This window comes from Taudactylus pleione, unplaced genomic scaffold, assembly GCF_031769625.1.
Source record: "Taudactylus pleione unplaced genomic scaffold, aTauple2 ptg000612l, whole genome shotgun sequence".
NCBI classification, from domain to species: Eukaryota; Metazoa; Chordata; class Amphibia; order Anura; family Myobatrachidae; genus Taudactylus; species Taudactylus pleione.
This window is the reverse complement of record NW_028285014.1, coordinates 567247-639335: the sequence shown is the minus strand read 5'-3', so window position 1 is coordinate 639335 and position 72089 is coordinate 567247. Positions and strand designations below refer to the sequence as shown.

At 30.9% G+C, this 72089-nt stretch overlaps 12 non-coding genes across 12 annotated transcripts; all 12 read right to left on the bottom strand.

The window, feature by feature from the left end:
- Positions 1 to 1244: 1244 nt before the first annotated feature.
- TRNAR-UCG (transfer RNA arginine (anticodon UCG)) lies at positions 1245 to 1317 on the bottom strand. Its single transcript has one exon. It is a non-coding gene; the product is annotated as a tRNA-Arg (tRNA).
- A 3763-nt stretch (positions 1318 to 5080) lies between these two features.
- On the bottom strand, positions 5081 to 5153 carry TRNAR-UCG (transfer RNA arginine (anticodon UCG)). The gene has a single exon. It is a non-coding gene; the product is annotated as a tRNA-Arg (tRNA).
- A 9490-nt stretch (positions 5154 to 14643) lies between these two features.
- On the bottom strand, positions 14644 to 14716 carry TRNAR-UCG (transfer RNA arginine (anticodon UCG)). Its single transcript has one exon. It is a non-coding gene; the product is annotated as a tRNA-Arg (tRNA).
- Positions 14717 to 52045: 37329 nt separating this feature from the next.
- On the bottom strand, positions 52046 to 52118 carry TRNAR-UCG (transfer RNA arginine (anticodon UCG)). Its single transcript has one exon. It is a non-coding gene; the product is annotated as a tRNA-Arg (tRNA).
- Positions 52119 to 54922: 2804 nt separating this feature from the next.
- TRNAQ-UUG (transfer RNA glutamine (anticodon UUG)) lies at positions 54923 to 54995 on the bottom strand. Its single transcript has one exon. It is a non-coding gene; the product is annotated as a tRNA-Gln (tRNA).
- A 2802-nt stretch (positions 54996 to 57797) lies between these two features.
- On the bottom strand, positions 57798 to 57870 carry TRNAR-UCG (transfer RNA arginine (anticodon UCG)). The gene has a single exon. It is a non-coding gene; the product is annotated as a tRNA-Arg (tRNA).
- A 4705-nt stretch (positions 57871 to 62575) lies between these two features.
- TRNAR-UCG (transfer RNA arginine (anticodon UCG)) lies at positions 62576 to 62648 on the bottom strand. The gene has a single exon. It is a non-coding gene; the product is annotated as a tRNA-Arg (tRNA).
- A 1845-nt stretch (positions 62649 to 64493) lies between these two features.
- TRNAR-UCG (transfer RNA arginine (anticodon UCG)) lies at positions 64494 to 64566 on the bottom strand. Its single transcript has one exon. It is a non-coding gene; the product is annotated as a tRNA-Arg (tRNA).
- Positions 64567 to 65452: 886 nt separating this feature from the next.
- TRNAR-UCG (transfer RNA arginine (anticodon UCG)) lies at positions 65453 to 65525 on the bottom strand. The gene has a single exon. It is a non-coding gene; the product is annotated as a tRNA-Arg (tRNA).
- Positions 65526 to 67370: 1845 nt separating this feature from the next.
- TRNAR-UCG (transfer RNA arginine (anticodon UCG)) lies at positions 67371 to 67443 on the bottom strand. The gene has a single exon. It is a non-coding gene; the product is annotated as a tRNA-Arg (tRNA).
- A 1845-nt stretch (positions 67444 to 69288) lies between these two features.
- TRNAR-UCG (transfer RNA arginine (anticodon UCG)) lies at positions 69289 to 69361 on the bottom strand. Its single transcript has one exon. It is a non-coding gene; the product is annotated as a tRNA-Arg (tRNA).
- An 886-nt stretch (positions 69362 to 70247) lies between these two features.
- Positions 70248 to 70320, bottom strand: TRNAR-UCG (transfer RNA arginine (anticodon UCG)). The gene has a single exon. It is a non-coding gene; the product is annotated as a tRNA-Arg (tRNA).
- Positions 70321 to 72089: the final 1769 nt, after the last annotated feature.

The window sequence follows — 72089 nt, the reverse complement described above, 5'->3', positions numbered from 1 at the left end:
ATATCCTTTATTGTAACAATTTGGTCAAAGATTTTTTTCCAACACAGATTACCAAAATTGAACAAGTTAAGAGGTAAATACTTACATTTTCCAAAAGGATACCTTTTACTATGCACCAAAAACCTAAAAAACCTATAACTATGTGTACATCATGCACATCATTGTTTATGTTGTATTTATTTTCCTATGGGAATTACATTTAGAAATGTACATTCTTTACAACATTGTCATCCATTGAATTCATGCAGAGTTTGAAGATTTCAAATAGTGACAAAAAGAATGACTTGAAATCGAAGGGACACGAACCCTCAATCTTCTGATCAGAAGTCAGATGCCTTATCCATTATGCCATGCTGTCATCTATGTCGAAATTGTCGAACCTGTGGAAGGTGTGGTAATAGTAACCTCAAGTATAACATTCAAAATTTAAATGCTTTTTCTAGAGGTATGTTTTGGAAAAACTTGCATATGAATTACAAAATGAAATCCAACATATTTTAGTGATTTATGTTGAGTGAACATTACAAAGTATACCTTTCACATAGCCTAGATTTTGTAAAATCCTTAACTTAGCTGAGAAATAACTTAACTTTTCTATAGGCATGCTATAAAGTTTTATAAAAAGATTAGGGATGTAGGCATTAGAGCAATTTCTCATTGAACTATGGGTGTTCTGATTTCACTGATTCCTTCTAAACATGTGAGATGTATTTTTTATATGCAAATATGCAAATAACCATTATAGTATCAATTTGGTCAAAGAACTGCTTTGCAACACAGATTACCAAAATCAAACAAGTTAACAGGTAAACACTTACATTTTCCTAAAGGTTTTTTAAGTTTTATGAAAATATTAGGGATGTAGGCTTTATAGCAATTTCTCATTGGACTATGGATGTTCGGATTTCGATGATTCATTTTAAACATGTGAGATATAATTTTTATATGCAGATATGCAAATATCCTTTATTGTATCAATTTGGTCAAAGATTTTTTTCCAACACAGATTACCAAAATTGAACAAGTTAAGAGGTAAATACTTACCTTTTCCAAAAGGATACCTTTTACTATGCACCAAAAACCTAAAAAAACTATAACTATGTGTACATCATGCACTTCATTGTTTATGTTGTATTTATTTTCCTATGGGAATTACATTTAGAAATGTACATTCTTTACAACATTGTCATCCATTGAATTCATGCAGAGTTTGAAGATTTCAAATTGTGACAAAATGAAAGACTCGACCACAAAGGGACTCGAACCCTCAATCTTCTGATCCGAAGTCAGACGCCTTATCCATTAGGCCACGCTGTCATCTTTATAGAAGATGTCGAACCTGTGGAAGGTGTGGTAATAGTAACCTCCAGTATAACATTCAAAATTTAGAAGTTTTTTCTAGATATATGTTTTGGAAAAACTTGCAGATGAATTACAAAATGAAATCCAACATATTTTAGTGATTTATGTTGAGTGAACATTACAAAGTATACCTTTCACATAGCCTAGATTTTGTAAAATCCTTAACTTAGCTGAGAAATAACTTAACTTTTCTATAGGCATGCTATAAAGTTTTATAAAAAGATTAGGGATGTAGGCATTAGAGCAATTTCTCATTGAGCTATGGCTGTTCTGATTTCACTGATTCCTTCTAAACATGTGAGATGTATTTTTTATATGCAGATATGCAAATAACCATTATAGTATCAATTTGGTCAAACAATTGCTTTGCAACACAGATTACCAAAATCAAACAAGTTAACAGGTAAACACTGACATTTTCCTAAAGGTTTTTTAAGTTTTATGAAAATATTAGGGATGTAGGCTTTATAGCAATTTCTCATTGGACTATGGATGTTCGGATTTCAATGATTCATTTTAAACATGTGAGATATAATTTTTATATGCAGATATGCAAATATCCTTTATTGTAACAATTTGGTCAAAGATTTTTTTCCAACACAGATTACCAAAATTGAACAAGTTAAGAGGTAAATACTTACATTTTCCAAAAGGATACCTTTTACTATGCACCAAAAACCTAAAAAACCTATAACTATGTGTACATCATGCACATCATTGTTTATGTTGTATTTATTTTCCTATGGGAATTACATTTAGAAATGTACATTCTTTACAACATTGTCATCCATTGAATTCATGCAGAGTTTGAAGATTTCAAATAGTGACAAAAAGAATGACTTGACCTCGAAGGGACACGAACCCACAATCTTCTGATCAGAAGTCAGACACCTCATCCATTATGCCACGCTGTCATCTATGTTGAAATTGTCGAACCTGTGGAAGGTGTGGTAATAGTAACCTCAAGTATAACATTCAAAATTTAGAAGCTTTTTCTAGAGGTATGTTTTGGAAAAACTTGCATATGAATTACAAAATGAAATCCAACATATTTTAGTGATTTATGTTGAGTGAACATTACAAAGTATACCTTTCACATAGCCTAGATTTTGTAAAATCCTTAACTTAGCTGAGAAATAACTTAACTTTTCTATAGGCATGCTATAAAGTTTTATAAAAAGATTAGGGATGTAGGCATTAGAGCAATTTCTCATTGAACTATGGGTGTTCTGATTTCACTGATTCCTTCTAAACATGTGAGATGTATTTTTTATATGCAGATATGCAAATAACCATTATAGTATCAATTTGGTCAAAGAACTGCTTTGCAACACAGATTACCAAAATCAAACAAGTTAACAGGTAAACACTTACATTTTCCTAAAGGTTTTTTAAGTTTTATGAAAATATTAGGGATGTAGGCTTTATAGCAATTTCTCATTGGACTATGGATGTTCGGATTTCGATGATTCATTTTAAACATGTGAGATATAATTTTTATATGCAGATATGCAAATATCCTTTATTGTATCAATTTGGTCAAAGATTTTTTTCCAACACAGATTACCAAAATTGAACAAGTTAAGAGGTAAATACTTACATTTTCCAAAAGGATACCTTTTACTATGCACCAAAAACCTAAAAAACCTATAACTATGTGTACATCATGCACATCATTGTTTATGTTGTATTTATTTTCCTATGGGAATTACATTTAGAAATGTACATTCTTTACAACATTGTCATCCATTGAATTCATGCAGAGTTTGAAGATTTCAAATAGTGACAAAAAGAATGACTTGACCACGAAGGGACACGAACCCTCAATCTTCTGATCAGAAGTCAGACGCCTCATCCATTATGCCACGCTGTCATCTATGTCGAAATTGTCGAACCTGTGGAAGGTGTGGTAATAGTAACCTCAAGTATAACATTCAAAATTTAGAAGCTTTTTCTAGAGGTATGTTTTGGAAAAACTTGCATATGAATTACAAAATGAAATCCAACATATTTTAGTGATTTATGTTGAGTGAACATTACAAAGTATACCTTTCACATAGCCTAGATTTTGTAAAATCCTTAACTTAGCTGAGAAATAACTTAACTTTTCTATAGGCATGCTATAAAGTTTTATAAAAAGATTAGGGATGTAGGCATTAGAGCAATTTCTCATTGAGCTATGGCTGTTCTGATTTCACTGATTCCTTCTAAACATGTGAGATGTATTTTTTATATGCAGATATACAAATAACCATTATAGTATCAATTTGGTCAAACAATTGCTTTGCAACACAGATTACCAAAATCAAACAAGTTAACAGGTAAACACTGACATTTTCCTAAAGGTTTTTTAAGTTTTATGAAAATATTAGGGATGTAGGCTTTATAGCAATTTCTCATTGGCCTATGGATGTTCGGATTTCAGTGATTCATTTTAAACATGTGAGATATAATTTTTATATGCAGATATGCAAATATCCTTTATTGTAACAATTTGGTCAAAGATTTTTTTCCAACACAGATTACCAAAATTGAACAAGTTAAGAGGTAAATACTTACATTTTCCAAAAGGATACCTTTTACTATGCACCAAAAACCTAAAAAACCTATAACTATGTGTACATCATGCACATCATTGTTTATGTTGTATTTATTTTCCTATGGGAATTACATTTAGAAATGTACATTCTTTACAACATTGTCATCCATTGAATTCATGCAGAGTTTGAAGATTTCAAATAGTGACAAAAAGAATGACTTGAAAACGAAGGGACACGAACCCTCAATCTTCTGATCAGAAGTCAGATGCCTTATCCATTATGCCATGCTGTCATCTATGTCGAAATTGTCGAACCTGTGGAAGGTGTGGTAATAGTAACCTCAAGTATAACATTCAAAATTTAAATGCTTTTTCTAGAGGTATGTTTTGGAAAAACTTGCATATGAATTACAAAATGAAATCCAACATATTTTAGTGATTTATGTTGAGTGAACATTACAAAGTATACCTTTCACATAGCCTAGATTTTGTAAAATCCTTAACTTAGCTGAGAAATAACTTAACTTTTCTATAGGCATGCTATAAAGTTTTATAAAAAGATTAGGGATGTAGGCATTAGAGCAATTTCTCATTGAACTATGGGTGTTCTGATTTCACTGATTCCTTCTAAACATGTGAGATGTATTTTTTATATGCAAATATGCAAATAACCATTATAGTATCAATTTGGTCAAAGAACTGCTTTGCAACACAGATTACCAAAATCAAACAAGTTAACAGGTAAACACTTACATTTTCCTAAAGGTTTTTTAAGTTTTATGAAAATATTAGGGATGTAGGCTTTATAGCAATTTCTCATTGGACTATGGATGTTCGGATTTCGATGATTCATTTTAAACATGTGAGATATAATTTTTATATGCAGATATGCAAATATCCTTTATTGTATCAATTTGGTCAAAGATTTTTTTCCAACACAGATTACCAAAATTGAACAAGTTAAGAGGTAAATACTTACCTTTTCCAAAAGGATACCTTTTACTATGCACCAAAAACCTAAAAAAACTATAACTATGTGTACATCATGCACTTCATTGTTTATGTTGTATTTATTTTCCTATGGGAATTACATTTAGAAATGTACATTCTTTACAACATTGTCATCCATTGAATTCATGCAGAGTTTGAAGATTTCAAATTGTGACAAAATGAAAGACTCGACCACAAAGGGACTCGAACCCTCAATCTTCTGATCCGAAGTCAGACGCCTTATCCATTAGGCCACGCTGTCATCTTTATAGAAGATGTCGAACCTGTGGAAGGTGTGGTAATAGTAACCTCCAGTATAACATTCAAAATTTAGAAGTTTTTTCTAGATATATGTTTTGGAAAAACTTGCAGATGAATTACAAAATGAAATCCAACATATTTTAGTGATTTATGTTGAGTGAACATTACAAAGTATACCTTTCACATAGCCTAGATTTTGTAAAATCCTTAACTTAGCTGAGAAATAACTTAACTTTTCTATAGGCATGCTATAAAGTTTTATAAAAAGATTAGGGATGTAGGCATTAGAGCAATTTCTCATTGAGCTATGGCTGTTCTGATTTCACTGATTCCTTCTAAACATGTGAGATGTATTTTTTATATGCAGATATGCAAATAACCATTATAGTATCAATTTGGTCAAACAATTGCTTTGCAACACAGATTACCAAAATCAAACAAGTTAACAGGTAAACACTGACATTTTCCTAAAGGTTTTTTAAGTTTTATGAAAATATTAGGGATGTAGGCTTTATAGCAATTTCTCATTGGACTATGGATGTTCGGATTTCAATGATTCATTTTAAACATGTGAGATATAATTTTTATATGCAGATATGCAAATATCCTTTATTGTAACAATTTGGTCAAAGATTTTTTTCCAACACAGATTACCAAAATTGAACAAGTTAAGAGGTAAATACTTACATTTTCCAAAAGGATACCTTTTACTATGCACCAAAAACCTAAAAAACCTATAACTATGTGTACATCATGCACATCATTGTTTATGTTGTATTTATTTTCCTATGGGAATTACATTTAGAAATGTACATTCTTTACAACATTGTCATCCATTGAATTCATGCAGAGTTTGAAGATTTCAAATAGTGACAAAAAGAATGACTTGACCTCGAAGGGACACGAACCCACAATCTTCTGATCAGAAGTCAGACACCTCATCCATTATGCCACGCTGTCATCTATGTTGAAATTGTCGAACCTGTGGAAGGTGTGGTAATAGTAACCTCAAGTATAACATTCAAAATTTAGAAGCTTTTTCTAGAGGTATGTTTTGGAAAAACTTGCATATGAATTACAAAATGAAATCCAACATATTTTAGTGATTTATGTTGAGTGAACATTACAAAGTATACCTTTCACATAGCCTAGATTTTGTAAAATCCTTAACTTAGCTGAGAAATAACTTAACTTTTCTATAGGCATGCTATAAAGTTTTATAAAAAGATTAGGGATGTAGGCATTAGAGCAATTTCTCATTGAACTATGGGTGTTCTGATTTCACTGATTCCTTCTAAACATGTGAGATGTATTTTTTATATGCAGATATGCAAATAACCATTATAGTATCAATTTGGTCAAAGAACTGCTTTGCAACACAGATTACCAAAATCAAACAAGTTAACAGGTAAACACTTACATTTTCCTAAAGGTTTTTTAAGTTTTATGAAAATATTAGGGATGTAGGCTTTATAGCAATTTCTCATTGGACTATGGATGTTCGGATTTCGATGATTCATTTTAAACATGTGAGATATAATTTTTATATGCAGATATGCAAATATCCTTTATTGTATCAATTTGGTCAAAGATTTTTTTCCAACACAGATTACCAAAATTGAACAAGTTAACAGGTAAATACTTACATTTTCCAAAAGGATATCTTTTACTATGCACCAAAAACCTAAAAAACCTATAACTATGTGTACATCATGCACATCATTGTTTATGTTGTATTTATTTTCCTATGGGAATTACATTTAGAAATGTACATTCTTTACAACATTGTCATCCATTGAATTCATGCAGAGTTTGAAGATTTCAAATAGTGACAAAAAGAATGACTTGACCACGAACCCTCAATCTTCTGATCAGAAGTCAGACGCCTCATCCATTATGCCACGCTGTCATCTATGTCGAAATTGTCTAACCTGTGGAAGGTGTGGTAATAGTAACCTCAAGTATAACATTCAAAATTTAGAAGCTTTTTCTAGAGGTATGTTTTGGAAAAACTTGCATATGAATTACAAAATGAAATCCAACATATTTTAGTGATTTATGTTGAGTGAACATTACAAAGTATACCTTTCACATAGCCTAGATTTTGTAAAATCCTTAACTTAGCTGAGAAATAACTTAACTTTTCTATAGGCATGCTATAAAGTTTTATAAAAAGATTAGGGATGTAGGCATTAGAGCAATTTCTCATTGAGCTATGGCTGTTCTGATTTCACTGATTCCTTCTAAACATGTGAGATGTATTTTTTATATGCAGATATACAAATAACCATTATAGTATCAATTTGGTCAAACAATTGCTTTGCAACACAGATTACCAAAATCAAACAAGTTAACAGGTAAACACTGACATTTTCCTAAAGGTTTTTTAAGTTTATGAAAATATTAGGGATGTAGGCTTTATAGCAATTTCTCATTGGCCTATGGATGTTCGGATTTCAGTGATTCATTTTAAACATGTGAGATATAATTTTTATATGCAGATATGCAAATATCCTTTATTGTAACAATTTGGTCAAAGATTTTTTTCCAACACAGATTACCAAAATTGAACAAGTTAAGAGGTAAATACTTACATTTTCCAAAAGGATACCTTTTACTATGCACCAAAAACCTAAAAAACCTATAACTATGTGTACATCATGCACATCATTGTTTATGTTGTATTTATTTTCCTATGGGAATTACATTTAGAAATGTACATTCTTTACAACATTGTCATCCATTGAATTCATGCAGAGTTTGAAGATTTCAAATAGTGACAAAAAGAATGACTTGACCTCAAAGGGACACGAACCCTCAATCTTCTGATCAGAAGTCAGACACCTCATCCATTATGCCACGCTGTCTTCTATGTCGAAATTGTCGAACCTGTGGAAGGTGTGGTAATAGTAACCTCAAGTATAACATTCAAAATTTAGAAGCTTTTTCTAGAGGTATATTTTGGAAAAACTTGCATATGAATTACAAAATGAAATCCAACATATTTTAGTGATTTATGTTGAGTGAACATTACAAAGTATACCTTTCACATAGCCTAGATTTTGTAAAATCCTTAACTTAGCTGAGAAATAACTTAACTTTTCTATAGGCATGCTATAAAGTTTTATAAAAAGATTAGGGATGTAGGCATTAGAGCAATTTCTCATTGAACTATGGGTGTTCTGATTTCACTGATTCCTTCTAAACATGTGAGATGTATTTTTTATATGCAGATATGCAAATAACCATTATAGTATCAATTTGGTCAAAGAACTGCTTTGCAACACAGATTACCAAAATCAAACAAGTTAACAGGTAAACACTGACATTTTCCTAAAGGTTTTTTAAGTTTTATGAAAATATTAGGGATGTAGGCTTTATAGCAATTTCTCATTGGACTATGGATGTTCGGATTTCAATGATTCATTTTAAACATGTGAGATATAATTTTTATATGCAGATATGCAAATATCCTTTATTGTATCAATTTGGTCAAAGATTTTTTTCCAACACAGATTACCAAAATTGAACAAGTTAAGAGGTACATACTTACATTTTCCAAAAGGATACCTTTTACTATGCACCAAAAACCTAAAAAACCTATAACTATGTGTACATCATGCACATCATTGTTTATGTTGTATTTATTTTCCTATGGGAATTACATTTAGAAATGTACATTCTTTACAACATTGTCATCCATTGAATTCATGCAGAGTTTGAAGATTTCAAATAGTGACAAAAAGAATGACTTGAAAACGAAGGGACACGAACCCTCAATCTTCTGATCAGAAGTCAGATGCCTCATCCATTATGCCATGCTGTCATCTATGTCGAAATTGTCGAACCTGTGGAAGGTGTGGTAATAGTAACCTCAAGTATAACATTCAAAATTTAGATGCTTTTTCTAGAGGTATGTTTTGGAAAAACTTGCATATGAATTACAAAATGAAATCCAACATATTTTAGTGATTTATGTTGAGTGAACATTACAAAGTATACCTTTCACATAGCCTAGATTTTGTAAAATCCTTAACTTAGCTGAGAAATAACTTAACTTTTCTATAGGCATGCTATAAAGTTTTATAAAAAGATTAGGGATGTAGGCATTAGAGCAATTTCTCATTGAACTATGGGTGTTCTGATTTCACTGATTCCTTCTAAACATGTGAGATGTATTTTTTATATGCAGATATGCAAATAACCATTATAGTATCAATTTGGTCAAAGAACTGCTTTGCAACACAGATTACCAAAATCAAACAAGTTAACAGGTAAACACTTACATTTTCCTAAAGGTATTTTAAGTTTTATGAAAATATTAGGGATGTAGGCTTTATAGCAATTTCTCATTGGACTATGGATGTTCGGATTTCGATGATTCATTTTAAACATGTGAGATATAATTTTTATATGCAGATATGCAAATATCCTTTATTGTATCAATTTGGTCAAAGATTTTTTTCCAACACAGATTACCAAAATTGAACAAGTTAAGAGGTAAATACTTACATTTTCCAAAAGGATACCTTTTACTATGCACCAAAAACCTAAAAAACCTATAACTATGTGTACATCATGCACATCATTGTTTATGTTGTATTTATTTTCCTATGGGAATTACATTTAGAAATGTACATTCTTTACAACATTGTCATCCATTGAATTCATGCAGAGTTTGAAGATTTCAAATAGTGACAAAAAGAATGACTTGACCACGAAGGGACACGAACCCTCAATCTTCTGATCAGAAGTCAGACGCCTCATCCATTATGCCATGCTGTCATCTATGTCGAAATTGTCGAACCTGTGGAAGGTGTGGTAATAGTAACCTCAAGTATAACATTCAAAATTTAGATGCTTTTTCTAGAGGTATGTTTTGGAAAAACTTGCATATGAATTACAAAATGAAATCCAACATATTTTAGTGATTTATGTTGAGTGAACATTACAAAGTATACCTTTCACATAGCCTAGATTTTGTAAAATCCTTAACTTAGCTGAGAAATAACTTAACTTTTCTATAGGCATGCTATAAAGTTTTATAAAAAGATTAGGGATGTAGGCATTAGAGCAATTTCTCATTGAACTATGGGTGTTCTGATTTCACTGATTCCTTCTAAACATGTGAGATGTATTTTTTATATGCAGATATGCAAATAACCATTATAGTATCAATTTGGTCAAAGAACTGCTTTGCAACACAGATTACCAAAATCAAACAAGTTAACAGGTAAACACTTACATTTTCCTAAAGGTTTTTTAAGTTTTATGAAAATATTAGGGATGTAGGCTTTATAGCAATTTCTCATTGGACTATGGATGTTCGGATTTCGATGATTCATTTTAAACATGTGAGATATAATTTTTATATGCAGATATGCAAATATCCTTTATTGTATCAATTTGGTCAAAGATTTTTTTCCAACACAGATTACCAAAATTGAACAAGTTAAGAGGTAAATACTTACATTTTCCAAAAGGATACCTTTTACTATGCACCAAAAACCTAAAAAACCTATAACTATGTGTACATCATGCACATCATTGTTTATGTTGTATTTATTTTCCTATGGGAATTACATTTAGAAATGTACATTCTTTACAACATTGTCATCCATTGAATTCATGCAGAGTTTGAAGATTTCAAATAGTGACAAAAAGAATGACTTGACCACGAAGGGACACGAACCCTCAATCTTCTGATCAGAAGTCAGACGCCTCATCCATTATGCCACGCTGTCATCTATGTCGAAATTGTCGAACCTGTGGAAGGTGTGGTAATAGTAACCTCCAGTATAACATTCAAAATTTAGAAGTTTTTTCTAGATATATGTTTTGGAAAAACTTGCATATGAATTACAAAATGAAATCCAACATATTTTAGTGATTTATGTTGAGTGAACATTACAAAGTATACCTTTCACATAGCCTAGATTTTGTAAAATCCTTAACTTAGCTGAGAAATAACTTAACTTTTCTATAGGCATGCTATAAAGTTTTATAAAAAGATTAGGGATGTAGGCATTAGAGCAATTTCTCATTGAGCTATGGCTGTTCTGATTTCACTGATTCCTTCTAAACATGTGAGATGTATTTTTTATATGCAGATATGCAAATAACCATTATAGTATCAATTTGGTCAAACAATTGCTTTGCAACACAGATTACCAAAATCAAACAAGTTAACAGGTAAACACTGACATTTTCCTAAAGGTTTTTTAAGTTTTATGAAAATATTAGGGATGTAGGCTTTATAGCAATTTCTCATTGGACTATGGATGTTCGGATTTCAATGATTCATTTTAAACATGTGAGATATAATTTTTATATGCAGATATGCAAATATCCTTTATTGTAACAATTTGGTCAAAGATTTTTTTCCAACACAGATTACCAAAATTGAACAAGTTAAGAGGTAAATACTTACATTTTCCAAAAGGATACCTTTTACTATGCACCAAAAACCTAAAAAACCTATAACTATGTGTACATCATGCACATCATTGTTTATGTTGTATTTATTTTCCTATGGGAATTACATTTAGAAATGTACATTCTTTACAACATTGTCATCCATTGAATTCATGCAGAGTTTGAAGATTTCAAATAGTGACAAAAAGAATGACTTGACCTCGAAGGGACACGAACCCACAATCTTCTGATCAGAAGTCAGACACCTCATCCATTATGCCACGCTGTCATCTATGTTGAAATTGTCGAACCTGTGGAAGGTGTGGTAATAGTAACCTCAAGTATAACATTCAAAATTTAGAAGCTTTTTCTAGAGGTATGTTTTGGAAAAACTTGCATATGAATTACAAAATGAAATCCAACATATTTTAGTGATTTATGTTGAGTGAACATTACAAAGTATACCTTTCACATAGCCTAGATTTTGTAAAATCCTTAATTTAGCTGAGAAATAACTTAACTTTTCTATAGGCATGCTATAAAGTTTTATAAAAAGATTAGGGATGTAGGCATTAGAGCAATTTCTCATTGAACTATGGGTGTTCTGATTTCACTGATTCCTTCTAAACATGTGAGATGTATTTTTTATATGCAGATATGCAAATAACCATTATAGTATCAATTTGGTCAAAGAACTGCTTTGCAACACAGATTACCAAAATCAAACAAGTTAACAGGTAAACACTGACATTTTCCTAAAGGTTTTTTAAGTTTTATGAAAATATTAGGGATGTAGGCTTTATAGCAATTTCTCATTGGACTATGGATGTTCGGATTTCAATGATTCATTTTAAACATGTGAGATATAATTTTTATATGCAGATATGCAAATATCCTTAATTGTATCAATTTGGTCAAAGATTTTTTTCCAACACAGATTACCAAAATTGAACAAGTTAACAGGTAAATACTTAGCTTTTCCAAAAGGATACCTTTTACTATGCACTAAAAACCTAAAAAAAGTATAACTATGTGTACATCATGCACATCATTGTTTATGTTGTATTTATTTTCCTATGGGAATTACATTTAGAAATGTACATTCTTTACAACATTGTCATCCATTGAATTCATGCAGAGTTTGAAGATTTCAAATTGTGACAAAATGAAAGACTCGACCCCTCAATCTTCTGATCCGAAGTCAGACGCTTTATCCATTAGGCCACGCGGTCATCTTAATAGTAGTTGTCGAACCTGTGGAAGGTGTGGTAATAGTAACCTCAAGTATAACATTCAAAATTTAGAAGTTTTTTCTAGATATATGTTTTGGAAAAACTTGCATATGAATTACAAAATGAAATCCAACATATTTTAGTGATTTATGTTGAGTGAACATTACAAAGTATACCTTTCACATAGCCTAGATTTTGTAAAATCCTTAACTTAGCTGAGAAATAACTTAACTTTTCTATAGGCATGCTATAAAGTTTTATAAAAAGATTAGGGATGTAGGCATTAGAGCAATTTCTCATTGAGCTATGGCTGTTCTGATTTCACTGATTCCTTCTAAACATGTGAGATGTATTTTTTATATGCAGATATGCAAATAACCATTATAGTATCAATTTGGTCAAAGAATTGCTTTGCAACACAGATTACCAAAATCAAACAAGTTAACAGGTAAACACTGACATTTTCCTAAAGGTTTTTTAAGTTTTATGAAAATATTAGGGATGTAGGCTTTATAGCAATTTCTCATTGGACTATGGATGTTCGGATTTCAATGATTCATTTTAAACATGTGAGATATAATTTTTATATGCAGATATGCAAATATCCTTTATTGTATCAATTTGGTCAAAGATTTTTTTCCAACACAGATTACCAAAATTGAACAAGTTAAGAGGTAAATACTTACATTTTCCAAAAGGATACCTTTTACTATGCACCAAAAACCTAAAAAAACTATAACTATGTGTACATCATGCACATCATTGTTTATGTTGTATTTATTTTCCTATGGGAATTACATTTAGAAATGTACATTCTTTACAACATTGTCATCCTTTGAATTCATGCAGAGTTTGAAGATTTCAAATAGTGACAAAAAGAATGACTTGACCACGAAGGGACACGAACCCTCAATCTTCTGATCAGAAGTCAGACGCCTCATCCATTATGCCACGCTGTCATCTATGTCGAAATTGTCGAACCTGTGGAAGGTGTGGTAATAGTAACCTCAAGTATAACATTCAAAATTTAGAAGCTTTTTCTAGAGGTATATTTTGGAAAAACTTGCATATGAATTACAAAATGAAATCCAACATATTTTAGTGATTTATGTTGAGTGAACATTACAAAGTATACCTTTCACATAGCCTAGATTTTGTAAAATCCTTAACTTAGCTGAGAAATAACTTAACTTTTCTATAGGCATGCTATAAAGTTTTATAAAAAGATTAGGGATGTAGGCATTAGAGCAATTTCTCATTGAACTATGGGTGTTCTGATTTCACTGATTCCTTCTAAACATGTGAGATGTATTTTTTATATGCAGATATGCAAATAACCATTATAGTATCAATTTGGTCAAAGAACTGCTTTGCAACACAGATTACCAAAATCAAACAAGTTAACAGGTAAACACTTACATTTTCCTAAAGGTTTTTTAAGTTTTATGAAAATATTAGGGATGTAGGCTTTATAGCAATTTCTCATTGGACTATGGATGTTTGGATTTCAATGATTCATTTTAAACATGTGAGATATAATTTTTATATGCAGATATGCAAATATCCTTAATTGTATCAATTTGGTCAAAGATTTTTTTCCAACACAGATTACCAAAATTGAACAAGTTAACAGGTAAATACTTACCTTTTCCAAAAGGATACCTTTTACTATGCACCAAAAACCTAAAAAAACTATAACTATGTGTACATCATGCACTTCATTGTTTATGTTGTATTTATTTTCCTATGGGAATTACATTTAGAAATGTACATTCTTTACAACATTGTCATCCATTGAATTCATGCAGAGTTTGAAGATTTCAAATTGTGACAAAATGAAAGACTCGACCACAAAGGGACTCGAACCCTCAATCTTCTGATCCGAAGTCAGACGCCTTATCCATTAGGCCACACGGTCATCTTTATAGAAGTTGTCGAACCTGTGGAAGGTGTGGTAATAGTAACCTCAAGTATAACATTCAAAATTTAGAAGTTTTTTCTAGATATATGTTTTAGAAAAACTTGCATATGAATTACAAAATGAAATCCAACATATTTTAGTGATTTATGTTGAGTGAACATTACAAAGTATACCTTTCACATAGTCTAGATTTTGTAAAATCCTTAACTTAGCTGAGAAATAACTTAACTTTTCTATAGGCATGCGTATAAAGTTTTATAAAAAGATTAGGGATGTAGGCATTAGAGCAATTTCTCATTGAACTATGGGTGTTCTGATTTCACTGATTCCTTCTAAACATGTGAGATGTATTTTTTATATGCAGATATGCAAATAACCATTATAGTATCAATTTGGTCAAAGAACTGCTTTGCAACACAGATTACCAAAATCAAACAAGTTAACAGGTAAACACTGACATTTTCCTAAAGGTTTTTTAAGTTTTATGAAAATATTAGGGATGTAGGCTTTATAGCAATTTCTCATTGGACTATGGATGTTCGGATTTCAATGATTCATTTTAAACATGTGAGCTATAATTTTTATATGCAGATATGCAAATATCCTTTATTGTATCAATTTGGTCAAAGATTTTTTTCCAACACAGATTACCAAAATTGAACAAGTTATGAGGTACATACTTACATTTTCCAAAAGGATACCTTTTACTATGCACCAAAAACCTAAAAAACCTATAACTATGTGTACATCATGCACATCATTGTTTATGTTGTATTTATTTTCCTATGGGAATTACATTTAGAAATGTACATTCTTTACAACATTGTCATCCATTGAATTCATGCAGAGTTTGAAGATTTCAAATAGTGACAAAAAGAATGACTTGAAAACGAAGGGACACGAACCCTCAATCTTCTGATCAGAAGTCAGATGCCTCATCCATTATGCCATGCTGTCATCTATGTCGAAATTGTCGAACCTGTGGAAGGTGTGGTAATAGTAACCTCAAGTGTAACATTCAAAATTTAGATGCTTTTTCTAGAGGTATGTTTTGGAAAAACTTGCATATGAATTACAAAATGAAATCCAACATATTTTAGTGATTTATGTTGAGTGAACATTACAAAGTATACCTTTCACATAGCCTAGATTTTGTAAAATCCTTAACTTAGCTGAGAAATAACTTAACTTTTCTATAGGCATGCTATAAAGTTTTATAAAAAGATTAGGGATGTAGGCATTAGAGCAATTTCTCATTGAACTATGGGTGTTCTGATTTCACTGATTCCTTCTAAACATGTGAGATGTATTTTTTATATGCAGATATGCAAATAACCATTATAGTATCAATTTGGTCAAAGAACTGCTTTGCAACACAGATTACCAAAATCAAACAAGTTAACAGGTAAACACTGACATTTTCCTAAAGGTTTTTTAAGTTTTATGAAAATATTAGGGATGTAGGCTTTATAGCAATTTCTCATTGGACTATGGATGTTCGGATTTCGATGATTCATTTTAAACATGTGAGATATAATTTTTATATGCAGATATGCAAATATCCTTTATTGTATCAATTTGGTCAAAGATTTTTTTCCAACACAGATTACCAAAATTGAACAAGTTAAGAGGTAAATACTTACATTTTCCAAAAGGATACCTTTTACTATGCACCAAAAACCTAAAAAACCTATAACTATGTGTACATCATGCACATCATTGTTTATGTTGTATTTATTTTCCTATGGGAATTACATTTAGAAATGTACATTCTTTACAACATTGTCATCCATTGAATTCATGCAGAGTTTGAAGATTTCAAATAGTGACAAAAAGAATGACTTGAAAACGAAGGGACACGAACCCTCAATCTTCTGATCAGAAGTCAGATGCCTCATCCATTATGCCATGCTGTCATCTATGTCGAAATTGTCGAACCTGTGGAAGGTGTGGTAATAGTAACCTCAAGTATAACATTCAAAATTTAGATGCTTTTTCTAGAGGTATGTTTTGGAAAAACTTGCATATGAATTACAAAATGAAATCCAACATATTTTAGTGATTTATGTTGAGTGAACATTACAAAGTATACCTTTCACATAGCCTAGATTTTGTAAAATCCTTAACTTAGCTGAGAAATAACTTAACTTTTCTATAGGCATGCTATAAAGTTTTATAAAAAGATTAGGGATGTAGGCATTAGAGCAATTTCTCATTGAACTATGGGTGTTCTGATTTCACTGATTCCTTCTAAACATGTGAGATGTATTTTTTATATGCAGATATGCAAATAACCATTATAGTATCAATTTGGTCAAAGAACTGCTTTGCAACACAGATTACCAAAATCAAACAAGTTAACAGGTAAACACTTACATTTTCCTAAAGGTTTTTTAAGTTTTATGAAAATATTAGGGATGTAGGCTTTATAGCAATTTCTCATTGGACTATGGATGTTCGGATTTCGATGATTCATTTTAAACATGTGAGATATAATTTTTATATGCAGATATGCAAATATCCTTTATTGTATCAATTTGGTCAAAGATTTTTTTCCAACACAGATTACCAAAATTGAACAAGTTAAGAGGTAAATACTTACATTTTCCAAAAGGATACCTTTTACTATGCACCAAAAACCTAAAAAACCTATAACTATGTGTACATCATGCACATCATTGTTTATGTTGTATTTATTTTCCTATGGGAATTACATTTAGAAATGTACATTCTTTACAACATTGTCATCCATTGAATTCATGCAGAGTTTGAAGATTTTAAATAGTGACAAAAAGAATGACTTGACCACGAAGGGACACGAACCCTCAATCTTCTGATCAGAAGTCAGACGCCTCATCCATTATGCCACGCTGTCATCTATGTCGAAATTGTCGAACCTGTGGAAGGTGTGGTAATAGTAACCTCAAGTATAACATTCAAAATTTAGAAGCTTTTTCTAGAGGTATGTTTTGGAAAAACTTGCATATGAATTACAAAATGAAATCCAACATATTTTAGTGATTTATGTTGAGTGAACATTACAAAGTATACCTTTCACATAGCCTAGATTTTGTAAAATCCTTAACTTAGCTGAGAAATAACTTAACTTTTCTATAGGCATGCTATAAAGTTTTATAAAAAGATTAGGGATGTAGGCATTAGAGCAATTTCTCATTGAACTATGGGTGTTCTGATTTCACTGATTCCTTCTAAACATGTGAGATGTATTTTTTATATGCAGATATGCAAATAACCATTATAGTATCAATTTGGTCAAAGAACTGCTTTGCAACACAGATTACCAAAATCAAACAAGTTAACAGGTAAACACTTACATTTTCCTAAAGGTTTTTTAAGTTTTATGAAAATATTAGGGATGTAGGCTTTATAGCAATTTCTCATTGGACTATGGATGTTCGGATTTCAATGATTCATTTTAAACATGTGAGATATAATTTTTATATGCAGATATGCAAATATCCTTAATTGTATCAATTTGGTCAAAGATTTTTTCCAACACAGATTACCAAAATTGAACAAGTTAACAGGTAAATAGTTACCTTTTCCAAAAGGATACCTTTTACTATGCACCAAAAACCTAAAAAAACTATAACTATGTGTACATCATGCACTTCATTGTTTATGTTGTATTTATTTTCCTATGGGAATTACATTTAGAAATGTACATTCTTTACAACATTGTCATCCATTGAATTCATGCAGAGTTTGAAGATTTCAAATAGTGACAAAAAGAATGACTTGAAAACGAAGGGACACGAACCCTCAATCTTCTGATCAGAAGTCAGATGCCTCATCCATTATGCCATGCTGTCATCTATGTCGAAATTGTCGAACCTGTGGAAGGTGTGGTAATAGTAACCTCAAGTATAACATTCAAAATTTAGATGCTTTTTCTAGAGGTATGTTTTGGAAAAACTTGCATATGAATTACAAAATGAAATCCAACATATTTTAGTGATTTATGTTGAGTGAACATTACAAAGTATACCTTTCACATAGCCTAGATTTTGTAAAATCCTTAACTTAGCTGAGAAATAACTTAACTTTTCTATAGGCATGCTATAAAGTTTTATAAAAAGATTAGGGATGTAGGCATTAGAGCAATTTCTCATTGAACTATGGGTGTTCTGATTTCACTGATTCCTTCTAAACATGTGAGATGTATTTTTTATATGCAGATATGCAAATAACCATTATAGTATCAATTTGGTCAAAGAACTGCTTTGCAACACAGATTACCAAAATCAAACAAGTTAACAGGTAAACACTTACATTTTCCTAAAGGTTTTTTAAGTTTTATGAAAATATTAGGGATGTAGGCTTTATAGCAATTTCTCATTGGACTATGGATGTTCGGATTTCGATGATTCATTTTAAACATGTGAGATATAATTTTTATATGCAGATATGCAAATATCCTTTATTGTATCAATTTGGTCAAAGATTTTTTTCCAACACAGATTACCAAAATTGAACAAGTTAAGAGGTAAATACTTACATTTTCCAAAAGGATACCTTTTACTATGCACCAAAAACCTAAAAAACCTATAACTATGTGTACATCATGCACATCATTGTTTATGTTGTATTTATTTTCCTATGGGAATTACATTTAGAAATGTACATTCTTTACAACATTGTCATCCATTGAATTCATGCAGAGTTTGAAGATTTTAAATAGTGACAAAAAGAATGACTTGACCACGAAGGGACACGAACCCTCAATCTTCTGATCAGAAGTCAGACGCCTCATCCATTATGCCACGCTGTCATCTATGTCGAAATTGTCGAACCTGTGGAAGGTGTGGTAATAGTAACCTCAAGTATAACATTCAAAATTTAGAAGCTTTTTCTAGAGGTATGTTTTGGAAAAACTTGCATATGAATTACAAAATGAAATCCAACATATTTTAGTGATTTATGTTGAGTGAACATTACAAAGTATACCTTTCACATAGCCTAGATTTTGTAAAATCCTTAACTTAGCTGAGAAATAACTTAACTTTTCTATAGGCATGCTATAAAGTTTTATAAAAAGATTAGGGATGTAGGCATTAGAGCAATTTCTCATTGAACTATGGGTGTTCTGATTTCACTGATTCCTTCTAAACATGTGAGATGTATTTTTTATATGCAGATATGCAAATAACCATTATAGTATCAATTTGGTCAAAGAACTGCTTTGCAACACAGATTACCAAAATCAAACAAGTTAACAGGTAAACACTTACATTTTCCTAAAGGTTTTTTAAGTTTTATGAAAATATTAGGGATGTAGGCTTTATAGCAATTTCTCATTGGACTATGGATGTTCGGATTTCAATGATTCATTTTAAACATGTGAGATATAATTTTTATATGCAGATATGCAAATATCCTTAATTGTATCAATTTGGTCAAAGATTTTTTCCAACACAGATTACCAAAATTGAACAAGTTAACAGGTAAATAGTTACCTTTTCCAAAAGGATACCTTTTACTATGCACCAAAAACCTAAAAAAACTATAACTATGTGTACATCATGCACTTCATTGTTTATGTTGTATTTATTTTCCTATGGGAATTACATTTAGAAATGTACATTCTTTACAACATTGTCATCCATTGAATTCATGCAGAGTTTGAAGATTTCAAATAGTGACAAAAAGAATGACTTGACCTCGAAGGGACTCGAACCCACAATCTTCTGATCAGAAGTCAGACACCTCATCCATTATGCCACGCTGTCATCTATGTTGAAATTGTCGAACCTGTGGAAGGTGTGGTAATAGTAACCTCAAGTATAACATTCAAAATTTAGAAGCTTTTTCTAGAGGTATGTTTTGGAAAAACTTGCATATGAATTACAAAATGAAATCCAACATATTTTAGTGATTTATGTTGAGTGAACATTACAAAGTATACCTTTCACATAGCCTAGATTTTGTAAAATCCTTAACTTAGCTGAGAAATAACTTAACTTTTCTATAGGCATGCTATAAAGTTTTATAAAAAGATTAGGGATGTAGGCATTAGAGCAATTTCTCATTGAACTATGGGTGTTCTGATTTCACTGATTCCTTCTAAACATGTGAGATGTATTTTTTATATGCAGATATGCAAATAACCATTATAGTATCAATTTGGTCAAAGAACTGCTTTGCAACACAGATTACCAAAATCAAACAAGTTAACAGGTAAAGACTTACATTTTCCTAAAGGTTTTTTAAGTTTTATGAAAATATTAGGGATGTAGGCTTTATAGCAATTTCTCATTGGACTATGGATGTTCGGATTTCGATGATTCATTTTAAACATGTGAGATATAATTTTTATATGCAGATATGCAAATATCCTTTATTGTATCAATTTGGTCAAAGATTTTTTTACAACACAGATTACCAAAATTGAACAAGTTAAGAGGTAAATACTTACATTTTCCAAAAGGATACCTTTTACTATGCACCAAAAACCTAAAAAACCTATAACTATGTGTACATCATGCACATCATTGTTTATGTTGTATTTATTTTCCTATGGGAATTACATTTAGAAATGTACATTCTTTACAACATTGTCATCCATTGAATTCATGCAGAGTTTGAAGATTTCAAATAGTGACAAAAAGAATGACTTGACCTCGAAGGGACACAAACCCACAATCTTCTGATCAGAAGTCAGACACCTCATCCATTATGCCACGCTGTCATCTATGTCGAAATTGTCGAACCTGTGGAAGGTGTGGTAATAGTAACCTCAAGTATAACATTCAAAATTTAGAAGCTTTTTCTAGAGGTATGTTTTGGAAAAACTTGCATATGAATTACAAAATGAAATCCAACATATTTTAGTGATTTATGTTGAGTGAACATTACAAAGTATACCTTTCACATAGTCTAGATTTTGTAAAATCCTTAACTTAGCTGAGAAATAACTTAACTTTTCTATAGGCATGCGTATAAAGTTTTATAAAAAGATTAGGGATGTAGGCATTAGAGCAATTTCTCATTGAACTATGGGTGTTCTGATTTCACTGATTCCTTCTAAACATGTGAGATGTATTTTTTATATGCAGATATGCAAATAACCATTATAGTATCAATTTGGTCAAAGAACTGCTTTGCAACACAGATTACCAAAATCAAACAAGTTAACAGGTAAAAACTAACATTTTCCTAAAGGTTTTTTAAGTTTTATGAAAATATTAGGGATGTAGGCTTTATAGCAATTTCTCATTGGACTATGGATGTTCGGATTTCAATGATTCATTTTAAACATGTGAGATATAATTTTTATATGCAGATATGCAAATATCCTTTATTGTATCAATTTGGTCAAAGATTTTTTTCCAACACAGATTACCAAAATTGAACAAGTTATGAGGTACATACTTACATTTTCCAAAAGGATACCTTTTACTATGCACCAAAAACCTAAAAAACCTATAACTATGTGTACATCATGCACATCATTGTTTATGTTGTATTTATTTTCCTATGGGAATTACATTTAGAAATGTACATTCTTTACAACATTGTCATCCATTGAATTCATGCAGAGTTTGAAGATTTCAAATAGTGACAAAAAGAATGACTTGAAAACGAAGGGACACGAACCCTCAATCTTCTGATCAGAAGTCAGATGCCTCATCCATTATGCCATGCTGTCATCTATGTCGAAATTGTCGAACCTGTGGAAGGTGTGGTAATAGTAACCTCAAGTGTAACATTCAAAATTTAGATGCTTTTTCTAGAGGTATGTTTTGGAAAAACTTGCATATGAATTACAAAATGAAATCCAACATATTTTAGTGATTTATGTTGAGTGAACATTACAAAGTATACCTTTCACATAGCCTAGATTTTGTAAAATCCTTAACTTAGCTGAGAAATAACTTAACTTTTCTATAGGCATGCTATAAAGTTTTATAAAAAGATTAGGGATGTAGGCATTAGAGCAATTTCTCATTGAACTATGGGTGTTCTGATTTCACTGATTCCTTCTAAACATGTGAGATGTATTTTTTATATGCAGATATGCAAATAACCATTATAGTATCAATTTGGTCAAAGAACTGCTTTGCAACACAGATTACCAAAATCAAACAAGTTAACAGGTAAACACTTACATTTTCCTAAAGGTTTTTTAAGTTTTATGAAAATATTAGGGATGTAGGCTTTATAGCAATTTCTCATTGGACTATGGATGTTCGGATTTCGATGATTCATTTTAAACATGTGAGATATAATTTTTATATGCAGATATGCAAATATCCTTTATTGTATCAATTTGGTCAAAGATTTTTTTCCAACACAGATTACCAAAATTGAACAAGTTAAGAGGTAAATACTTACATTTTCCAAAAGGATACCTTTTACTATGCACCAAAAACCTAAAAAACCTATAACTATGTGTACATCATGCACATAATTGTTTATGTTGTATTTATTTTCCTATGGGAATTACATTTAGAAATGTACATTCTTTACAACATTGTCATCCATTGAATTCATGCAGAGTTTGAAGATTTCAAATAGTGACAAAAAGAATGACTTGACCACGAAGGGACACGAACCCTCAATCTTCTGATCAGAAGTCAGACGCCTCATCCATTATGCCACGCTGTCATCTATGTCGAAATTGTCGAACCTGTGGAAGGTGTGGTAATAGTAACCTCAAGTATAACATTCAAAATTTAGAAGCTTTTTCTAGAGGTATGTTTTGGAAAAACTTGCATATGAATTACAAAATGAAATCCAACATATTTTAGTGATTTATGTTGAGTGAACATTACAAAGTATACCTTTCACATAGCCTAGATTTTGTAAAATCCTTAACTTAGCTGAGAAATAACTTAACTTTTCTATAGGCATGCTATAAAGTTTTATAAAAAGATTAGGGATGTAGGCATTAGAGCAATTTCTCATTGAACTATGGGTGTTCTGATTTCACTGATTCCTTCTAAACATGTGAGATGTATTTTTTATATGCAGATATGCAAATAACCATTATAGTATCAATTTGGTCAAAGAACTGCTTTGCAACACAGATTACCAAAATCAAACAAGTTAACAGGTAAACACTTACATTTTCCTAAAGGTTTTTTAAGTTTTATGAAAATATTAGGGATGTAGGCTTTATAGCAATTTCTCATTGGACTATGGATGTTCGGATTTCAATGATTCATTTTAAACATGTGAGATATAATTTTTATATGCAGATATGCAAATATCCTTAATTGTATCAATTTGGTCAAAGATTTTTTCCAACACAGATTACCAAAATTGAACAAGTTAACAGGTAAATAGTTACCTTTTCCAAAAGGATACCTTTTACTATGCACCAAAAACCTAAAAAAACTATAACTATGTGTACATCATGCACTTCATTGTTTATGTTGTATTTATTTTCCTATGGGAATTACATTTAGAAATGTACATTCTTTACAACATTGTCATCCATTGAATTCATGCAGAGTTTGAAGATTTCAAATAGTGACAAAAAGAATGACTTGACCTCGAAGGGACTCGAACCCACAATCTTCTGATCAGAAGTCAGACACCTCATCCATTATGCCACGCTGTCATCTATGTTGAAATTGTCGAACCTGTGGAAGGTGTGGTAATAGTAACCTCAAGTATAACATTCAAAATTTAGAAGCTTTTTCTAGAGGTATGTTTTGGAAAAACTTGCATATGAATTACAAAATGAAATCCAACATATTTTAGTGATTTATGTTGAGTGAACATTACAAAGTATACCTTTCACATAGCCTAGATTTTGTAAAATCCTTAACTTAGCTGAGAAATAACTTAACTTTTCTAAAGGCATGCTATAAAGTTTTATAAAAAGATTAGGGATGTAGGCATTAGAGCAATTTCTCATTGAACTATGGGTGTTCTGATTTCACTGATTCCTTCTAAACATATGAGATGTATTTTTTATATGCAGATATGCAAATAACCATTATAGTATCAATTTGGTCAAAGAACTGCTTTGCAACACAGATTACCAAAATCAAACAAGTTAACAGGTAAACACTGACATTTTCCTAAAGGTTTTTTAAGTTTTATGAAAATATTAGGGATGTAGGCTTTATAGCAATTTCTCATTGGACTATGGATGTTCGGATTTCAATGATTCATTTTAAACATGTGAGATATAATTTTTATATGCAGATATGCAAATATCCTTTATTGTATCAATTTGGTCAAAGATTTTTTTACAACACAGATTACCAAAATTGAACAAGTTAAGAGGTAAATACTTACATTTTCCAAAAGGATACCTTTTACTATGCACCAAAAACCTAAAAAAACTATAACTATGTGTACATCATGCACATCATTGTTTATGTTGTATTTATTTTCCTATGGGAATTACATTTAGAAATGTACATTCTTTACAACATTGTCATCCTTTGAATTCATGCAGAGTTTGAAGATTTCAAATAGTGACAAAAAGAATGACTTGACCACGAAGGGACACGAACCCTCAATCTTCTGATCAGAAGTCAGACGCCTCATCCATTATGCCACGCTGTCATCTATGTCGAAACTGTCGAACCTGTGGAAGGTGTGGTAATAGTAACCTCAAGTATAACATTCAAAATTTAGATGCTTTTTCTAGAGGTATGTTTTGGAAAAACTTGCATATGAATTACAAAATGAAATCCAACATATTTTAGTGATTTATGTTGAGTGAACATTACAAAGTATACCTTTCACATAGCCTAGATTTTGTAAAATCCTTAACTTAGCTGAGAAATAACTTAACTTTTCTATAGGCATGCTATAAAGTTTTATAAAAAGATTAGGGATGTAGGCATTAGAGCAATTTCTCATTGAACTATGGGTGTTCTGATTTCACTGATTCCTTCTAAACATGTGAGATGTATTTTTTATATGCAGATATGCAAATAACCATTATAGTATCAATTTGGTCAAAGAACTGCTTTGCAACACAGATTACCAAAATCAAACAAGTTAACAGGTAAAGACTTACATTTTCCTAAAGGTTTTTTAAGTTTTATGAAAATATTAGGGATGTAGGCTTTATAGCAATTTCTCATTGGACTATGGATGTTCGGATTTCGATGATTCATTTTAAACATGTGAGATATAATTTTTATATGCAGATATGCAAATATCCTTTATTGTATCAATTTGGTCAAAGATTTTTTTCCAACACAGATTACCAAAATTGAACAAGTTAAGAGGTAAATACTTACATTTTCCAAAAGGATACCTTTTACTATGCACCAAAAACCTAAAAAACCTATAACTATGTGTACATCATGCACATCATTGTTTATGTTGTATTTATTTTCCTATGGGAATTACATTTAGAAATGTACATTCTTTACAACATTGTCATCCATTGAATTCATGCAGAGTTTGAAGATTTCAAATAGTGACAAAAAGAATGACTTGACCTCGAAGGGACACAAACCCACAATCTTCTGATCAGAAGTCAGACACCTCATCCATTATGCCACGCTGTCATCTATGTTGAAATTGTCGAACCTGTGGAAGGTGTGGTAATAGTAACCTCAAGTATAACATTCAAAATTTAGAAGCTTTTTCTAGAGGTATGTTTTGGAAAAACTTGCATATGAATTACAAAATGAAATCCAACATATTTTAGTGATTTATGTTGAGTGAACATTACTAAGTATACCTTTCACATAGTCTAGATTTTGTAAAATCCTTAACTTAGCTGAGAAATAACTTAACTTTTCTATAGGCATGCGTATAAAGTTTTATAAAAAGATTAGGGATGTAGGCATTAGAGCAATTTCTCATTGAACTATGGGTGTTCTGATTTCACTGATTCCTTCTAAACATGTGAGATGTATTTTTTATATGCAGATATGCAAATAACCATTATAGTATCAATTTGGTCAAAGAACTGCTTTGCAACACAGATTACCAAAATCAAACAAGTTAACAGGTAAAAACTAACATTTTCCTAAAGGTTTTTTAAGTTTTATGAAAATATTAGGGATGTAGGCTTTATAGCAATTTCTCATTGGACTATGGATGCTCGGATTTCAATGATTCATTTTAAACATGTGAGATATAATTTTTATATGCAGATATGCAAATATCCTTTATTGTATCAATTTGGTCAAAGATTTTTTTCCAACACAGATTACCAAAATTGAACAAGTTATGAGGTACATACTTACATTTTCCAAAAGGATACCTTTTACTATGCACCAAAAACCTAAAAAACCTATAACTATGTGTACATCATGCACATCATTGTTTATGTTGTATTTATTTTCCTATGGGAATTACATTTAGAAATGTACATTCTTTACAACATTGTCATCCATTGAAATCATGCAGAGTTTGAAGATTTCAAATAGTGACAAAAAGAATGACTTGAAAACGAAGGGACACGAACCCTCAATCTTCTGATCAGAAGTCAGATGCCTCATCCATTATGCCATGCTGTCATCTATGTCGAAATTGTCGAACCTGTGGAAGGTGTGGTAATAGTAACCTCAAGTGTAACATTCAAAATTTAGATGCTTTTTCTAGAGGTATGTTTTGGAAAAACTTGCATATGAATTACAAAATGAAATCCAACATATTTTAGTGATTTATGTTGAGTGAACATTACAAAGTATACCTTTCACATAGCCTAGATTTTGTAAAATCCTTAACTTAGCTGAGAAATAACTTAACTTTTCTATAGGCATGCTATAAAGTTTTATAAAAAGATTAGGGATGTAGGCATTAGAGCAATTTCTCATTGAACTATGGGTGTTCTGATTTCACTGATTCCTTCTAAACATGTGAGATGTATTTTTTATATGCAGATATGCAAATAACCATTATAGTATCAATTTGGTCAAAGAATTGCTTTGCAACACAGATTACCAAAATCAAACAAGTTAACAGGTAAACACTGACATTTTCCTAAAGATTTTTTAAGTTTTATGAAAATATTAGGGATGTAGGCTTTATAGCAATTTCTCATTGGACTATGGATGTTTGGATTTCAATGATTCATTTTAAACATGTGAGATATCATTTTTATATGCAGATATGCAAATATCCTTTATTGTATCAATTTGGTCAAAGATTTTTTTCCAACACAGATTACCAAAATTGAACAAGTTAAGAGGTAAATACTTACATTTTCCAAAAGGATACCTTTTACTATGCACCAAAAACCTAAAAAACCTATAACTATGTATACATCATGCACATCATTGTTTATGTTGTATTTATTTTCCTATGGGAATTACATTTAGAAATGTACATTCTTTACAACATTGTCATCCATTGAATTCATGCAGAGTTTGAAGATTTCAAATAGTGACAAAAAGAATGAATTGACCTCGAAGGGACACAAACCCACAATCTTCTGATCAGAAGTCAGACACCTCATCCATTATGCCACACTGTCATCTATGTCGAAATTGTCGAACCTGTGGAAGGTGTGGTAATAGTAACCTCAAGTATAACATTCAAAATTTAGAAGCTTTTTCTAGAGGTATGTTTTGGAAAAACTTGCATATGAATTACAAAATGAAATCCAACATATTTTAGTGATTTATGTTGAGTGAACATTACAAAGTATACCTTTCACATAGTCTAGATTTTGTAAAATCCTTAACTTAGCTGAGAAATAACTTAACTTTTCTATAGGCATGCATATAAAGTTTTATAAAAAGATTAGGGATGTAGGCATTAGAGCAATTTCTCATTGAACTATGGGTGTTCTGATTTCACTGATTCCTTCTAAACATGTGAGATGTATTTTTTATATGCAGATATGCAAATAACCATTATAGTATCAAATTGGTCAAAGAACTGCTTTGCAACACAGATTACCAAAATCAAACAAGTTAACAGGTAAACACTGACATTTTCCTAAAGGTTTTTTAAGTTTTATGAAAATATTAGGGATGTAGGCTTTATAGCAATTTCTCATTGGACTATGGATGTTCGGATTTCAATGATTCATTTTAAACATGTGAGCTATAATTTTTATATGCAGATATGCAAATATCCTTTATTGTATCAATTTGGTCAAAGATTTTTTTCCAACACAGATTACCAAAATTGAACAAGTTATGAGGTACATACTTACATTTTCCAAAAGGATACCTTTTACTATGCACCAAAAACCTAAAAAACCTATAACTATGTGTACATCATGCACATCATTGTTTATGTTGTATTTATTTTCCTATGGGAATTACATTTAGAAATGTACATTCTTTACAACATTGTCATCCATTGAATTCATGCAGAGTTTGAAGATTTCAAATAGTGACAAAAAGAATGACTTGAAAACGAAGGGACACGAACCCTCAATCTTCTGATCAGAAGTCAGATGCCTCATCCATTATGCCATGCTGTCATCTATGTCGAAATTGTCGAACCTGTGGAAGGTGTGGTAATAGTAACCTCAAGTGTAACATTCAAAATTTAGATGCTTTTTCTAGAGGTATGTTTTGGAAAAACTTGCATATGAATTACAAAATGAAATCCAACATATTTTAGTGATTTATGTTGAGTGAACATTACAAAGTATACCTTTCACATAGCCTAGATTTTGTAAAATCCTTAACTTAGCTGAGAAATAACTTAACTTTTCTAAAGGCATGCTATAAAGTTTTATAAAAAGATTAGGGATGTAGGCATTAGAGCAATTTCTCATTGAACTATGGGTGTTCTGATTTCACTGATTCCTTCTAAACATGTGAGATGTATTTTTTATATGCAGATATGCAAATAACCATTATAGTATCAATTTGGTCAAAGAACTGCTTTGCAACACAGATTACCAAAATCAAACAAGTTAACAGGTAAACACTTACATTTTCCTAAAGGTTTTTTAAGTTTTATGAAAATATTAGGGATGTAGGCTTTATAGCAATTTCTCATTGGACTATGGATGTTCGGATTTCGATGATTCATTTTAAACATGTGAGATATAATTTTTATATGCAGATATGCAAATATCCTTTATTGTATCAATTTGGTCAAAGATTTTTTTCCAACACAGATTACCAAAATTGAACAAGTTAAGAGGTAAATACTTACATTTTCCAAAAGGATACCTTTTACTATGCACCAAAAACCTAAAAAACCTATAACTATGTGTACATCATGCACATCATTGTTTATGTTGTATTTATTTTCCTATGGGAATTACATTTAGAAATGTACATTCTTTACAACATTGTCATCCATTGAATTCATGCAGAGTTTGAAGATTTCAAATAGTGACAAAAAGAATGACTTGAAAACGAAGGGACACGAACCCTCAATCTTCTGATCAGAAGTCAGATGCCTCATCCATTATGCCATGCTGTCATCTATGTCGAAATTGTCGAACCTGTGGAAGGTGTGGTAATAGTAACCTCAAGTATAACATTCAAAATTTAGATGCTTTTTCTAGAGGTATGTTTTGGAAAAACTTGCATATGAATTACAAAATGAAATCCAACATATTTTAGTGATTTATGTTGAGTGAACATTACAAAGTATACCTTTCACATAGCCTAGATTTTGTAAAATCCTTAACTTAGCTGAGAAATAACTTAACTTTTCTATAGGCATGCTATAAAGTTTTATAAAAAGATTAGGGATGTAGGCATTAGAGCAATTTCTCATTGAACTATGGGTGTTCTGATTTCACTGATTCCTTCTAAACATGTGAGATGTATTTTTTATATGCAGATATGCAAATAACCATTATAGTATCAATTTGGTCAAAGAACTGCTTTGCAACACAGATTACCAAAATCAAACAAGTTAACAGGTAAACACTTACATTTTCCTAAAGGTTTTTTAAGTTTTATGAAAATATTAGGGATGTAGGCTTTATAGCAATTTCTCATTGGACTATGGATGTTCGGATTTCGATGATTCATTTTAAACATGTGAGATATAATTTTTATATGCAGATATGCAAATATCCTTTATTGTATCAATTTGGTCAAAGATTTTTTTCCAACACAATTTACCAAAATTGAACAAGTTAAGAGGTAAATACTTACATTTTCCAAAAGGATACCTTTTACTATGCACCAAAAACCTAAAAAAACTATAACTATGTGTACATCATGCACATCATTGTTTATGTTGTATTTATTTTCCTATGGGAATTACATTTAGAAATGTACATTCTTTACAACATTGTCATCCATTGAATTCATGCAGAGTTTGAAGATTTCAAATAGTGACAAAAAGAATGACTTGACCTCGAAGGGACTCGAACCCACAATCTTCTGATCAGAAGTCAGACACCTCATCCATTATGCCACGCTGTCATCTATGTTGAAATTGTCGAACCTGTGGAAGGTGTGGTAATAGTAACCTCAAGTATAACATTCAAAATTTAGAAGCTTTTTCTAGAGGTATGTTTTGGAAAAACTTGCATATGAATTACAAAATGAAATCCAACATATTTTAGTGATTTATGTTGAGTGAACATTACAAAGTATACCTTTCACATAGCCTAGATTTTGTAAAATCCTTAACTTAGCTGAGAAATAACTTAACTTTTCTATAGGCATGCTATAAAGTTTTATAAAAAGATTAGGGATGTAGGCATTAGAGCAATTTCTCATTGAACTATGGGTGTTCTGATTTCACTGATTCCTTCTAAACATGTGAGATGTATTTTTTATATGCAGATATGCAAATAACCATTATAGTATCAATTTGGTCAAAGAACTGCTTTGCAACACAGATTACCAAAATCAAACAAGTTAACAGGTAAACACTGACATTTTCCTAAAGGTTTTTTAAGTTTTATGAAAATATTAGGGATGTAGGCTTTATAGCAATTTCTCATTGGACTATGGATGTTCGGATTTCAATGATTCATTTTAAACATGTGAGATATAATTTTTATATGCAGATATGCAAATATCCTTTATTGTATCAATTTGGTCAAAGATTTTTTTACAACACAGATTACCAAAATTGAACAAGTTAAGAGGTAAATACTTACATTTTCCAAAAGGATACCTTTTACTATGCACCAAAAACCTAAAAAAACTATAACTATGTGTACATCATGCACATCATTGTTTATGTTGTATTTATTTTCCTATGGGAATTACATTTAGAAATGTACATTCTTTACAACATTGTCATCCTTTGAATTCATGCAGAGTTTGAAGATTTCAAATAGTGACAAAAAGAATGACTTGACCACGAAGGGACACGAACCCTCAATCTTCTGATCAGAAGTCAGACGCCTCATCCATTATGCCACGCTGTCATCTATGTCAAAACTGTCGAACCTGTGGAAGGTGTGGTAATAGTAACCTCAAGTATAACATTCAAAATTTAGATGCTTTTTCTAGAGGTATGTTTTGGAAAAACTTGCATATGAATTACAAAATGAAATCCAACATATTTTAGTGATTTATGTTGAGTGAACATTACAAAGTATACCTTTCACATAGCCTAGATTTTGTAAAATCCTTAACTTAGCTGAGAAATAACTTAACTTTTCTATAGGCATGCTATAAAGTTTTATAAAAAGATTAGGGATGTAGGCATTAGAGCAATTTCTCATTGAACTATGGGTGTTCTGATTTCACTGATTCCTTCTAAACATGTGAGATGTATTTTTTATATGCAGATATGCAAATAACCATTATAGTATCAATTTGGTCAAAGAACTGCTTTGCAACACAGATTACCAAAATCAAACAAGTTAACAGGTAAACACTTACATTTTCCTAAAGGTTTTTTAAGTTTTATGAAAATATTAGGGATGTAGGCTTTATAGCAATTTCTCATTGGACTATGGATGTTCGGATTTCGATGATTCATTTTAAACATGTGAGATATAATTTTTATATGCAGATATGCAAATATCCTTTATTGTATCAATTTGGTCAAAGATTTTTTTCCAACACAATTTACCAAAATTGAACAAGTTAAGAGGTAAATACTTACATTTTCCAAAAGGATACCTTTTACTATGCACCAAAAACCTAAAAAAACTATAACTATGTGTACATCATGCACATCATTGTTTATGTTGTATTTATTTTCCTATGGGAATTACATTTAGAAATGTACATTCTTTACAACATTGTCATCCATTGAATTCATGCAGAGTTTGAAGATTTCAAATAGTGACAAAAAGAATGACTTGACCTCGAAGGGACTCGAACCCACAATCTTCTGATCAGAAGTCAGACACCTCATCCATTATGCCACGCTGTCATCTATGTTGAAATTGTCGAACCTGTGGAAGGTGTGGTAATAGTAACCTCAAGTATAACATTCAAAATTTAGAAGCTTTTTCTAGAGGTATGTTTTGGAAAAACTTGCATATGAATTACAAAATGAAATCCAACATATTTTAGTGATTTATGTTGAGTGAACATTACAAAGTATACCTTTCACATAGCCTAGATTTTGTAAAATCCTTAACTTAGCTGAGAAATAACTTAACTTTTCTATAGGCATGCTATAAAGTTTTATAAAAAGATTAGGGATGTAGGCATTAGAGCAATTTCTCATTGAACTATGGGTGTTCTGATTTCACTGATTCCTTCTAAACATGTGAGATGTATTTTTTATATGCAGATATGCAAATAACCATTATAGTATCAATTTGGTCAAAGAACTGCTTTGCAACACAGATTACCAAAATCAAACAAGTTAACAGGTAAACACTGACATTTTCCTAAAGGTTTTTTAAGTTTTATGAAAATATTAGGGATGTAGGCTTTATAGCAATTTCTCATTGGACTATGGATGTTCGGATTTCAATGATTCATTTTAAACATGTGAGATATAATTTTTATATGCAGATATGCAAATATCCTTTATTGTATCAATTTGGTCAAAGATTTTTTTACAACACAGATTACCAAAATTGAACAAGTTAAGAGGTAAATACTTACATTTTCCAAAAGGATACCTTTTACTATGCACCAAAAACCTAAAAAAACTATAACTATGTGTACATCATGCACATCATTGTTTATGTTGTATTTATTTTCCTATGGGAATTACATTTAGAAATGTACATTCTTTACAACATTGTCATCCTTTTAATTCATGCAGAGTTTGAAGATTTCAAATAGTGACAAAAAGAATGACTTGACCACGAAGGGACACGAACCCTCAATCTTCTGATCAGAAGTCAGACGCCTCATCCATTATGCCATCTGTCATCTATGTCGAAACTGTCGAACCTGTGGAAGGTGTGGTAATAGTAACCTCAAGTATAACATTCAAAATTTAGATGCTTTTTCTAGAGGTATGTTTTGGAAAAACTTGCATATGAATTACAAAATGAAATCCAACATATTTTAGTGATTTATGTTGAGTGAACATTACAAAGTATACCTTTCACATAGCCTAGATTTTGTAAAATCCTTAACTTAGCTGAGAAATAACTTAACTTTTCTATAGGCATGCTATAAAGTTTTATAAAAAGATTAGGGATGTAGGCATTAGAGCAATTTCTCATTGAACTATGGGTGTTCTGATTTCACTGATTCCTTCTAAACATGTGAGATGTATTTTTTATATGCAGATATGCAAATAACCATTATAGTATCAATTTGGTCAAAGAACTGCTTTGCAACACAGATTACCAAAATCAAACAAGTTAACAGGTAAAGACTTACATTTTCCTAAAGGTTTTTTAAGTTTTATGAAAATATTAGGGATGTAGGCTTTATAGCAATTTCTCATTGGACTATGGATGTTCAGATTTCGATGATTCATTTTAAACATGTGAGATATAATTTTTATATGCAGATATGCAAATATCCTTTATTGTATCAATTTGGTCAAAGATTTTTTTCCAACACAGATTACCAAAATTGAACAAGTTAAGAGGTAAATACTTACATTTTCCAAAAGGATACCTTTTACTATGCACCAAAAACCTAAAAAACCTATAACTATGTGTACATCATGCACATCATTGTTTATGTTGTATTTATTTTCCTATGGGAATTACATTTAGAAATGTACAATCTTTACAACATTGTCATCCATTGAATTCATGCAGAGTTTGAAGATTTCAAATAGTGACAAAAAGAATGACTTGACCTCGAAGGGACACAAACCCACAATCTTCTGATCAGAAGTCAGACACCTCATCCATTATGCCACGCTGTCATCTATGTCGAAATTGTCGAACCTGTGGAAGGTGTGGTAATAGTAACCTCAAGTAAAACATTCAAAATTTAGAAGCTTTTTCTAGAGGTATGTTTTGGAAAAACTTGCATATGAATTACAAAATGAAATCCAACATATTTTAGTGATTTATGTTGAGTGAACATTACAAAGTATACCTTTCACATAGTCTAGATTTTGTAAAATCCTTAACTTAGCTGAGAAATAACTTAACTTTTCTATAGGCATGCGTATAAAGTTTTATAAAAAGATTAGGGATGTAGGCATTAGAGCAATTTCTCATTGAACTATGGGTGTTCTGATTTCACTGATTCCTTCTAAACATGTGAGATGTATTTTTTATATGCAGATATGCAAATAACCATTATAGTATCAATTTGGTCAAAGAACTGCTTTGCAACACAGATTACCAAAATCAAACAAGTTAACAGGTAAACACTTACATTTTCCTAAAGGTTTTTTAAGTTTTATGAAAATATTAGGGATGTAGGCTTTATAGCAATTTCTCATTGGACTATGGATGTTCGGATTTCGATGATTCATTTTAAACATGTGAGATATAATTTTTATATGCAGATATGCAAATATCCTTTATTGTATCAATTTGGTCAAAGATTTTTTTCCAACACAGATTACCAAAATTGAACAAGTTAAGAGGTAAATACTTACATTTTCCAAAAGGATACCTTTTACTATGCACCAAAAACCTAAAAAACCTATAACTATGTGTACATCATGCACATCATTGTTTATGTTGTATTTATTTTCCTATGGGAATTACATTTAGAAATGTACATTCTTTACAACATTGTCATCCATTGAATTCATGCAGAGTTTGAAGATTTCAAATAGTGACAAAAAGAATGACTTGACCACGAAGGGACACGAACCCTCAATCTTCTGATCAGAAGTCAGACGCCTCATCCATTATGCCACGCTGTCATCTATGTCGAAATTGTCGAACCTGTGGAAGGTGTGGTAATAGTAACCTCAAGTATAACATTCAAAATTTAGAAGCTTTTTCTAGAGGTATGTTTTGGAAAAACTTGCATATGAATTACAAAATGAAATCCAACATATTTTAGTGATTTATGTTGAGTGAACATTACAAAGTATACCTTTCACATAGCCTAGATTTTGTAAAATCCTTAACTTAGCTGAGAAATAACTTAACTTTTCTATAGGCATGCTATAAAGTTTTATAAAAAGATTAGGGATGTAGGCATTAGAGCAATTTCTCATTGAACTATGGGTGTTCTGATTTCACTGATTCCTTCTAAACATGTGAGATGTATTTTTTATATGCAGATATGCAAATAACCATTATAGTATCAATTTGGTCAAAGAACTGCTTTGCAACACAGATTACCAAAATCAAACAAGTTAACAGGTAAACACTTACATTTTCCTAAAGGTTTTTTAAGTTTTATGAAAATATTAGGGATGTAGGCTTTATAGCAATTTCTCATTGGACTATGGATGTTCGGATTTCAATGATTCATTTTAAACATGTGAGATATAATTTTTATATGCAGATATGCAAATATCCTTAATTGTATCAATTTGGTCAAAGATTTTTTCCAACACAGATTACCAAAATTGAACAAGTTAACAGGTAAATAGTTACCTTTTCCAAAAGGATACCTTTTACTATGCACCAAAAACCTAAAAAAACTATAACTATGTGTACATCATGCACTTCATTGTTTATGTTGTATTTATTTTCCTATGGGAATTACATTTAGAAATGTACATTCTTTACAACATTGTCATCCATTGAATTCATGCAGAGTTTGAAGATTTCAAATAGTGACAAAAAGAATGACTTGACCTCGAAGGGACTCGAACCCACAATCTTCTGATCAGAAGTCAGACACCTCATCCATTATGCCACGCTGTCATCTATGTTGAAATTGTCGAACCTGTGGAAGGTGTGGTAATAGTAACCTCAAGTATAACATTCAAAATTTAGAAGCTTTTTCTAGAGGTATGTTTTGGAAAAACTTGCATATGAATTACAAAATGAAATCCAACATATTTTAGTGATTTATGTTGAGTGAACATTACAAAGTATACCTTTCACATAGCCTAGATTTTGTAAAATCCTTAACTTAGCTGAGAAATAACTTAACTTTTCTATAGGCATGCTATAAAGTTTTATAAAAAGATTAGGGATGTAGGCATTAGAGCAATTTCTCATTGAACTATGGGTGTTCTGATTTCACTGATTCCTTCTAAACATATGAGATGTATTTTTTATATGCAGATATGCAAATAACCATTATAGTATCAATTTGGTCAAAGAACTGCTTTGCAACACAGATTACCAAAATCAAACAAGTTAACAGGTAAACACTGACATTTTCCAAAAGGTTTTTTAAGTTTTATGAAAATATTAGGGATGTAGGCTTTATAGCAATTTCTCATTGGACTATGGATGTTCGGATTTCAATGATTCATTTTAAACATGTGAGATATAATTTTTATATGCAGATATGCAAATATCCTTTATTGTATCAATTTGGTCAAAGATTTTTTTACAACACAGATTACCAAAATTGAACAAGTTAAGAGGTAAATACTTACATTTTCCAAAAGGATACCTTTTACTATGCACCAAAAACCTAAAAAAACTATAACTATGTGTACATCATGCACATCATTGTTTATGTTGTATTTATTTTCCTATGGGAATTACATTTAGAAATGTACATTCTTTACAACATTGTCATCCTTTGAATTCATGCAGAGTTTGAAGATTTCAAATAGTGACAAAAAGAATGACTTGACCACGAAGGGACACGAACCCTCAATCTTCTGATCAGAAGTCAGACGCCTCATCCATTATGCCACGCTGTCATCTATGTCGAAACTGTCGAACCTGTGGAAGGTGTGGTAATAGTAACCTCAAGTATAACATTCAAAATTTAGATGCTTTTTCTAGAGGTATGTTTTGGAAAAACTTGCATATGAATTACAAAATGAAATCCAACATATTTTAGTGATTTATGTTGAGTGAACATTACAAAGTATACCTTTCACATAGCCTAGATTTTGTAAAATCCTTAACTTAGCTGAGAAATAACTTAACTTTTCTATAGGCATGCTATAAAGTTTTATAAAAAGATTAGGGATGTAGGCATTAGAGCAATTTCTCATTGAACTATGGGTGTTCTGATTTCACTGATTCCTTCTAAACATGTGAGATGTATTTTTTATATGCAGATATGCAAATAACCATTATAGTATCAATTTGGTCAAAGAACTGCTTTGCAACACAGATTACCAAAATCAAACAAGTTAACAGGTAAAGACTTACATTTTCCTAAAGGTTTTTTAAGTGTTATGAAAATATTAGGGATGTAGGCTTTATAGCAATTTCTCATTGGACTATGGATGTTCGGATTTCGATGATTCATTTTAAACATGTGAGATATAATTTTTATATGCAGATATGCAAATATCCTTTATTGTATCAATTTGGTCAAAGATTTTTTTTCCAACACAGATTACCAAAATTGAACAAGTTAAGAGGTAAATACTTACATTTTCCAAAAGGATACCTTTTACTATGCACCAAAAACCTAAAAAACCTATAACTATGTGTACATCATGCACATCATTGTTTATGTTGTATTTATTTTCCTATGGGAATTACATTTAGAAATGTACATTCTTTACAACATTGTCATCCATTGAATTCATGCAGAGTTTGAAGATTTCAAATAGTGACAAAAAGAATGACTTGACTCGAAGGGACACAAACCCACAATCTTCTGATCAGAAGTCAGACACCTCATCCATTATGCCACGCTGTCATCTATGTCGAAATTGTCGAACCTGTGGAAGGTGTGGTAATAGTAACCTCAAGTATAACATTCAAAATTTAGAAGCTTTTTCTAGAGGTATGTTTTGGAAAAACTTGCATATGAATTACAAAATGAAATCCAACATATTTTAGTGATTTATGTTGAGTGAACATTACAAAGTATACCTTTCACATAGCCTAGATTTTGTAAAATCCTTAACTTAGCTGAGAAATAACTTAACTTTTCTATAGGCATGCTATAAAGTTTTATAAAAAGATTAGGGATGTAGGCATTAGAGCAATTTCTCATTGAACTATGGGTGTTCTGATTTCACTGATTCCTTCTAAACATGTGAGATGTATTTTTTATATGCAGATATGCAAATAACCATTATAGTATCAATTTGGTCAAAGAACTGCTTTGCAACACAGATTACCAAAATCAAACAAGTTAACAGGTAAACACTGACATTTTCCTAAAGGTTTTTTAAGTTTTATGAAAATATTAGGGATGTAGGCTTTATAGCAATTTCTCATTGGACTATGGATGTTCGGATTTCAATGATTCATTTTAAACATGTGAGATATAATTTTTATATGCAGATATGCAAATATCCTTTATTGTATCAATTTGGTCAAAGATTTTTTTACAACACAGATTACCAAAATTGAACAAGTTAAGAGGTAAATACTTACATTTTCCAAAAGGATACCTTTTACTATGCACCAAAAACCTAAAAAAACTATAACTATGTGTACATCATGCACATCATTGTTTATGTTGTATTTATTTTCCTATGGGAATTACATTTAGAAATGTACATTCTTTACAACATTGTCATCCTTTTAATTCATGCAGAGTTTGAAGATTTCAAATAGTGACAAAAAGAATGACTTGACCACGAAGGGACACGAACCCTCAATCTTCTGATCAGAAGTCAGACGCCTCATCCATTATGCCACGCTGTCATCTATGTCGAAACTGTCGAACCTGTGGAAGGTGTGGTAATAGTAACCTCAAGTATAACATTCAAAATTTAGATGCTTTTTCTAGAGGTATGTTTTGGAAAAACTTGCATATGAATTACAAAATGAAATCCAACATATTTTAGTGATTTATGTTGAGTGAACATTACAAAGTATACCTTTCACATAGCCTAGATTTTGTAAAATCCTTAACTTAGCTGAGAAATAACTTAACTTTTCTATAGGCATGCTATAAAGTTTTATAAAAAGATTAGGGATGTAGGCATTAGAGCAATTTCTCATTGAACTATGGGTGTTCTGATTTCACTGATTCCTTCTAAACATGTGAGATGTATTTTTTATATGCAGATATGCAAATAACCATTATAGTATCAATTTGGTCAAAGAACTGCTTTGCAACACAGATTACCAAAATCAAACAAGTTAACAGGTAAAGACTTACATTTTCCTAAAGGTTTTTTAAGTTTTATGAAAATATTAGGGATGTAGGCTTTATAGCAATTTCTCATTGGACTATGGATGTTCGGATTTCGATGATTCATTTTAAACATGTGAGATATAATTTTTATATGCAGATATGCAAATATCCTTTATTGTATCAATTTGGTCAAAGATTTTTTTCCAACACAGATTACCAAAATTGAACAAGTTAAGAGGTAAATACTTACATTTTCCAAAAGGATACCTTTTACTATGCACCAAAAACCTAAAAAACCTATAACTATGTGTACATCATGCACATCATTGTTTATGTTGTATTTATTTTCCTATGGGAATTACATTTAGAAATGTACATTCTTTACAACATTGTCATCCATTGAATTCATGCAGAGTTTGAAGATTTCAAATAGTGACAAAAAGAATGACTTGACCTCGAAGGGACACAAACCCACAATCTTCTGATCAGAAGTCAGACACCTCATCCATTATGCCACGCTGTCATCTATGTCGAAATTGTCGAACCTGTGGAAGGTGTGGTAATAGTAACCTCAAGTATAACATTCAAAATTTAGAAGCTTTTTCTAGAGGTATGTTTTGGAAAAACTTGCATATGAATTACAAAATGAAATCCAACATATTTTAGTGATTTATGTTGAGTGAACATTACAAAGTATACCTTTCACATAGTCTAGATTTTGTAAAATCCTTAACTTAGCTGAGAAATAACTTAACTTTTCTATAGGCATGCGTATAAAGTTTTATAAAAAGATTAGGGATGTAGGCATTAGAGCAATTTCTCATTGAACTATGGGTGTTCTGATTTCACTGATTCCTTCTAAACATGTGAGATGTATTTTTTATATGCAGATATGCAAATAACCATTATAGTATCAATTTGGTCAAAGAACTGCTTTGCAACACAGATTACCAAAATCAAACAAGTTAACAGGTAAACACTTACATTTTCCTAAAGGTTTTTTAAGTTTTATGAAAATATTAGGGATGTAGGCTTTATAGCAATTTCTCATTGGACTATGGATGTTCGGATTTCGATGATTCATTTTAAACATGTGAGATATAATTTTTATATGCAGATATGCAAATATCCTTTATTGTATCAATTTGGTCAAAGATTTTTTTCCAACACAGATTACCAAAATTGAACAAGTTAAGAGGTAAATACTTACATTTTCCAAAAGGATACCTTTTACTATGCACCAAAAACCTAAAAAACCTATAAACTATGTGTACATCATGCACATCATTGTTTATGTTGTATTTATTTTCCTATGGGAATTACATTTAGAAATGTACATTCTTTACAACATTGTCATCCATTGAATTCATGCAGAGTTTGAAGATTTCAAATAGTGACAAAAAGAATGACTTGACCACGAAGGGACACGAACCCTCAATCTTCTGATCAGAAGTCAGACGCCTCATCCATTATGCCACGCTGTCATCTATGTCGAAATTGTCGAACCTGTGGAAGGTGTGGTAATAGTAACCTCAAGTATAACATTCAAAATTTAGAAGCTTTTTCTAGAGGTATGTTTTGGAAAAACTTGCATATGAATTACAAAATGAAATCCAACATATTTTAGTGATTTATGTTGAGTGAACATTACAAAGTATACCTTTCACATAGCCTAGATTTTGTAAAATCCTTAACTTAGCTGAGAAATAACTTAACTTTTCTATAGGCATGCTATAAAGTTTTATAAAAAGATTAGGGATGTAGGCATTAGAGCAATTTCTCATTGAACTATGGGTGTTCTGATTTCACTGATTCCTTCTAAACATGTGAGATGTATTTTTTATATGCAGATATGCAAATAACCATTATAGTATCAATTTGGTCAAAGAACTGCTTTGCAACACAGATTACCAAAATCAAACAAGTTAACAGGTAAACACTTACATTTTCCTAAAGGTTTTTTAAGTTTTATGAAAATATTAGGGATGTAGGCTTTATAGCAATTTCTCATTGGACTATGGATGTTCGGATTTCAATGATTCATTTTAAACATGTGAGATATAATTTTTATATGCAGATATGCAAATATCCTTAATTGTATCAATTTGGTCAAAGATTTTTTCCAACACAGATTACCAAAATTGAACAAGTTAACAGGTAAATAGTTACCTTTTCCAAAAGGATACCTTTTACTATGCACCAAAAACCTAAAAAAACTATAACTATGTGTACATCATGCACTTCATTGTTTATGTTGTATTTATTTTCCTATGGGAATTACATTTAGAAATGTACATTCTTTACAACATTGTCATCCATTGAATTCATGCAGAGTTTGAAGATTTCAAATAGTGACAAAAAGAATGACTTGACCTCGAAGGGACTCGAACCCACAATCTTCTGATCAGAAGTCAGACACCTCATCCATTATGCCACGCTGTCATCTATGTTGAAATTGTCGAACCTGTGGAAGGTGTGGTAATAGTAACCTCAAGTATAACATTCAAAATTTAGAAGCTTTTTCTAGAGGTATGTTTTGGAAAAACTTGCATATGAATTACAAAATGAAATCCAACATATTTTAGTGATTTATGTTGAGTGAACATTACAAAGTATACCTTTCACATAGCCTAGATTTTGTAAAATCCTTAACTTAGCTGAGAAATAACTTAACTTTTCTATAGGCATGCTATAAAGTTTTATAAAAAGATTAGGGATGTAGGCATTAGAGCAATTTCTCATTGAACTATGGGTGTTCTGATTTCACTGATTCCTTCTAAACATATGAGATGTATTTTTTATATGCAGATATGCAAATAACCATTATAGTATCAATTTGGTCAAAGAACTGCTTTGCAACACAGATTACCAAAATCAAACAAGTTAACAGGTAAACACTGACATTTTCCTAAAGGTTTTTTAAGTTTTATGAAAATATTAGGGATGTAGGCTTTATAGCAATTTCTCATTGGACTATGGATGTTCGGATTTCAATGATTCATTTTAAACATGTGAGATATAATTTTTATATGCAGATATGCAAATATCCTTTATTGTATCAATTTGGTCAAAGATTTTTTTACAACACAGATTACCAAAATTGAACAAGTTAAGAGGTAAATACTTACATTTTCCAAAAGGATACCTTTTACTATGCACCAAAAACCTAAAAAAACTATAACTATGTGTACATCATGCACATCATTGTTTATGTTGTATTTATTTTCCTATGGGAATTACATTTAGAAATGTACATTCTTTACAACATTGTCATCCTTTGAATTCATGCAGAGTTTGAAGATTTCAAATAGTGACAAAAAGAATGACTTGACCACGAAGGGACACGAACCCTCAATCTTCTGATCAGAAGTCAGACGCCTCATCCATTATGCCACGCTGTCATCTATGTCGAAACTGTCGAACCTGTGGAAGGTGTGGTAATAGTAACCTCAAGTATAACATTCAAAATTTAGATGCTTTTTCTAGAGGTATGTTTTGGAAAAACTTGCATATGAATTACAAAATGAAATCCAACATATTTTAGTGATTTATGTTGAGTGAACATTACAAAGTATACCTTTCACATAGCCTAGATTTTGTAAAATCCTTAACTTAGCTGAGAAATAACTTAACTTTTCTATAGGCATGCTATAAAGTTTTATAAAAAGATTAGGGATGTAGGCATTAGAGCAATTTCTCATTGAACTATGGGTGTTCTGATTTCACTGATTCCTTCTAAACATGTGAGATGTATTTTTTATATGCAGATATGCAAATAACCATTATAGTATCAATTTGGTCAAAGAACTGCTTTGCAACACAGATTACCAAAATCAAACAAGTTAACAGGTAAAGACTTACATTTTCCTAAAGGTTTTTTAAGTTTTATGAAAATATTAGGGATGTAGGCTTTATAGCAATTTCTCATTGGACTATGGATGTTCGGATTTCGATGATTCATTTTAAACATGTGAGATATAATTTTTATATGCAGATATGCAAATATCCTTTATTGTATCAATTTGGTCAAAGATTTTTTTCCAACACAGATTACCAAAATTGAACAAGTTAAGAGGTAAATACTTACATTTTCCAAAAGGATACCTTTTACTATGCACCAAAAACCTAAAAAACCTATAACTATGTGTACATCATGCACATCATTGTTTATGTTGTATTTATTTTCCTATGGGAATTACATTTAGAAATGTACATTCTTTACAACATTGTCATCCATTGAATTCATGCAGAGTTTGAAGATTTCAAATAGTGACAAAAAGAATGACTTGACCTCGAAGGGACACAAACCCACAATCTTCTGATCAGAAGTCAGACACCTCATCCATTATGCCACGCTGTCATCTATGTCGAAATTGTCGAACCTGTGGAAGGTGTGGTAATAGTAACCTCAAGTATAACATTCAAAATTTAGAAGCTTTTTCTAGAGGTATGTTTTGGAAAAACTTGCATATGAATTACAAAATGAAATCCAACATATTTTAGTGATTTATGTTGAGTGAACATTACAAAGTATACCTTTCACATAGTCTAGATTTTGTAAAATCCTTAACTTAGCTGAGAAATAACTTAACTTTTCTATAGGCATGCGTATAAAGTTTTATAAAAAGATTAGGGATGTAGGCATTAGAGCAATTTCTCATTGAACTATGGGTGTTCTGATTTCACTGATTCCTTCTAAACATGTGAGATGTATTTTTTATATGCAGATATGCAAATAACCATTATAGTATCAATTTGGTCAAAGAACTGCTTTGCAACACAGATTACCAAAATCAAACAAGTTAACAGGTAAACACTTACATTTTCCTAAAGGTTTTTTAAGTTTTATGAAAATATTAGGGATGTAGGCTTTATAGCAATTTCTCATTGGACTATGGATGTTCGGATTTCGATGATTCATTTTAAACATGTGAGATATAATTTTTATATGCAGATATGCAAATATCCTTTATTGTATCAATTTGGTCAAAGATTTTTTTCCAACACAGATTACCAAAATTGAACAAGTTAAGAGGTAAATACTTACATTTTCCAAAAGGATACCTTTTACTATGCACCAAAAACCTAAAAAACCTATAACTATGTGTACATCATGCACATCATTGTTTATGTTGTATTTATTTTCCTATGGGAATTACATTTAGAAATGTACATTCTTTACAACATTGTCATCCATTGAATTCATGCAGAGTTTGAAGATTTCAAATAGTGACAAAAAGAATGACTTGACCACGAAGGGACACGAACCCTCAATCTTCTGATCAGAAGTCAGACGCCTCATCCATTATGCCACGCTGTCATCTATGTCGAAATTGTCGAACCTGTGGAAGGTGTGGTAATAGTAACCTCAAGTATAACATTCAAAATTTAGAAGCTTTTTCTAGAGGTATGTTTTGGAAAAACTTGCATATGAATTACAAAATGAAATCCAACATATTTTAGTGATTTATGTTGAGTGAACATTACAAAGTATACCTTTCACATAGCCTAGATTTTGTAAAATCCTTAACTTAGCTGAGAAATAACTTAACTTTTCTATAGGCATGCTATAAAGTTTTATAAAAAGATTAGGGATGTAGGCATTAGAGCAATTTCTCATTGAACTATGGGTGTTCTGATTTCACTGATTCCTTCTAAACATGTGAGATGTATTTTTTATATGCAGATATGCAAATAACCATTATAGTATCAATTTGGTCAAAGAACTGCTTTGCAACACAGATTACCAAAATCAAACAAGTTAACAGGTAAACACTTACATTTTCCTAAAGGTTTTTTAAGTTTTATGAAAATATTAGGGATGTAGGCTTTATAGCAATTTCTCATTGGACTATGGATGTTCGGATTTCAATGATTCATTTTAAACATGTGAGATATAATTTTTATATGCAGATATGCAAATATCCTTAATTGTATCAATTTGGTCAAAGATTTTTTCCAACACAGATTACCAAAATTGAACAAGTTAACAGGTAAATAGTTACCTTTTCCAAAAGGATACCTTTTACTATGCACCAAAAACCTAAAAAAACTATAACTATGTGTACATCATGCACTTCATTGTTTATGTTGTATTTATTTTCCTATGGGAATTACATTTAGAAATGTACATTCTTTACAACATTGTCATCCATTGAATTCATGCAGAGTTTGAAGATTTCAAATAGTGACAAAAAGAATGACTTGACCTCGAAGGGACTCGAACCCACAATCTTCTGATCAGAAGTCAGACACCTCATCCATTATGCCACGCTGTCATCTATGTTGAAATTGTCGAACCTGTGGAAGGTGTGGTAATAGTAACCTCAAGTATAACATTCAAAATTTAGAAGCTTTTTCTAGAGGTATGTTTTGGAAAAACTTGCATATGAATTACAAAATGAAATCCAACATATTTTAGTGATTTATGTTGAGTGAACATTACAAAGTATACCTTTCACATAGCCTAGATTTTGTAAAATCCTTAACTTAGCTGAGAAATAACTTAACTTTTCTATAGGCATGCTATAAAGTTTTATAAAAAGATTAGGGATGTAGGCATTAGAGCAATTTCTCATTGAACTATGGGTGTTCTGATTTCACTGATTCCTTCTAAACATATGAGATGTATTTTTTATATGCAGATATGCAAATAACCATTATAGTATCAATTTGGTCAAAGAACTGCTTTGCAACACAGATTACCAAAATCAAACAAGTTAACAGGTAAACACTGACATTTTCCTAAAGGTTTTTTAAGTTTTATGAAAATATTAGGGATGTAGGCTTTATAGCAATTTCTCATTGGACTATGGATGTTCGGATTTCAATGATTCATTTTAAACATGTGAGATATAATTTTTATATGCAGATATGCAAATATCCTTTATTGTATCAATTTGGTCAAAGATTTTTTTACAACACAGATTACCAAAATTGAACAAGTTAAGAGGTAAATACTTACATTTTCCAAAAGGATACCTTTTACTATGCACCAAAAACCTAAAAAAACTATAACTATGTGTACATCATGCACATCATTGTTTATGTTGTATTTATTTTCCTATGGGAATTACATTTAGAAATGTACATTCTTTACAACATTGTCATCCTTTGAATTCATGCAGAGTTTGAAGATTTCAAATAGTGACAAAAAGAATGACTTGACCACGAAGGGACACGAACCCTCAATCTTCTGATCAGAAGTCAGACGCCTCATCCATTATGCCACGCTGTCATCTATGTCGAAACTGTCGAACCTGTGGAAGGTGTGGTAATAGTAACCTCAAGTATAACATTCAAAATTTAGATGCTTTTTCTAGAGGTATGTTTTGGAAAAACTTGCATATGAATTACAAAATGAAATCCAACATATTTTAGTGATTTATGTTGAGTGAACATTACAAAGTATACCTTTCACATAGCCTAGATTTTGTAAAATCCTTAACTTAGCTGAGAAATAACTTAACTTTTCTATAGGCATGCTATAAAGTTTTATAAAAAGATTAGGGATGTAGGCATTAGAGCAATTTCTCATTGAACTATGGGTGTTCTGATTTCACTGATTCCTTCTAAACATGTGAGATGTATTTTTTATATGCAGATATGCAAATAACCATTATAGTATCAATTTGGTCAAAGAACTGCTTTGCAACACAGATTACCAAAATCAAACAAGTTAACAGGTAAAGACTTACATTTTCCTAAAGGTTTTTTAAGTTTTATGAAAATATTAGGGATGTAGGCTTTATAGCAATTTCTCATTGGACTATGGATGTTCGGATTTCGATGATTCATTTTAAACATGTGAGATATAATTTTTATATGCAGATATGCAAATATCCTTTATTGTATCAATTTGGTCAAAGATTTTTTTCCAACACAGATTACCAAAATTGAACAAGTTAAGAGGTAAATACTTACATTTTCCAAAAGGATACCTTTTACTATGCACCAAAAACCTAAAAAACCTATAACTATGTGTACATCATGCACATCATTGTTTATGTTGTATTTATTTTCCTATGGGAATTACATTTAGAAATGTACATTCTTTACAACATTGTCATCCATTGAATTCATGCAGAGTTTGAAGATTTCAAATAGTGACAAAAAGAATGACTTGACCTCGAAGGGACACAAACCCACAATCTTCTGATCAGAAGTCAGACACCTCATCCATTATGCCACGCTGTCATCTATGTCGAAATTGTCGAACCTGTGGAAGGTGTGGTAATAGTAACCTCAAGTATAACATTCAAAATTTAGAAGCTTTTTCTAGAGGTATGTTTTGGAAAAACTTGCATATGAATTACAAAATGAAATCCAACATATTTTAGTGATTTATGTTGAGTGAACATTACAAAGTATACCTTTCACATAGTCTAGATTTTGTAAAATCCTTAACTTAGCTGAGAAATAACTTAACTTTTCTATAGGCATGCGTATAAAGTTTTATAAAAAGATTAGGGATGTAGGCATTAGAGCAATTTCTCATTGAACTATGGGTGTTCTGATTTCACTGATTCCTTCTAAACATGTGAGATGTATTTTTTATATGCAGATATGCAAATAACCATTATAGTATCAATTTGGTCAAAGAACTGCTTTGCAACACAGATTACCAAAATCAAACAAGTTAACAGGTAAAAACTAACATTTTCCTAAAGGTTTTTTAAGTTTTATGAAAATATTAGGGATGTAGGCTTTATAGCAATTTCTCATTGGACTATGGATGCTCGGATTTCAATGATTCATTTTAAACATGTGAGATATAATTTTTATATGCAGATATGCAAATATCCTTTATTGTATCAATTTGGTCAAAGATTTTTTTCCAACACAGATTACCAAAATTGAACAAGTTATGAGGTACATACTTACATTTTCCAAAAGGATACCTTTTACTATGCACCAAAAACCTAAAAAACCTATAACTATGTGTACATCATGCACATCATTGTTTATGTTGTATTTATTTTCCTATGGGAATTACATTTAGAAATGTACATTCTTTACAACATTGTCATCCATTGAATTCATGCAGAGTTTTAAGATTTCAAATAGTGACAAAAAGAATGACTTGAAAACGAAGGGACACGAACCCTCAATCTTCTGATCAGAAGTCAGATGCCTCATCCATTATGCCATGCTGTCATCTATGTCGAAATTGTCGAACCTGTGGAAGGTGTGGTAATAGTAACCTCAAGTGTAACATTCAAAATTTAGATGCTTTTTCTAGAGGTATGTTTTGGAAAAACTTGCATATGAATTACAAAATGAAATCCAACATATTTTAGTGATTTATGTTGAGTGAACATTACAAAGTATACCTTTCACATAGCCTAGATTTTGTAAAATCCTTAACTTAGCTGAGAAATAACTTAACTTTTCTATAGGCATGCTATAAAGTTTTATAAAAAGATTAGGGATGTAGGCATTAGAGCAATTTCTCATTGAACTATGGGTGTTCTGATTTCACTGATTCCTTCTAAACATGTGAGATGTATTTTTTATATGCAGATATGCAAATAACCATTATAGTATCAATTTGGTCAAAGAACTGCTTTGCAACACAGATTACCAAAATCAAACAAGTTAACAGGTAAACACTTATATTTTCCTAAAGGTTTTTTAAGTTTTATGAAAATATTAGGGATGTAGGCTTTATAGCAATTTCTCATTGGACTATGGATGTTCGGATTTCGATGATTCATTTTAAACATGTGAGATATAATTTTTATATGCAGATATGCAAATATCCTTTATTGTATCAATTTGGTCAAAGATTTTTTTCCAACACAGATTACCAAAATTGAACAAGTTAAGAGGTAAATACTTACATTTTCCAAAAGGATACCTTTTACTATGCACCAAAAACCTAAAAAACCTATAACTATGTGTACATCATGCACATCATTGTTTATGTTGTATTTATTTTCCTATGGGAATTACATTTAGAAATGTACATTCTTTACAACATTGTCATCCATTGAATTCATGCAGAGTTTGAAGATTTCAAATAGTGACAAAAAGAATGACTTGACCACGAAGGGACACGAACCCTCAATCTTCTGATCAGAAGTCAGACGCCTCATCCATTATGCCACGCTGTCATCTATGTCGAAATTGTCGAACCTGTGGAAGGTGTGGTAATAGTAACCTCAAGTATAACATTCAAAATTTAGAAGCTTTTTCTAGAGGTATGTTTTGGAAAAACTTGCATATGAATTACAAAATGAAATCCAACATATTTTAGTGATTTATGTTGAGTGAACATTACAAAGTATACCTTTCACATAGCCTAGATTTTGTAAAATCCTTAACTTAGCTGAGAAATAACTTAACTTTTCTATAGGCATGCTATAAAGTTTTATAAAAAGATTAGGGATGTAGGCATTAGAGCAATTTCTCATTGAACTATGGGTGTTCTGATTTCACTGATTCCTTCTAAACATGTGAGATGTATTTTTTATATGCAGATATGCAAATAACCATTATAGTATCAATTTGGTCAAAGAACTGCTTTGCAACACAGATTACCAAAATCAAACAAGTTAACAGGTAAACACTGACATTTTCCTAAAGGTTTTTTAAGTTTTATGAAAATATTAGGGATGTAGGCTTTATAGCAATTTCTCATTGGACTATGGATGTTCGGATTTCGATGATTCATTTTAAACATGTGAGATATAATTTTTATATGCAGATATGCAAATATCCTTTATTGTATCAATTTGGTCAAAGATTTTTTTCCAACACAGATTACCAAAATTGAACAAGTTAAGAGGTAAATACTTACATTTTCCAAAAGGATACCTTTTACTATGCACCAAAAACCTAAAAAACCTATAACTATGTGTACATCATGCACATCATTGTTTATGTTGTATTTATTTTCCTATGGGAATTACATTTAGAAATGTACATTCTTTACAACATTGTCATCCATTGAATTCATGCAGAGTTTGAAGATTTCAAATAGTGACAAAAAGAATGACTTGACCACGAAGGGACACGAACCCTCAATCTTCTGATCAGAAGTCAGACGCCTCATCCATTATGCCACGCTGTCATCTATGTCGAAATTGTCGAACCTGTGGAAGGTGTGGTAATAGTAACCTCAAGTATAACATTCAAAATTTAGAAGCTTTTTCTAGAGGTATGTTTTGGAAAAACTTGCATATGAATTACAAAATGAAATCCAACATATTTTAGTGATTTATGTTGAGTGAACATTACAAAGTATACCTTTCACATAGCCTAGATTTTGTAAAATCCTTAACTTAGCTGAGAAATAACTTAACTTTTCTATAGGCATGCTATAAAGTTTTATAAAAAGATTAGGGATGTAGGCATTAGAGCAATTTCTCATTGAACTATGGGTGTTCTGATTTCACTGATTCCTTCTAAACATGTGAGATGTATTTTTTATATGCAGATAAGCAAATAACCATTATAGTATCAATTTGGTCAAAGAACTGCTTTGCAACACAGATTACCAAAATCAAACAAGTTAACAGGTAAACACTTACATTTTCCTAAAGGTTTTTTAAGTTTTATGAAAATATTAGGGATGTAGGCTTTATAGCAATTTCTCATTGGACTATGGATGTTCGGATTTCAATGATTCATTTTAAACATGTGAGATATAATTTTTATATGCAGATATGCAAATATCCTTAATTGTATCAATTTGGTCAAAGATTTTTTCCAACACAGATTACCAAAATTGAACAAGTTAACAGGTAAATACTTACCTTTTCCAAAAGGATACCTTTTACTATGCACCAAAAACCTAAAAAAACTATAACTATGTGTACATCATGCACTTCATTGTTTATGTTGTATTTATTTTCCTATGGGAATTACATTTAGAAATGTACATTCTTTACAACATTGTCATCCATTGAATTCATGCAGAGTTTGAAGATTTCAAATTGTGACAAAATGAAAGACTCGACCACGAAGGGACTCGAACCCTCAATCTTCTGATCCGAAGTCAGACGCCTTATCCATTAGGCCACGCGGTCATCTTAATAGAAGTTGTCGAACCTGTGGAAGGTGTGGTAATAGTAACCTCCAGTATAACATTCAAAATTTAGAAGTTTTTTCTAGATATATGTTTTGGAAAAACTTGCATATGAATTACAAAATGAAATCCAACATATTTTAGTGATTTATGTTGAGTGAACATTACAAAGTATACCTTTCACATAGCCTAGATTTTGTAAAATCCTTAACTTAGCTGAGAAATAACTTAACTTTTCTATAGGCATGCTATAAAGTTTTATAAAAAGATTAGGGATGTAGGCATTAGAGCAATTTCTCATTGAGCTATGGCTGTTCTGATTTCACTGATTCCTTCTAAACATGTGAGATGTATTTTTTATATGCAGATATGCAAATAACCATTATAGTATCAATTTGGTCAAACAATTGCTTTGCAACACAGATTACCAAAATCAAACAAGTTAACAGGTAAACACTGACATTTTCCTAAAGGTTTTTTAAGTTTTATGAAAATATTAGGGATGTAGGCTTTATAGCAATTTCTCATTGGACTATGGATGTTCGGATTTCAATGATTCATTTTAAACATGTGAGATATAATTTTTATATGCAGATATGCAAATATCCTTTATTGTAACAATTTGGTCAAAGATTTTTTTCCAACACAGATTACCAAAATTGAACAAGTTAAGAGGTAAATACTTACATTTTCCAAAAGGATACCTTTTACTATGCACCAAAAACCTAAAAAAACTATAACTCTGTGTACATCATGCACATCATTGTTTATGTTGTATTTATTTTCCTATGGGAATTACATTTAGAAATGTACATTCTTTACAACATTGTCATCCATTGAATTCATGCAGAGTTTGAAGATTTCAAATAGTGACAAAAAGAATGACTTGACCTCGAAGGGACACGAACCCACAATCTTCTGATCATAAGTCAGACACCTCATCCATTATGCCACGCTGTCATCTATGTTGAACTTGTCGAACCTGTGGAAGGTGTGGTAATAGTAACCTCAAGTATAACATTCAAAATTTAGAAGCTTTTTCTAGAGGTATGTTTTGGAAAAACTTGCATATGAATTACAAAATGAAATCCAACATATTTTAGTGATTTATGTTGAGTGAACATTACAAAGTATACCTTTCACATAGCCTAGATTTTGTAAAATCCTTAACTTAGTTGAGAAATAACTTAACTTTTCTATAGGCATGCTATAAAGTTTTATAAAAAGATTAGGGATGTAGGCATTAGAGCAATTTCTCATTGAACTATGGGTGTTCTGATTTCACTGATTCCTTCTAAACATGTGAGATGTATTTTTTATATGCAGATATGCAAATAACCATTATAGTATCAATTTGGTCAAAGAACTGCTTTGCAACACAGATTACCAAAATCAAACAAGTTAACAGGTAAACACTGACATTTTCCTAAAGGTTTTTTAAGTTTTATGAAAATATTAGGGATGTAGGCTTTATAGCAATTTCTCATTGGACTATGGATGTTCGGATTTCAATGATTCATTTTAAACATGTGAGATATAATTTTTATATGCAGATATGCAAATATCCTTTATTGTATCAATTTGGTCAAAGATTTTTTTCCAACACAGCTTACCAAAATTGAACAAGTTAAGAGGTAAATACTTACATTTTCCAAAAGGATACCTTTTACTATGCACCAAAAACCTAAAAAAACTATAACTATGTGTACATCATGCACATCATTGTTTATGTTGTATTTATTTTCCTATGGGAATTACATTTAGAAATGTACATTCTTTACAACATTGTCATCCTTTGAATTCATGCAGAGTTTGAAGATTTCAAATAGTGACAAAAAGAATGACTTGACCACGAAGGGACATGAACCCTCAATCTTCTGATCAGAAGTCAGACGCCTCATCCATTATGCCACGCTGTCATCTATGTCGAAACTGTCGAACCTGTGGAAGGTGTGGTAATAGTAACCTCAAGTATAACATTCAAAATTTAGAAGCTTTTTCTAGAGGTATGTTTTGGAAAAACTTGCATATGAATTACAAAATGAAATCCAACATATTTTAGTGATTTATGTTGAGTGAACATTACAAAGTATACCTTTCACATAGCCTAGATTTTGTAAAATCCTTAACTTAGCTGAGAAATAACTTAACTTTTCTATAGGCATGCTATAAAGTTTTATATAAAGATTAGGGATGTAGGCATTAGAGTAATTTCTCATTGAACTATGGGTGTTCTGATTTCACTGATTCCTTCTAAACATGTGAGATGTATTTTTTATATGCAGATCTGCAAATAACCATTATAGTATCAATTTGGTCAAAGAACTGCTTTGCAACACAGATTACCAAAATCAAACAAGTTAACAGGTAAACACTTACATTTTCCTAAAGGTTTTTTAAGTTTTATGAAAATATTAGGGATGTAGGCTTTATAGCAATTTCTCATTGGACAATGGATGTTCGGATTTCAATGATTCATTTTAAACATGTGAGATATAATTTTTATATGCAGATATGCAAATATCCTTTATTGTATCAATTTGGTCAAAGATTTTTTTCCAACACAGATTACCAAAATTGAACAAGTTAACATGTAAATACTTACCTTTTCCAAAAGGATACCTTTTACTATGCACCAAAAACCTAAAAAAACTATAACTATGTGTACATCATGCACATCATTGTTTATGTTGTATTTATTTTCCTATGGGAATTAAATTTAGAAATGTACATTCTTTACAACATTGTCATCCATTGAATTCATGCAGAGTTTGAAGATTTCAAATTGTGACAAAATGAAAGACTCGACCACGAAGGGACTCGAACCCTCAATCTTCTGATCCAAAGTCAGACGCCTTATCCATTAGGCCACGCGGTCATCTTTATAGAAGTTGTCGAACCTGTGGAAGGTGTGGTAATAGTAACCTCAAGTATAACATTCAAAATTTAGAAGTTTTTTCTAGATATATGTTTTGGTAAAACTTGCATATGAATTACAAAATGAAATCCAACATATTTTAGTGATTTATGTTGAGTGAACATTACAAAGTATACCTTTCACATAGCCTAGATTTTGTAAAATCCTTAACTTAGCTGAGAAATAACTTAACTTTTCTATAGGCATGCTATAAAGTTTTATAAAAAGATTAGGGATGTAGGCATTAGAGCAATTTCTCATTGAACTATGGGTGTTCTGATTTCACTGATTCCTTCTAAACATGTGAGATGTATTTTTTATATGCAGATATGCAAATAACCATTATAGTATCAATTTGGTCAAAGAACTGCTTTGCAACACAGATTACCAAAATCAAACAAGTTAACAGGTAAACACTTACATTTTCCTAAAGGTTTTTTAAGTTTTATGAAAATATTAGGGATGTAGGCTTTATAGCAATTTCTCATTGGACTATGGATGTTCGGATTTCGATGATTCATTTTAAACATGTGAGATATAATTTTTATATGCAGATATGCAAATATCCTTTATTGTATCAATTTGGTCAAAGATTTTTTTCCAACACAGATTACCAAAATTGAACAAGTTAAGAGGTAAATACTTACATTTTCCAAAAGGATACCTTTTACTATGCACCAAAAACCTAAAAAACCTATAACTATGTGTACATCATGCACATCATTGTTTATGTTGTATTTATTTTCCTATGGGAATTACATTTAGAAATGTACATTCTTTACAACATTGTCATCCATTGAATTCATGCAGAGTTTGAAGATTTCAAATAGTGACAAAAAGAATGACTTGACCACGAAGGGACACGAACCCTCAATCTTCTGATCAGAAGTCAGACGCCTCATCCATTATGCCACGCTGTCATCTATGTCGAAATTGTCGAACCTGTGGAAGGTGTGGTAATAGTAACCTCAAGTATAACATTCAAAATTTAGAAGCTTTTTCTAGAGGTATGTTTTGGAAAAACTTGCATATGAATTACAAAATGAAATCCAACATATTTTAGTGATTTATGTTGAGTGAACATTACAAAGTATACCTTTCACATAGCCTAGATTTTGTAAAATCCTTAACTTAGCTGAGAAATAACTTAACTTTTCTATAGGCATGCTATAAAGTTTTATAAAAAGATTAGGGATGTAGGCATTAGAGCAATTTCTCATTGAACTATGGGTGTTCTGATTTCACTGATTCCTTCTAAACATGTGAGATGTATTTTTTATATGCAGATATGCAAATAACCATTATAGTATCAATTTGGTCAAAGAACTGCTTTGCAACACAGATTACCAAAATCAAACAAGTTAACAGGTAAACACTTACATTTTCCTAAAGGTTTTTTAAGTTTTATGAAAATATTAGGGATGTAGGCTTTATAGCAATTTCTCATTGGACTATGAATGTTCGGATTTCAATGATTCATTTTAAACATGTGAGATATAATTTTTATATGCAGATATGCAAATATCCTTAATTGTATCAATTTGGTCAAAGATTTTTTCCAACACAGATTACCAAAATTGAACAAGTTAAGAGGTAAATACTTACATTTTCCAAAAGGATACCTTTTACTATGCACCAAAAACCTAAAAAACCTATAACTATGTGTACATCATGCACATCATTGTTTATGTTGTATTTATTTTCCTATGGGAATTACATTTAGAAATGTACATTCTTTACAACATTGTCATCCATTGAATTCATGCAGAGTTTGAAGATTTCAAATAGTGACAAAAAGAATGACTTGACCACGAAGGGACACGAACCCTCAATCTTCTGATCAGAAGTCAGACGCCTCATCCATTATGCCACGCTGTCATCTATGTCGAAATTGTCGAACCTGTGGAAGGTGTGGTAATAGTAACCTCAAGTATAACATTCAAAATTTAGAAGCTTTTTCTAGAGGTATGTTTTGGAAAAACTTGCATATGAATTACAAAATGAAATCCAACATATTTTAGTGATTTATGTTGAGTGAACATTACAAAGTATACCTTTCACATAGCCTAGATTTTGTAAAATCCTTAACTTAGCTGAGAAATAACTTAACTTTTCTATAGGCATGCTATAAAGTTTTATAAAAAGATTAGGGATGTAGGCATTAGAGCAATTTCTCATTGAACTATGGGTGTTCTGATTTCACTGATTCCTTCTAAACATGTGAGATGTATTTTTTATATGCAGATATGCAAATAACCATTATAGTATCAATTTGGTCAAAGAACTGCTTTGCAACACAGATTACCAAAATCAAACAAGTTAACAGGTAAACACTTACATTTTCCTAAAGGTTTTTTAAGTTTTATGAAAATATTAGGGATGTAGGCTTTATAGCAATTTCTCATTGGACTATGGATGTTCGGATTTCAATGATTCATTTTAAACATGTGAGATATAATTTTTATATGCAGATATGCAAATATCCTTAATTGTATCAATTTGGTCAAAGATTTTTTCCAACACAGATTACCAAAATTGAACAAGTTAACAGGTAAATACTTACCTTTTCCAAAAGGATACCTTTTACTATGCACCAAAAACCTAAAAAAACTATAACTATGTGTACATCATGCACTTCATTGTTTATGTTGTATTTATTTTCCTATGGGAATTACATTTAGAAATGTACATTCTTTACAACATTGTCATCCATTGAATTCATGCAGAGTTTGAAGATTTCAAATTGTGACAAAATGAAAGACTCGACCACGAAGGGACTCGAACCCTCAATCTTCTGATCCGAAGTCAGACGCCTTATCCATTAGGCCACGCGGTCATCTTTATAGAAGTTGTCGAACCTGTGGAAGGTGTGGTAATAGTAACCTCCAGTATAACATTCAAAATTTAGAAGTTTTTTCTAGATATATGTTTTGGAAAAACTTGCATATGAATTACAAAATGAAATCCAACATATTTTAGTGATTTATGTTGAGTGAACATTACAAAGTATACCTTTCACATAGCCTAGATTTTGTAAAATCCTTAACTTAGCTGAGAAATAACTTAACTTTTCTATAGGCATGCTATAAAGTTTTATAAAAAGATTAGGGATGTAGGCATTAGAGCAATTTCTCATTGAGCTATGGCTGTTCTGATTTCACTGATTCCTTCTAAACATGTGAGATGTATTTTTTATATGCAGATATGCAAATAACCATTATAGTATCAATTTGGTCAAACAATTGCTTTGCAACACAGATTACCAAAATCAAACAAGTTAACAGGTAAACACTGACATTTTCCTAAAGGTTTTTTAAGTTTTATGAAAATATTAGGGATGTAGGCTTTATAGCAATTTCTCATTGGACTATGGATGTTCGGATTTCAATGATTCATTTTAAACATGTGAGATATAATTTTTATATGCAGATATGCAAATATCCTTTATTGTAACAATTTGGTCAAAGATTTTTTTCCAACACAGATTACCAAAATTGAACAAGTTAAGAGGTAAATACTTACATTTTCCAAAAGGATACCTTTTACTATGCACCAAAAACCTAAAAAAACTATAACTCTGTGTACATCATGCACATCATTGTTTATGTTGTATTTATTTTCCTATGGGAATTACATTTAGAAATGTACATTCTTTACAACATTGTCATCCATTGAATTCATGCAGAGTTTGAAGATTTCAAATAGTGACAAAAAGAATGACTTGACCTCGAAGGGACACGAACCCACAATCTTCTGATCAGAAGTCAGACACCTCATCCATTATGCCACGCTGTCATCTATGTTGAACTTGTCGAACCTGTGGAAGGTGTGGTAATAGTAACCTCAAGTATAACATTCAAAATTTAGAAGCTTTTTCTAGAGGTATGTTTTGGAAAAACTTGCATATGAATTACAAAATGAAATCCAACATATTTTAGTGATTTATGTTGAGTGAACATTACAAAGTATACCTTTCACATAGCCTAGATTTTGTAAAATCCTTAACTTAGCTGAGAAATAACTTAACTTTTCTATAGGCATGCTATAAAGTTTTATAAAAAGATTAGGGATGTAGGCATTAGAGCAATTTCTCATTGAACTATGGGTGATCTGATTTCACTGATTCCTTCTAAACATGTGAGATGTATTTTTTATATGCAGATATGCAAATAACCATTATAGTATCAATTTGGTCAAAGAACTGCTTTGCAACACAGATTACCAAAATCAAACAAGTTAACAGGTAAACACTTACATTTTCCTAAAGGTTTTTTAAGTTTTATGAAAATATTAGGGATGTAGGCTTTATAGCAATTTCTCATTGGACTATGGATGTTCGGATTTCAATGATTCATTTTAAACATGTGAGATATAATTTTTATATGCAGATATGCAAATATCCTTAATTGTATCAATTTGGTCAAAGATTTTTTCCAACACAGATTACCAAAATTGAACAAGTTAACAGGTAAATACTTACCTTTTCCAAAAGGATACCTTTTACTATGCACCAAAAACCTAAAAAAACTATAACTATGTGTACATCATGCACTTCATTGTTTATGTTGTATTTATTTTCCTATGGGAATTACATTTAGAAATGTACATTCTTTACAACATTGTCATCCATTGAATTCATGCAGAGTTTGAAGATTTCAAATAGTGACAAAAAGAATGACTCGACCACTCAATCTTCTGATCCGAAGTCAGACGCCTTATCCATTAGGCCACGCGGTCATCTTTATAGAAGTTGTCGAACCTGTGGAAGGTGTGGTAATAGTAACCTCCAGTATAACATTCAAAATTTAGAAGTTTTTTCTAGATATATGTTTTGGAAAAACTTGCATATGAATTACAAAATGAAATCCAACATATTTTAGTGATTTATGTTGAGTGAACATTACAAAGTATACCTTTCACATAGCCTAGATTTTGTAAAATCCTTAACTTAGCTGAGAAATAACTTAACTTTTCTATAGGCATGCTATAAAGTTTTATAAAAAGATTAGGGATGTAGGCATTAGAGCAATTTCTCATTGAGCTATGGCTGTTCTGATTTCACTGATTCCTTCTAAACATGTGAGATGTATTTTTTATATGCAGATATGCAAATAACCATTATAGTATCAATTTGGTCAAACAATTGCTTTGCAACACAGATTACCAAAATCAAACAAGTTAACAGGTAAACACTGACATTTTCCTAAAGGTTTTTTAAGTTTTATGAAAATATTAGGGATGTAGGCTTTATAGCAATTTCTCATTGGACTATGGATGTTCGGATTTCAATGATTCATTTTAAACATGTGAGATATAATTTTTATATGCAGATATGCAAATATCCTTTATTGTAACAATTTGGTCAAAGATTTTTTTCCAACACAGATTACCAAAATTGAACAAGTTAAGAGATAAATACTTACATTTTCCAAAAGGATACCTTTTACTATGCACCAAAAACCTAAAAAAACTATAACTCTGTGTACATCATGCACATCATTGTTTATGTTGTATTTATTTTCCTATGGGAATTACATTTAGAAATGTACATTCTTTACAACATTGTCATCCATTGAATTCATGCAGAGTTTGAAGATTTCAAATAGTGACAAAAAGAATGACTTGACCTCGAAGGGACACGAACCCACAATCTTCTGATCAGAAGTCAGACACCTCATCCATTATGCCACGCTGTCATCTATGTTGAACTTGTCGAACCTGTGGAAGGTGTGGTAATAGTAACCTCAAGTATAACATTCAAAATTTAGAAGCTTTTTCTAGAGGTATGTTTTGGAAAAACTTGCATATGAATTACAAAATGAAATCCAACATATTTTAGTGATTTATGTTGAGTGAACATTACAAAGTATACCTTTCACATAGCCTAGATTTTGTAAAATCCTTAACTTAGTTGAGAAATAACTTAACTTTTCTATAGGCATGCTATAAAGTTTTATAAAAAGATTAGGGATGTAGGCATTAGAGCAATTTCTCATTGAACTATGGGTGTTCTGATTTCACTGATTCCTTCTAAACATGTGAGATGTATTTTTTATATGCAGATATGCAAATAACCATTATAGTATCAATTTGGTCAAAGAACTGCTTTGCAACACAGATTACCAAAATCAAACAAGTTAACAGGTAAACACTGACATTTTCCTAAAGGTTTTTTAAGTTTTATGAAAATATTAGGGATGTAGGCTTTATAGCAATTTCTCATTGGACTATGGATGTTCGGATTTCAATGATTCATTTTAAACATGTGAGATATAATTTTTATATGCAGATATGCAAATATCCTTTATTGTATCAATTTGGTCAAAGATTTTTTTCCAACACAGATTACCAAAATTGAACAAGTTAAGAGGTAAATACTTACATTTTCCAAAAGGATACCTTTTACTATGCACCAAAAACCTAAAAAAACTATAACTATGTGTACATCATGCACATCATTGTTTATGTTGTATTTATTTTCCTATGGGAATTACATTTAGAAATGTACATTCTTTACAACATTGTCATCCTTTGAATTCATGCAGAGTTTGAAGATTTCAAATAGTGACAAAAAGAATGACTTGACCACGAAGGGACACGAACCCTCAATCTTCTGATCAGAAGTCAGACGCCTCATCCATTATGCCACGCTGTCATCTATGTCGAAACTGTCGAACCTGTGGAAGGTGTGGTAATAGTAACCTCAAGTATAACATTCAAAATTTAGAAGCTTTTTCTAGAGGTATGTTTTGGAAAAACTTGCATATGAATTACAAAATGAAATCCAACATATTTTAGTGATTTATGTTGAGTGAACATTACAAAGTATACCTTTCACATAGCCTAGATTTTGTAAAATCCTTAACTTAGCTGAGAAATAACTTAACTTTTCTATAGGCATGCTATAAAGTTTTATAAAAAGATTAGGGATGTAGGCATTAGAGCAATTTCTCATTGAACTATGGGTGTTCTGATTTCACTGATTCCTTCTAAACATGTGAGATGTATTTTTTATATGCAGATATGCAAATAACCATTATAGTATCAATTTGGTCAAAGAACTGCTTTGCAACACAGATTACCAAAATCAAACAAGTTAACAGGTAAACACTTACATTTTCCTAAAGGTTTTTTAAGTTTTATGAAAATATTAGGGATGTAGGCTTTATAGCAATTTCTCATTGGACTATGGATGTTCGGATTTCGATGATTCATTTTAAACATGTGAGATATAATTTTTATATGCAGATATGCAAATATCCTTTATTGTATCAATTTGGTCAAAGATTTTTTTCCAACACAGATTACCAAAATTGAACAAGTTAAGAGGTAAATACTTACATTTTCCAAAAGGATACCTTTTACTATGCACCAAAAACCTAAAAAACCTATAACTATGTGTACATCATGCACATCATTGTTTATGTTGTATTTATTTTCCTATGGGAATTACATTTAGAAATGTACATTCTTTACAACATTGTCATCCATTGAATTCATGCAGAGTTTGAAGATTTCAAATAGTGACAAAAAGAATGACTTGACCACGAAGGGACACGAACCCTCAATCTTCTGATCCGAAGTCAGACGCCTTATCCATTAGGCCACGCGGTCATCTTTATAGAAGTTGTCGAACCTGTGGAAGGTGTGGTAATAGTAACCTCCAGTATAACATTCAAAATTTAGAAGTTTTTTCTAGATATATGTTTTGGAAAAACTTGCATATGAATTACAAAATGAAATCCAACATATTTTAGTGATTTATGTTGAGTGAACATTACAAAGTATACCTTTCACATAGCCTAGATTTTGTAAAATCCTTAACTTAGCTGAGAAATAACTTAACTTTTCTATAGGCATGCTATAAAGTTTTATAAAAAGATTAGGGATGTAGGCATTAGAGCAATTTCTCATTGAGCTATGGCTGTTCTGATTTCACTGATTCCTTCTAAACATGTGAGATGTATTTTTTATATGCAGATATGCAAATAACCATTATAGTATCAATTTGGTCAAACAATTGCTTTGCAACACAGATTACCAAAATCAAACAAGTTAACAGGTAAACACTGACATTTTCCTAAAGGTTTTTTAAGTTTTATGAAAATATTAGGGATGTAGGCTTTATAGCAATTTCTCATTGGACTATGGATGTTCGGATTTCAATGATTCATTTTAAACATGTGAGATATAATTTTTATATGCAGATATGCAAATATCCTTTATTGTAACAATTTGGTCAAAGATTTTTTTCCAACACAGATTACCAAAATTGAACAAGTTAAGAGGTAAATACTTACATTTTCCAAAAGGAAACCTTTTACTATGCACCAAAAACCTAAAAAAACTATAACTCTGTGTACATCATGCACATCATTGTTTATGTTGTATTTATTTTCCTATGGGAATTACATTTAGAAATGTACATTCTTTACAACATTGTCATCCATTGAATTCATGCAGAGTTTGAAGATTTCAAATAGTGACAAAAAGAATTACTTGACCACGAAGGGACACGAACCCACAATCTTCTGATCAGAAGTCAGACACCTCATCCATTATGCCACGCTGTCATCTATGTTGAAATTGTCGAACCTGTGGAAGGTGTGGTAATAGTAACCTCAAGTATAACATTCAAAATTTAGAAGCTTTTTCTAGAGGTATGTTTTGGAAAAACTTGCATATGAATTACAAAATGAAATCCAACATATTTTAGTGATTTATGTTGAGTGAACATTACAAAGTATACCTTTCACATAGCCTAGATTTTGTAAAATCCTTAACTTAGTTGAGAAATAACTTAACTTTTCTATAGGCATGCTATAAAGTTTTATAAAAAGATTAGGGATGTAGGCATTAGAGCAATTTCTCATTGAACTATGGGTGTTCTGATTTCACTGATTCCTTCTAAACATGTGAGATGTATTTTTTATATGCAGATATGCAAATAACCATTATAGTATCAATTTGGTCAAAGAACTGCTTTGCAACACAGATTACCAAAATCAAACAAGTTAACAGGTAAACACTTACATTTTCCTAAAGGTTTTTTAAGTTTTATGAAAATATTAGGGATGTAGGCTTTATAGCAATTTCTCATTGGACTATGGATGTTCGGATTTCGATGATTCATTTTAAACATGTGAGATATAATTTTTATATGCAGATATGCAAATATCCTTTATTGTATCAATTTGGTCAAAGATTTTTTTCCAACACAGATTACCAAAATTGAACAAGTTAAGAGGTAAATACTTACATTTTCCAAAAGGATACCTTTTACTATGCACCAAAAACCTAAAAAACCTATAACTATGTGTACATCATGCACATCATTGTTTATGTTGTATTTATTTTCCTATGGGAATTACATTTAGAAATGTACATTCTTTACAACATTGTCATCCATTGAATTCATGCAGAGTTTGAAGATTTCAAATAGTGCCAAAAAGAATGACTTGACCACGAAGGGACACGAACCCTCAATCTTCTGATCCGAAGTCAGACGCCTTATCCATTAGGCCACGCGGTCATCTTTATAGAAGTTGTCGAACCTGTGGAAGGTGTGGTAATAGTAACCTCCAGTATAACATTCAAAATTTAGAAGTTTTTTCTAGATATATGTTTTGGAAAAACTTGCATATGAATTACAAAATGAAATCCAACATATTTTAGTGATTTATGTTGAGTGAACATTACAAAGTATACCTTTCACATAGCCTAGATTTTGTAAAATCCTTAACTTAGCTGAGAAATAACTTAACTATTATATAGGCATGCTATAAAGTTTTATAAAAAGATTAGGGATGTAGGCATTAGAGCAATTTCTCATTGAACTATGGGTGTTCTGATTTCACTGATTCCTTCTAAACATGTGAGATGTATTTTTTATATGCAGATATGCAAATAACCATTATAGTATCAATTTGGTCAAAGAACTGCTTTGCAACACAGATTACCAAAATCAAACAAGTTAACAGGTAAACACTGACATTTTCCTAAAGGTTTTTTAAGTTTTATGAAAATATTAGGGATGTAGGCTTTATAGCAATTTCTCATTGGACTATGGATGTTCGGATTTCAATGATTCATTTTAAACATGTGAGATATAATTTTTATATGCAGATATGCAAATATCCTTTATTGTATCAATTTGGTCAAAGATTTTTTTCCAACACAGATTACCAAAATTGAACAAGTTAAGAGGTAAATACTTACATTTTCCAAAAGGATACCTTTTACTATGCACCAAAAACCTAAAAAACCTATAACTATGTGTACATCATGCACATCATTGTTTATGTTGTATTTATTTTCCTATGGGAATTACATTTAGAAATGTACATTCTTTACAACATTGTCATCCATTGAATTCATGCAGAGTTTGAAGATTTCAAATAGTGACAAAAAGAATGACTTGACCACGAAGGGACACGAACCCTCAATCTTCTGATCCGAAGTCAGACGCCTTATCCATTAGGCCACGCGGTCATCTTTATAGAAGTTGTCGAACCTGTGGAAGGTGTGGTAATAGTAACCTCCAGTATAACATTCAAAATTTAGAAGTTTTTTCTAGATATATGTTTTGGAAAAACTTGCATATGAATTACAAAATGAAATCCAACATATTTTAGTGATTTATGTTGAGTGAACATTACAAAGTATACCTTTCACATAGCCTAGATTTTGTAAAATCCTTAACTTAGCTGAGAAATAACTTAACTTTTCTATAGGCATGCTATAAAGTTTTATAAAAAGATTAGGGATGTAGGCATTAGAGCAATTTCTCATTGAGCTATGGCTGTTCTGATTTCACTGATTCCTTCTAAACATGTGAGATGTATTTTTTATATGCAGATATGCAAATAACCATTATAGTATCAATTTGGTCAAACAATTGCTTTGCAACACAGATTACCAAAATCAAACAAGTTAACAGGTAAACACTGACATTTTCCTAAAGGTTTTTTAAGTTTTATGAAAATATTAGGGATGTAGGCTTTATAGCAATTTCTCATTGGACTATGGATGTTCGGATTTCAATGATTCATTTTAAACATGTGAGATATAATTTTTATATGCAGATATGCAAATATCCTTTATTGTAACAATTTGGTCAAAGATTTTTTTCCAACACAGATTACCAAAATTGAACAAGTTAAGAGGTAAATACTTACATTTTCCAAAAGGAAACCTTTTACTATGCACCAAAAACCTAAAAAAACTATAACTCTGTGTACATCATGCACATCATTGTTTATGTTGTATTTATTTTCCTATGGGAATTACATTTAGAAATGTACATTCTTTACAACATTGTCATCCATTGAATTCATGCAGAGTTTGAAGATTTCAAATAGTGACAAAAAGAATTACTTGACCACGAAGGGACACGAACCCACAATCTTCTGATCAGAAGTCAGACACCTCATCCATTATGCCACGCTGTCATCTATGTTGAAATTGTCGAACCTGTGGAAGGTGTGGTAATAGTAACCTCAAGTATAACATTCAAAATTTAGAAGCTTTTTCTAGAGGTATGTTTTGGAAAAACTTGCATATGAATTACAAAATGAAATCCAACATATTTTAGTGATTTATGTTGAGTGAACATTACAAAGTATACCTTTCACATAGCCTAGATTTTGTAAAATCCTTAACTTAGTTGAGAAATAACTTAACTTTTCTATAGGCATGCTATAAAGTTTTATAAAAAGATTAGGGATGTAGGCATTAGAGCAATTTCTCATTGAACTATGGGTGTTCTGATTTCACTGATTCCTTCTAAACATGTGAGATGTATTTTTTATATGCAGATATGCAAATAACCATTATAGTATCAATTTGGTCAAAGAACTGCTTTGCAACACAGATTACCAAAATCAAACAAGTTAACAGGTAAACACTGACATTTTCCTAAAGGTTTTTTAAGTTTTATGAAAATATTAGGGATGTAGGCTTTATAGCAATTTCTCATTGGACTATGGATGTTCGGATTTCAATGATTCATTTTAAACATGTGAGATATAATTTTTATATGCAGATATGCAAATATCCTTTATTGTATCAATTTGGTCAAAGATTTTTTTCCAACACAGATTACCAAAATTGAACAAGTTAAGAGATAAATACTTACATTTTCCAAAAGGATACCTTTTACTATGCACCAAAAACCTAAAAAACCTATAACTATGTATACATCATGCACATCATTGTTTATGTTGTATTTATTTTCCTATGGGAATTACATTTAGAAATGTACATTCTTTACAACATTGTCATCCATTGAATTCATGCAGAGTTTGAAGATTTCAAATAGTGACAAAAAGAATGACTTGACCACGAAGGGACACGAACCCTCAATCTTCTGATCCGAAGTCAGACGCCTTATCCATTAGGCCACGCGGTCATCTTTATAGAAGTTGTCGAACCTGTGGAAGGTGTGGTAATAGTAACCTCCAGTATAACATTCAAAATTTAGAAGTTTTTTCTAGATATATGTTTTGGAAAAACTTGCATATGAATTACAAAATGAAATCCAACATATTTTAGTGATTTATGTTGAGTGAACATTACAAAGTATACCTTTCACATAGCCTAGATTTTGTAAAATCCTTAACTTAGCTGAGAAATAACTTAACTTTTCTATAGGCATGCTATAAAGTTTTATAAAAAGATTAGGGATGTAGGCATTAGAGCAATTTCTCATTGAGCTATGGCTGTTCTGATTTCACTGATTCCTTCTAAACATGTGAGATGTATTTTTTATATGCAGATATGCAAATAACCATTATAGTATCAATTTGGTCAAACAATTGCTTTGCAACACAGATTACCAAAATCAAACAAGTTAACAGGTAAACACTGACATTTTCCTAAAGGTTTTTTAAGTTTTATGAAAATATTAGGGATGTAGGCTTTATAGCAATTTCTCATTGGACTATGGATGTTCGGATTTCAATGATTCATTTTAAACATGTGAGATATAATTTTTATATGCAGATATGCAAATATCCTTTATTGTAACAATTTGGTCAAAGATTTTTTTCCAACACAGATTACCAAAATTGAACAAGTTAAGAGGTAAATACTTACATTTTCCAAAAGGAAACCTTTTACTATGCACCAAAAACCTAAAAAAACTATAACTCTGTGTACATCATGCACATCATTGTTTATGTTGTATTTATTTTCCTATGGGAATTACATTTAGAAATGTACATTCTTTACAACATTGTCATCCATTGAATTCATGCAGAGTTTGAAGATTTCAAATAGTGACAAAAAGAATTACTTGACCACGAAGGGACACGAACCCACAATCTTCTGATCAGAAGTCAGACACCTCATCCATTATGCCACGCTGTCATCTATGTTGAAATTGTCGAACCTGTGGAAGGTGTGGTAATAGTAACCTCAAGTATAACATTCAAAATTTAGAAGCTTTTTCTAGAGGTATGTTTTGGAAAAACTTGCATATGAATTACAAAATGAAATCCAACATATTTTAGTGATTTATGTTGAGTGAACATTACAAAGTATACCTTTCACATAGCCTAGATTTTGTAAAATCCTTAACTTAGTTGAGAAATAACTTAACTTTTCTATAGGCATGCTATAAAGTTTTATAAAAAGATTAGGGATGTAGGCATTAGAGCAATTTCTCATTGAACTATGGGTGTTCTGATTTCACTGATTCCTTCTAAACATGTGAGATGTATTTTTTATATGCAGATATGCAAATAACCATTATAGTATCAATTTGGTCAAAGAACTGCTTTGCAACACAGATTACCAAAATCAAACAAGTTAACAGGTAAACACTTACATTTTCCTAAAGGTTTTTTAAGTTTTATGAAAATATTAGGGATGTAGGCTTTATAGCAATTTCTCATTGGACTATGGATGTTCGGATTTCGATGATTCATTTTAAACATGTGAGATATAATTTTTATATGCAGATATGCAAATATCCTTTATTGTATCAATTTGGTCAAAGATTTTTTTCCAACACAGATTACCAAAATTGAACAAGTTAAGAGGTAAATACTTACATTTTCCAAAAGGATACCTTTTACTATGCACCAAAAACCTAAAAAACCTATAACTATGTGTACATCATGCACATCATTGTTTATGTTGTATTTATTTTCCTATGGGAATTACATTTAGAAATGTACATTCTTTACAACATTGTCATCCATTGAATTCATGCAGAGTTTGAAGATTTCAAATAGTGCCAAAAAGAATGACTTGACCACGAAGGGACACGAACCCTCAATCTTCTGATCCGAAGTCAGACGCCTTATCCATTAGGCCACGCGGTCATCTTTATAGAAGTTGTCGAACCTGTGGAAGGTGTGGTAATAGTAACCTCCAGTATAACATTCAAAATTTAGAAGTTTTTTCTAGATATATGTTTTGGAAAAACTTGCATATGAATTACAAAATGAAATCCAACATATTTTAGTGATTTATGTTGAGTGAACATTACAAAGTATACCTTTCACATAGCCTAGATTTTGTAAAATCCTTAACTTAGCTGAGAAATAACTTAACTATTATATAGGCATGCTATAAAGTTTTATAAAAAGATTAGGGATGTAGGCATTAGAGCAATTTCTCATTGAACTATGGGTGTTCTGATTTCACTGATTCCTTCTAAACATGTGAGATGTATTTTTTATATGCAGATATGCAAATAACCATTATAGTATCAATTTGGTCAAAGAACTGCTTTGCAACACAGATTACCAAAATCAAACAAGTTAACAGGTAAACACTGACATTTTCCTAAAGGTTTTTTAAGTTTTATGAAAATATTAGGGATGTAGGCTTTATAGCAATTTCTCATTGGACTATGGATGTTCGGATTTCAATGATTCATTTTAAACATGTGAGATATAATTTTTATATGCAGATATGCAAATATCCTTTATTGTATCAATTTGGTCAAAGATTTTTTTCCAACACAGATTACCAAAATTGAACAAGTTAAGAGGTAAATACTTACATTTTCCAAAAGGATACCTTTTACTATGCACCAAAAACCTAAAAAACCTATAACTATGTGTACATCATGCACATCATTGTTTATGTTGTATTTATTTTCCTATGGGAATTACATTTAGAAATGTACATTCTTTACAACATTGTCATCCATTGAATTCATGCAGAGTTTGAAGATTTCAAATAGTGACAAAAAGAATGACTTGACCACGAAGGGACACGAACCCTCAATCTTCTGATCCGAAGTCAGACGCCTTATCCATTAGGCCACGCGGTCATCTTTATAGAAGTTGTCGAACCTGTGGAAGGTGTGGTAATAGTAACCTCCAGTATAACATTCAAAATTTAGAAGTTTTTTCTAGATATATGTTTTGGAAAAACTTGCATATGAATTACAAAATGAAATCCAACATATTTTAGTGATTTATGTTGAGTGAACATTACAAAGTATACCTTTCACATAGCCTAGATTTTGTAAAATCCTTAACTTAGCTGAGAAATAACTTAACTTTTCTATAGGCATGCTATAAAGTTTTATAAAAAGATTAGGGATGTAGGCATTAGAGCAATTTCTCATTGAGCTATGGCTGTTCTGATTTCACTGATTCCTTCTAAACATGTGAGATGTATTTTTTATATGCAGATATGCAAATAACCATTATAGTATCAATTTGGTCAAACAATTGCTTTGCAACACAGATTACCAAAATCAAACAAGTTAACAGGTAAACACTGACATTTTCCTAAAGGTTTTTTAAGTTTTATGAAAATATTAGGGATGTAGGCTTTATAGCAATTTCTCATTGGACTATGGATGTTCGGATTTCAATGATTCATTTTAAACATGTGAGATATAATTTTTATATGCAGATATGCAAATATCCTTTATTGTAACAATTTGGTCAAAGATTTTTTTCCAACACAGATTACCAAAATTGAACAAGTTAAGAGGTAAATACTTACATTTTCCAAAAGGAAACCTTTTACTATGCACCAAAAACCTAAAAAAACTATAACTCTGTGTACATCATGCACATCATTGTTTATGTTGTATTTATTTTCCTATGGGAATTACATTTAGAAATGTACATTCTTTACAACATTGTCATCCATTGAATTCATGCAGAGTTTGAAGATTTCAAATAGTGACAAAAAGAATTACTTGACCACGAAGGGACACGAACCCACAATCTTCTGATCAGAAGTCAGACACCTCATCCATTATGCCACGCTGTCATCTATGTTGAAATTGTCGAACCTGTGGAAGGTGTGGTAATAGTAACCTCAAGTATAACATTCAAAATTTAGAAGCTTTTTCTAGAGGTATGTTTTGGAAAAACTTGCATATGAATTACAAAATGAAATCCAACATATTTTAGTGATTTATGTTGAGTGAACATTACAAAGTATACCTTTCACATAGCCTAGATTTTGTAAAATCCTTAACTTAGTTGAGAAATAACTTAACTTTTCTATAGGCATGCTATAAAGTTTTATAAAAAGATTAGGGATGTAGGCATTAGAGCAATTTCTCATTGAACTATGGGTGTTCTGATTTCACTGATTCCTTCTAAACATGTGAGATGTATTTTTTATATGCAGATATGCAAATAACCATTATAGTATCAATTTGGTCAAAGAACTGCTTTGCAACACAGATTACCAAAATCAAACAAGTTAACAGGTAAACACTGACATTTTCCTAAAGGTTTTTTAAGTTTTATGAAAATATTAGGGATGTAGGCTTTATAGCAATTTCTCATTGGACTATGGATGTTCGGATTTCAATGATTCATTTTAAACATGTGAGATATAATTTTTATATGCAGATATGCAAATATCCTTTATTGTATCAATTTGGTCAAAGATTTTTTTCCAACACAGATTACCAAAATTGAACAAGTTAAGAGATAAATACTTACATTTTCCAAAAGGATACCTTTTACTATGCACCAAAAACCTAAAAAACCTATAACTATGTATACATCATGCACATCATTGTTTATGTTGTATTTATTTTCCTATGGGAATTACATTTAGAAATGT